The sequence below is a fragment of the Triticum aestivum genome, chromosome 1A, assembly GCF_018294505.1.
Source record: "Triticum aestivum cultivar Chinese Spring chromosome 1A, IWGSC CS RefSeq v2.1, whole genome shotgun sequence".
Classification (NCBI taxonomy): domain Eukaryota; kingdom Viridiplantae; phylum Streptophyta; class Magnoliopsida; order Poales; family Poaceae; genus Triticum; species Triticum aestivum.
Window position 1 is genome coordinate 527,121,546 of NC_057794.1, and position 72,089 is coordinate 527,193,634.

Genomic DNA, 72,089 nt, shown 5'->3' on the forward strand with positions numbered 1-72,089 from the left:
CCATTCGGACACGAGACGAAGTCTTCAATCTTGTATCTTCATAGTCTAACAGTCCGGCCAAAGGATATAGTTCGGCTATCTGGAGACCCCCTAATCCAGGACTCCCTCGCCCATCATTATCAAGATTCATATTGCAAAACAAAGATTTAATAGGGGAAACATCAATAACATTTAGATCTTCATCATTATTCTCATAAAAATTAGAAGAACACGCTTTTACAAAGCTATCTTTCTTGGCACGCATCCTAGCGGTTCTTTCTTTGCACTCATCAATGGAAATTCTCATGGCTTTGAGATACTCATTGATATCATGCTTAGGTGGAATAGATATAAGCCTCAAAGAATCAACATCAAGAGAAATTCTATCCACGTTCCTAGCCAATTCATCAACTTTAAATAATTTTTCTTCAAGCAAAGTATTGAAATTCTTTAGCGAATTCATAAACTCTTTAACAGTAGTCTCAAAATTAGAGGGCAACTTAATAAAATTTCCATAAGAGTTGTTGTAGGAATTACCATAATTATTAGAGGAATTACTAGGATACAGCTGTCGGCGGCGGGGGCACGGTCTACTTCCGTGGCCGCTGGGCACCTATGGGGCACGGAGGGCCCCTTTTCTGGTTCGGCGAGGGGTGCGGAGGCCGCGCGCAGAGCGGATCGAGGTCCCGGGCGCGCGGTGGTGTGATTGAGAGAGACGAGCGATTTTTACCCAGCTTCGGAGCTCTCCGGAGAGATAAAACTCCTACTGCTGCCTTGTGTTGTTATTTGATCTTGCTCGAACACGAGCGCACGATGGAGCGGTGTGTGTGTGTGTTGGTTCTCCGATGAACCCTAGTCCTGTGTCCCCAGATGGACCGAACCCTAGTCCTGTGTCCCCAAGATGGACCGAACCCTAGTCCTGTGTACCCAAGATGGACCGAACCCTTTTCTACGCGCGCATGGGCCTCCCTTTTATAGTCTGAAGGGGGCACCAACAGCTGGCAGCGTAGGAAGAGGGGGTACAAAGGTAAAAGTGCAGGTTGTTACAACAGTGACCAATAGTGCCCCCTACCTACGGACGGCAGGGGACAAGGGCATTTAATGCCCATCCGGTCGCCCCAATAGTGCAAGGAGGCAATCGTCAGGTGAGCCACCGGTTGCCACGATGGCGTTTCTGTCAGCTCCGCTTGCCACCTCGCTCCGCATGGCTGTGTAGTGCCTCGCCACGTGCCTTTGGGGCTTCCTTGTGATGACACGTCGCCGGATGCGCTGGAGTTTGGTTGGCAATCTTGCCGCGGCAAGTGCCTTGCCGCGGTCCTCCTCTTGTCGGGCTGGCAAGCTTGCCGGCCCTCGGGCCTTGCCGGGACGCGCGGGGCGTCGCGACAAGTCTTCTGGAGGTGCCTTGCTTCCCGGCAAGCTCCTCTTGCCGGGGCCTTTATTTTCTTCCCGGCGAGCTCTCCTTGCCGGGCCTTGTTTGGCCTTCCCGGCAAGCTCCTCTTGCCGGGGGCTTGGTTGGCCTTCCCGGCAAGCTCCTCTTGCCGGGGGCTTTAGCTTGAGCATTCTGTTCTTGGATGGCATCAAAGTAGCCGCGGAGGATCTTGGCGGACGCCCGGCAAGCCCTGCCGCGGGTTGCTGCGACTGCCCGTGCACGAGTTCGGGGTACTAAGGTACCCCCCTACTTTAGTACACCGACAGTAGCCCACGGGCCTGGGCCATACACGGTGCCGAACGTTATTGGGCCAGGCCCAAAACAGTGCAGGGGCACGCGTGGCCTGGGTCCGCACAAAATCGGACTCCGCTTCCACCGCGTCCCCCCGCAATGGCACGCGTCAAACGCGACATCGTGGGCGACGTGGTTAATACTTAATTCCAGGGAATGCGCAACGTTCGCATCCCCTATTTATAAGCGGAGGGAGCGGAGCCGCTCCCCCACTTTCGCCACTTGCGGTTCCTTCCTCCGAAAGCCCCGCCGCCCATCGCCGCCGCCGTCGCCGTTGCTTTCGCCTTCCCCTGCTGCCTTCGCCATGGCTCCAAAGGCCGGGAGGGCTACGAAGGCTGCGAAGGCCGCGAAGTCGGCCGAGGCACTGGAGCTCGAGGCGCTGCGTAAGAAGTAGGTGCTCTTCCCCCCTGAGCTCACGCCGGAGGCGTTGCGGTCGGGGTTCTACCTCTTTTGGTCGATGGAAATGCGGGCGCACCCGCGCACGCCGGTGCTTTCCGCAGAAGCCTCCAAATCGAAGAAGTGTCCCAGAGGGTACTACTTCTTCCCTGTGTTCTTCTATTGCGGTCTCTGACCGCCTTTTTCCGATTTCTTTTGCGACATCATGAATACCTATGGGTTCCATCTGCTTGATTTCACCCCCAATGCCGTTCTGATGATGGCGGTTTTCGCGCATCTTTGTGAGAACTTCGTTGGTATCCTCCCCAATGTCGCTCTTTTTCGCCATTATTTTTCCCCTCGGGCTGAGAAAGGGGAGCCACTGGCTGGCGGAATCGCCTGGACCTCCCGGATGGGCATGAAGGAGGCGTACTTGACGGGCGAGCTTCGCAGTAAGTGGAACGAGTGGAGGGCGGAATGGTGTTGGATCTGTGACGCCGAACCGCCGTCGTTCACCGAGTTGCGCAAGACTCGGGTGGTGCGCGGCGGCGACTGGAGCGCTCTGTCGTCGGATGACGCCAACTTGACGATTGCCACCACCCGAATCCTCCGGCTCCGGCACGCCGGGCTCACAACAGGGGCGGTCGGCGCAGATTTCCTCCGCCGTCGTATCGCCCCTTTGCAGGCAAGGGGGAGGCCCGCCTGGCTGTTCAGCGGCCCGGCGGATTTCATGAGGCTGCGCCCGGGCCTCAACTTCAATTTCACGGTTCTGGAGCTTGACGCGATGCTGAGGGAAACGTTTAAGCACGACGCCAGTCATCCGGAGTGGTTCCGGCTGCCGGCGGGCGTCATCCCCTTGTGCAACAACTCCCAACGCGATCGCATCTGCGCAATGATGCCAGAGTGCGATCCGCACGGGGTAAGTGCTAACTGGATAGAGCCTGCCGCCGAGGTCGTGCAGCAATTCTTTGATGACTTGTCGGAGACGGAAGTCAATTCTGACGAGCAGAAGCTCCTCACCCGCTCCACCACTGCCGATGAGTTGGCATACATCGCCAGCAGGGCCGAGGAGGAGGCGGCGGCCGCTGCCGCGGGTGAGTCTGGCTTCACGCTGGCGGAGGCGGAAGCGGCTGAGGCGGCAAGTCTTGCCGCCTGGAAAGATCTTGCCGGAGATGGTGATGACGAAGGGGAGGCCGTGGCCGAAGCGGGCCAGCCCGCCGAGGGTGCGAGTGGTCGGCCGAATTCGAGCAACTTGCCGCCGATGGAGCCCTCCGCGCAGCCCCAGTTCCGACCGAGAAGGTGTCTCCGTCGAGTCGGAGAGCCGGTAGAGGCGTAGGTTGAACAGCAGCCGCAGCAGCCGCGGCGCCGCGGGTCGCGCTCAGCCGCGGCAAGTTTCATCGCGGCGGGAGGGTCCCAAGCCGCACCGGAAACTGAGGCGGGGTCTTCCCGGGCCGCCACGCCTGACCCTGCCGCAGCCCTTGGCAAGCGCCAGAGGGAGCCTACTCCTCCACCACGTCGCGCAGGGTGGGCACCGGAGTTCGACCTTTCCGCGCTGAGCTCTGATGACGACGAGGAGGAGGAGGACGAGGAGGAGTAAGGCTTCCTCCGTATTGCACTTGCCTTTCGCTCGATCCTTTTCGCTGTTTGTCTTGTATCTAATCTATTTTTTTTGAACTCCTGTTTGGCCTCAGGACTTTGGCGGAGAGGGCGGCGAAGAGGGCCAAGGTCCCCGTAGTTGAGGACGATCCTGTTGTGGCAGCGGAAGATACGTCGGAGACGACCTTGATGGACCCGGCCCCTTCCCCTCGTAGCAGCTCCCAGCACAGCCCCCAGCGTAAGCGCCTCGATCCACTTCCTTTCGTGGGGCGCGCATGGTCGCTGCTTCTTTTGCCAATATCTTGATTATTGGCTCTGTTTTTTTATACAGAAGAAGAACAGGCCCACCAGGAGCAGTCGAAGGCTGACCCGGAGGTGTCGTCAGCCTCGACTACGCCACCAAGGGCTGATTCCCCGATATGGGAGCCATCTCCGGCAAGGATGGGGTCTCCGGCGAGAGGTGGGATCAGGGAGCCCTCGGTGGTGGAGCCCACGATCACAGAGCTCAGCGCAGGTAACCCTCCTTATCGGAAATTTCCCCTTGGGTTCTTCTTCTTCTGGTCTTCTTTTTTGGATACTTGCTGGACTTCTCCTCCCCCCTTTTCCTGCCTTCAGATCTTCCCTCTGCGGAGCCAATGGAGACCGAGGCCACCGGCGAGGAGGACTTGCGCGGCGATACTGGTGATGTTGCCGCTACTGAAGAGGAGGCCGGCGCTGGTGACCTTGCCGACGAAGAGGCCGCCAAGGCTGCTGGTGCTGGAACTGGCGAGGGATCCGGCGATCGTACCGACGATCCGGGGGCCGCAGGAGCGCAGGGCGCTACCCCGAACGCCGATCCCTTCGCCGCGGACGCAGCGCCAGGCTCCGAAGAGCCCCAGCCCAGCGCCTACTTGAAGGCCGGCGAAGGCGTATACATCAAGCTCCCCTGGGCATCGAATTCCAGGGGGCCGGTCGAAGGAGAGGAGTTTGACGGGGAAGTACTTGCCTCCGCCGGGCTGGCGGTGGTCGACAGGCCAAGCAGCAGCAGCGGCGAGTCCGAGGAGGAGCAGCTGCTCCGAAAGTTGGTGTCACTCTACCGCATCCGGCAAGCGAAGCTTGAGTCCCGGGAAGCGCTTGTCGCGCAGGCAGGAGTTGACATAGAGAAACATGCGCAAGAACTCAAGAGCCGCAACCAGGAGGCCCTCCAGTTCATCGCCGAGGAGAGGGCGCAGCTTGACGAAGCGAGGTTCATCCTGGAGAAGGCTGAAGCCGAGGAGTAGCAGAGGCTCACTGCCGAGGAGCTGTCCAAGCGGGACAGCGAACTGATACAGAGGAAGGCGTACTTGGACAGCCATGACGAAGAGCTCGCCGCCCGGGAACAATCACTTGGCGGGGCACTCAAGGAGGTGAAAGACGCCGCCGCGGCCGCCGAAGCCGCCAAGAAGGAGTTGGAGGAGAAGGTGGCGCAGCTGGAGGCGGATGTAATAAGAAAGAACGAAGAGCTTGCCGCACTCCAGCGCGACCGCGAGAAGGATGCGCGCGCTCACGGCGATCTGCAGGTCCAGCTCTCCGAGAAGATCAAGGAGCTGAACGCCGCTAAGGACTCGAGCGCCAATCTGGAGCTGAAATTGGCTACTTTGACGGAGACGCTGGACGCCGCCAAGAAGCGAGAAGATACCCTGAGGAAAGACCTCAAAGGCAACGAGGAGCTGCTGGTGAGGGCTGCCGAGACCCAAAACACTTTCAAGACCACGGTGGAGCTATGGACGGAAGGCCTCGTCAGCATCGCCGCGCTCATCGACGAGGAATTGGCGGAGCTGAACTTGACGGGCTTCGGGTACCCCTCCGAGGAGACCCTCCAGCCTAGCGCCAAGCTCACGCTCTTCTTCAAGGATGTGGTGACGGCTCTCTGGCAGCTTCGGGAAAGGATCCCGAAGCAGCTGGCCAACGAGTCGCGCGCGATTTGCACCGGGGTCTTGGAGAAGGTATTGGTGAAGGTCCTCTTCCGCAACCCGGGCATTGACCTCTCCCGCGTCACCGAGAAGCTGCCGGAGGGCGCCGATCTTGAAGAACTCAAGGCCATCGTCTCACCCATCGTGGACAAGGTGAACGAGGTCAGGAGGGTCGATGGCGGGCGCGCGGATTAGGCCGCCCTTCTTCTCCTGTTTTCTTGCTGCTGTTATTTTGGTCATGAGGACAACTTAGTCAGCGTCGCAATAAGTCGTTCTTGTAATATAACTCTACTCTGGGTACCGCTCGCTATGTTATTCCCTTTACTTTGCTGCGTTCCTTGTATGTTTTTACCCTACGCTTTGAGGGGACTTGCCGGCGCAAGCACACTTGCTGAGTACGGAACATCAGCAGCCTGCTGGCGGTGCTGCCCCCGGCAAGAAACCTTGTCGGAGCTAGTTGCGGTGCGCTTGTATTGTTGAGCGGGCTCGAAACAAACCAAGGGCGCAACTTAGCCACGAGTCGATTCCTCCGCGCACAGGTTTTCCATACAAGGCACGGACGTTCAAGGAATATAACTTAAAAATTTAAAACTGACTATGCTCAAACTTTGGCAACTTAGCTTTTTTTTGTCGTCTGCGTCCCGGCAAGGCTAGATTCCTTTGAACGACGCCCAGTCCACATCTTTATCTTCTCTCCCCCCTGGTGAACTTGTGGGCAGAAGGATCCTTTTTTTGAGAAGGAAGAAAAGAAAATAATGATATGGAACCTTAAGGTTCGCTATTGCTTACGGGGGTAAGTGCTGCACAAAGTGTCAGGCATACATGCAAACAAAAAGGGAGATGCATTAAATTTGACAAAATGTGCGAGGCATATAAACTTTATTTACGCACGGGGGCTGCACCCGGCTTTGTACACAGTATTACATGCAACAGCGGCAAGGCTTGTACAAAAGGTGGTTGCCGGAACAGGGTCCGGCAACCGCGCCTTATGGGTAAAACTTGCGGAGATGCTCTATGTTCCAGGAGTTGCTCACCGGAATGCCATCTTCGGTCTCAAGGCGGACAGCGCCGGTCCTAGTGACTCGTTTCACCCAATAAGGGCCTTCCCACTTCAGCGTCAACTTGTTGGAATTCTTGGCCGATTGAATGCGCCGAAGAACAAGGTCGCCTTCCTCGAAGCTTCTGGCATTAACTTTGCGGCTGTGGTAGCGGCGCAAAGCTTGCTGGTAGCGAGCAGCTCGCACAGCAGCCTGAAGACGATCCTCCTCGAGGAGCAGCGCGTCATCTTGACGCAGCTGCTCTTGCTGAAGCTGATCATAAGCGAGCACCCGAGGCGACCCGTATACGAGTTCCGTGGGGAGAACTGCCTCTGCTCCGTAAACAAGAGCAAAGGGCGTCTGGCCAGTGGCTCGATTTGGCGTCGTTCTGATCGACCAAAGAACCACTGGCAGCTGCTCGATCCAATTTCTTCCGCACTTGTGTAGCCTGTCGAAAGTTCTGGTCTTAAGCCCGCGTAGTACTTCAGCGTTCGCCCTCTCCGCTTGACCGTTGCTTCTCGGATGAGCAACAGAAGCGAAGCAGATCTTGGTGCCAAGATCTTGGACGTACTGCATGAAGGTGCAGCTCGTGAATTGTGTGCCATTATCGGTGATGATCCTGTTTGGGATTCCGAAACGGCAAACAATAGACCTAAAGAACCTGACTGCTGACTGTGCTGTCACCTTTCTCACTGGTTCCACCTCAGGCCACTTTGTGAACTTGTCGATCGCAACGTACAAGTACTCAAAGCCCCCGATGGCTCGGGGGAAGGGGCCGAGGATATCGAGCCCCCAGACCGAAAATGCCAAGACAAAGGGATTGTTTGGAGAGCTTGAGCTGGTTGATGAATCTGCTTGGAATGGAACTAGCACGCTTCACACTTGGTTACTTGTGCAGTTGCATCCTGGAGGGCTGTCGGCCAGAAGAAGCCTTGCCGGAAAGCCTTGCCAGCGAGTGCTCTTGCGCCAATGTGATGACCACATATGCCTCCATGTATTTCTGCTAACAGCTCTCGTCCATCTTCCCGGGAAATGCACTTCAATTTCGCTCCGTTGAATCTCCTTCTGTACAGTATGTCATCGACAAACTGGTACATACTTGATTGTCGGGCTACTCTTTCCGCTGCTTGTTGTTCCTCGGGGAGTTCTCCTGTTTGAAGGAATTGGACGATCTGCTGTGCCCATGCCGGAGCTTGTGGCTCGACGACAAGGACTAAAGGAGCAAATGCTGCTGCAGGAACATCCGCTTCCACGGCAAGAGTCTGAGATTCCGCCGGAGCGTGATGCTCCCCGGCAAGCGTGTTGGGACACGGCTTGTCGGGAGCGTCTACTTCAACGAAACAAACCCTAGGGCTTGTCGGAGTAGACTGCTCCTCAGCGCCCTCTGTGTCGAGCCTGGGGACTTTCTCGGCGGCGGCTCCGGGAAGCTCTACCGGGAAGTAGTCGCCAGTGACCAACTTTCTCTTTCCGCTCTGTCCAGTTGATGGTGTGACAGATGGGTGAGTCAGCTTGAGCACAAAGATTCCTGGTTCCACAGGTGACTTGAGTGCGGCACATTTTGACAGGCCATCTGCAATGTTATTCTGAGCTCTCGGAACATGTTCCATCTGCAAGCCGTCAAAATGTTCTTCTAGCTTCCTCACTTCATCGATGTACGCTTCCATCAACGGACTCTGATAATCTTTGTTAACTTGACGGATGACAAGCTGCGAGTCACCCCTGACAATGAGCTTCTTGATCCCAAGTTCTGCTGCTATTCTGAGTTCGGCAAGCAAACCTTCATACTCTGCAGTATTGTTTGTTGCCTGCTCCTTGGGAAAATGCATTTGGACCACGTACTTGAGGTGCTCTCCGGTGGGGGCGACAAGTAGTACGCCCGCACCGGCGCCTTGCAGCGAAAAGGCACCGTCAAAGTACATGATCCTCTCTCTGCTTGCTTCTTTGACGGGGATGCTCCTCTCCGGAGTCTCTTCATCAGGCGTTGGCGTCCACTCCGCTATGAATTCTGCCAAGGCTCGGCTCTGAATAGTTGAAGTACTTTCAAATTTGAGGCTAAAGCTTGACAGTTCCAGTGCCCACTCGACAATCCTGCCTGTTGCTTCTGGATTTTGCAATATCCTCTTCAGCGGAAAGCGAGTGACAACTGTGATCTCATGTGCTTGGAAGTAATGGCGCAGCTTCCTCGAGGCCATGAGGAGGCCGAAAAGCAATTTCTGCACACCAGAGTACCTTGATCTAGCCCCCTGGAGAAGGGAACTGACAAAGTAAACTGGGCGCTGCACCATCTTCTTCTGTTTCTCCTGTGGCACTTGTACAGATCCATCCTTGCCGGAGCCAGAACTTGTCGGACCAGGGCTTGTCGGTCCAGAACTCGTCGGGGGAGCCCCCTGCTTGTCACTGGATTCGCTTGCCGCGGCCGCTGGGTCATCATCTGCCTCCCTCTCTGCTACTAACGCAGCACTAACCACTTGATTGGTTGCCGCTAGATATAGCAGCAACTTCTCTTGTGGCTTAGGTGCGACAAGTGTTGGAGTGGAGGACAGATATTTCTTCAAGTCTTGCAGCGCAGCCTCCGCTTCCGGAGTCCATTTCATTGGACCCGCCTTTTTCAAGATTTTGAAAAATGGCAGGGCGCGTTCAGCAGACCTGGAAATGAACCTACCGAGAGCGGCAACGCAGCCGGCAAGCCTTCGTACGTCCTTGACTCGCTTCGGTGCCTCGATTTGCTCGATGGCCTCGATCTTGTTGGGGTTAGCTTCAATCCCCCTCTGTGACACAAAGAATCCGAGAAGCTTGCCGGAAGGGACTCCAAATACACACTTCTCGGGATTCAACTTGAGGTTGATCTTGCGCAGATTTTTGAAGGTCTCGTCCAAATCTTGGATCAGAGTTGCCCTGTCTCTGCTCTTGACCACTATGTCATCCATGTAAGCTTCTATGTTTCTGTGCAGCTGTGGCTCAAAAGCATGACCGACTACTCTTGCAAACGTCGAACCAGCATTCTTTAGCCCGAAAGGCATCCGTACAAAGCAATACGTGCCACATGGAGTAATGAATGCGGTTTTCTCTTCGTTCTCTTCTGCCATGAAGATCTGGTGATATCCTGAGTATGCATCAAGGAAGGAGAGCAGATCGCATCCTGCGGTGGAATCAACAATCTGATCGATGCGCGGCAAGGGGAATGGATCCTTAGGACAGGCTTTGTTGACATCAGTGAAGTCAATGCAGAGCCTCCACTTCCCGTTCGCCTTGCGCACGACTACCGGATTGGCTAGCCACGTTGGATGGAGTACTCCCCGGACCAATCCTGCTGCTTCCAACTTCCTAATCTCCTCTGCTATGAATTCTTGGCGCTCTACTGCTTGTTTCCTGACTCTTTGCTTGACGGGCCGCGTGTGAGGGCACACGGCAAGGTGGTGCTCGATTACTTCCCTGGGAACACCGGGGATGTCAGATGGTTGCCACGCAAACACATCGACATTCGCCCGAGTGTGGCACTGATGGTGAAGGTACCACCGGTGCCGTCCTTCTTGGTGGCCACCTTCTTGGTCTCTGGCGAGGCTACCTTTGCCTTCTTGCACTTGCCGGTGGAGCTCGATGGTGCGCTCTCGACGGCAGCGCAGCACTCCGAGGAGGTGCGCTTGCCGGAGTGGGCATCAGGGCTGCACTCGCCGGACTTGAACTTCTCCTTCCCCCGGGGAGCTTCAGCGGCAAGTGGCTCGCGTTCTGCCGCGGCTGCCGCTTCCCGGTAAATCTTGTCGGCGCAGATGAGTGCATCCCTCTTGTCACCTTGGACAGAAATGATACTCATCGGGCCAGGCATCTTGAGCACGTTGTATGCGTAGTGAGAGGCTGCCATGAACTTGGCAAGCGCTGGTCGGCCGAGTATCCCATTGTAGGGTAATGGGATATCAGCAACATCGAATGTGACCCTTTCTGTCCTAAAATTCAGCTCACTGCCAAATGTCACTGGTAGTGTGATCTTCCCCTTGGGCTTGCTCCTTCCCGGATTTATCCCTTGAAAGGTACCAGTCTCTTCGAGCTCGCTGTCGGGGATCTGAAGCTTCTTGAGCACTGTGGAGGAAATCAGGTTCAGGCCGGCCCCGCCGTCAACCAACATCTTCGTGACCTTGAGGTTGCGGATTGTTGGTGAGACCAACATCGGAAAGCACCCGACCGCAGTGATGCGATCAGGATGGTCTTCTACGTCGAAAATGATGGGCATGCCGGACCATTTCAGAGGCCTGCGCGCCTCGACGGATGGCTCCGTTGCGTTCACCTCTCGCACCCACTGCTTGAGTTGGCGGTGCGAGGCGTGTAGGGAGGCGCCGCCGTCGATGCACAGCACCTCTGTCGCCTTCTGAAACTCTTGGTCATCGGTCTCATCCTCCTCCATCTCATCTTCATCTTCGTCCTTGTCGCGGTCGCGGGGAGGCCTATCTCCTTGCCGTGGCTTGGGCTTGCCGCGGTGTCCTCCCCGGGCGGGAAGCTTCTTGCCGGATCCTCCGCCACCTCCCTGGGCTCTCTCCTTATCGCGGCGCTCGTACTCTGCTTTCTGCAGCTCCGCCATCTCTTCGACTTTCTTGCAGGTTTGGAGATCGTGTCCCTTGGTGTGGTGGATCTTGCAATACCGCTTGCCGGAGCCATCCTGCTTGTCGGCGGCTACTACAGCCTCGCCAGAGTCATCGGCCTTGGCCTTGTCGGAGCCGCCTCCGTTGCCGGAATGCTCAACAGCTAGCACATCCTTAGCCTTTCTCTTCCTGTTGTTCCGTCTCCGGTTCTTCCTTGCCGGGGCGGTATCCTCACTCTCAGATCCTTCTGCTCCCGCAACCTCTCCGGGGATTTTCCTTCCCTCCTCAGCCCGTGCACACTTGTCAGCCAGAGCATGAGCTCCCTGACGTCTCTGATCTTGCACATCGCCATCTCCTCCCTCATCCTGCGGTTACGCACGTTCTGATGAAAGGCGCTGATAACCGCAGCAGGGTGGACGTCTGGGATGTTGCGTTGCACCTGGCTGAATCTCTGTATGTACTTGCGCAGGGGTTCCCCTTCCTTCTGGACGAGCAAGTGGAGGTCACTCTCCTGGCCATGAGGCTTGTGGCCGCTCGTGAAGGCGCCAACAAACTGATGACACAGGTCAGCCCATGAAGAGATGGAACCGTCCGGCAAGTGCATGAGCCAAGATCTGACATTGGGCTTGAGTACCAGTGGGAAGTAGTTGGCGAGGATCTTCTCATCGCGCCCTCCGGCAGCCTACACCGCGATGGTGTAGATGCTGAGGAACTCCGATGGATGTATCCTGCCATCGTACTTCTCGGGCACGTCTGGCTTGAAGTTCTTGGTTTTGGGCCACTGGACTTGCCGCAGCTCGCGGGTGAACGCAGGGCAACCTGCCGCGTACGGCAAGTCGCCTGGCTCCCCTAGCGCATGCATGTTGACAACGGGCCCAGCACGCTGGTCAGATTGACGTCGCGTCTCCCTTCTGCGCTCGATGCGAGTGCGATCGTCTTTGTGCCGCCGTTCTTGGAGAACGTGGCGCTGGTCGCGTCGAGTCCGCGGGTCCGACGAAGCCGTGGAGTCGCCGTCGGGGTTGGTCCAATGAGCCGGCGATCTTGGCCTTCGGGGCTGGGAGTGCACGGAGGTGGCTCCCCCAGCGGTCTTGTCAGCGTGGGCTTGCGCTTGGACGCCTTGCCGGGGCCTCGATGCGCTCGGCTGCCGGGGCTTGTCGCCATTGGCGAAGGCGATGAGGCTGTATATGGTCATCCTCCAGTTGTCGATCTTGTGCGGCGCCGGAGGGTAGTCTAGGAGCAGCTGGGCTCGGGCCAGCGCTTCCTCTGTTGTCTTGGGTGGTGGTGGCGACGAGCGGCGCGAGGAGCGGGATGTGCTCGGACTCCCAACTGGATTGGGAGGTGCACCACCCCGCCCTGGCGACCGTACCTCGCTCGCGCCAGCATGCGGGCGTGCATGCTGACCTCGAGCGTCTCGCGACCCACCAGCTTGGCCTTGCTCCAACGCGAGCACGGTGCTAGGGGCACCGGGGCGTTGTCGACCTTGCACCTCCTGGGAGGGGCGCGATGTATGCATGGTCGCCGACGCTTGTGGGGCCTTGTTTTTGGATCTGGTGACGACGTGAGTCCCACCGTCGGCGCCCGTTCCTCTGCCGGCGTCCACTCCACCGCCCGTTTGCTCCGGCGGTGGTGGCGGAATCGATGCAGACGGAGCGGCTACCTCCGAAGGCTTCTTCTTCGGTGGCATGTTGATGAAGGCGCTGACGCAGCACGCGCGGAGACCGGATCGGATGCTCACAACCTCGACGCGCACCCCTACCTGGCGCGCCAAAGATGTCGGCGGCGGGGGCACGGTCTACTTCCGTGGCCGCCGGGCACCTATGGGGCACGGAGGGCCCCTTTTCTGGTTCGGCGAGGGGTGTGGAGGCCGCGCGCAGAGCAGATCGAGGTCCCGGGCGCGCGGTGGTGTGATTGAGAGAAACGAGCGATTTTTACCCAGCTTCGGAGCTCTCCGGAGAGATAAAACTCCTACTGCTGCCTTGTGTTGTTATTTGATCTTGCTCGAACACGAGCGCACGGTGGAGCGGTGTGTGTGTGTGTTGGTTCTCCGATGAACCCTAGTCCTGTCTCCCCAGATGGACCGAACCCTAGTCCTGTGTCCCCAAGATGGACCGAACCCTAGTCCTGTGTACCCAAGATGGACCGAACCCTTTTCTACGTGCGCATGGGCCTCCCTTTTATAGTCTGAAGGGGGCACCAACAGGTGGCAGTGTAGGAAGAGGGGGTACAAAGGTAAAAGCGCAGGTTGGTACAACAGTGACCAACAGTGCCCCCTACCTACGGACGGCAGGGGACAAGGGCATTTAATGCCCGTCCGGTCGCCCCAACAGTGCAAGGAGGCGATCGTCAGGTGAGCCACCGGTTGCCACGATGGCGTTTCTGTCAGCTCTGCTTGCCACCTCGCTCCGCATGGCTGTGTAGTGCCTCGCCACGTGCCTTTGGGGCTGCCTTGTGATGACACGTCGCCGGATGCGCTGGAGTTTGGTTGGCAATCTTGCCGCGGCAAGTGCCTTGCCGCGGTCCTCCTCTTGTCGGGCTGGCAAGCTTGCCGGCCCTCGGGCCTTGCCGGGACGCGCGGGGCGTCGCGGCAAGTCTTCTGGAGGTGCCTTGCTTCCCGGCAAGCTCCTCTTGCCGGGGCCTTTATTTTCTTCCCGGCGAGCTCTCCTTGCCGGGCCTTGTTTGGTCTTCCCGGCAAGCTCCTCTTGCCGGGGGCTTGGTTGGCCTTCCCGGCAAGCTCCTCTTGCCGGGGGCTTTAGCTTGAGCATTCTGTTCTTGGATGGCATCAAAGTAGCCGCGGAGGATCTTGGCGGACGCCCGGCAAGCCCTGCCGCGGGTTGCTGCGACTGCCCGTGCACGAGTTCGGGGTACTAAGGTACCCCCCTACTTTAGTACACCAACAACAGCCTAGGATTAAAGTTTCCTCTATAAGCGTTGTTACCAAAATTATTCCTACCAACAAAATTCACATCCATGGATTCATTATTATTCTCAATCAAGGTAGACAAAGGCATATCATTAGGATCAGAAGAAACACTCTTATTAGCAAACAATTTCATAAGTTCATCCATCTTTCCACTCAAAACATTAATTTCTTCAATCGCATGCACTTTTTTACTAGTAGATTTTTCGGTATGCCATTGAGAATAATTAACCATAATATTATCTAGGAGATTAGTAGCTTCTCCTAAGGCGATTTCCATAAAAGTGCCTCCCACGGCCGAATCTAAAAGATTTCTAGAAGCAAAATTCAATCTGGCATAAATTTTTTGTATAATCATCCACAAATTCAAACCATGAGTAGGGCAATTACGTATCATTAATATCATCCTCTCCCAAGCTTGTGCAACATGTTCATGATCAAGTTGCTTAAAATTCATAATATAGTTTCTAAGAGAGATGATCTTAGCGGGATGAAAATACTTAGAGATAAAAGCATCTTTGCATTTATTCCATGAATCAATACTAGGCAAAGACGAAAACCAAGTTTTAGCACGATCTCTAAGCGAAAAAGGAAATAGCTTCAATTTAACAATATCATTGTCCACATCTTTCTTCTTTTGCATATCACACAAATCAACAAAGCTATTTAGACGGGTAGCGGCATCTTCACTAGGAAGGCCGGCAAATTGATCTTTCATGACAAGATTCTGCAAGGCAACATTAATTTCACAAGATTTAGATCGGTAAGAGGAGCAATCTAAGTGCTAAGAAAATCATTGTTGTTGTTATTGGCAAAGTCACACAATTTAGTATTATCTTGAGCCACGAGACAAGCAAGCAATCCAACACACAAGCAAACAAGAAGCAAGCAATAAAGAGGCGAACGGACAAAGAGGGCTAATAAAACGACAAGGGTGAAGTGGGGGAGAGGAAAACAAGAGGAAAATGGCAAATAATGTAATGCGAGGGATAAGATTTTGTGATGGGTACTTGGTATGTCTTGACTTGTGCGTAGACTCCCCGGCAACGGTGCCAGAAATCATTCTTGCTACCTCTTGAGTACTGCGTTGGTTTTCCCTTGAAGAGGAAAGGGTGATGCAGTAAAGCAGCGTAGGTATTTCCCTCAGTTTTTGAGAACCAAGGTATCAATCCAGTAGGAGACCACTGTTGAGTCCCACGCACCTACACAAACAAATAAGAACCTCGCAACCAATGTGGTAAAGGGGTTTTCAATCCCTTCGTGGTCACTTACGAGAGTGAGATCTGATAGATATGATAAGATAATATTTTCGGTATTTTTATGATAAAGACCAAAAGTAAAGAAATCAAAATAAATGGCAATTGAAATAGCTTGTTGACGGAAGATTAATATGATGGAAAATAGACCCGGGGGCCATAGGTTTCACTAGTAGCTTCTCTCAAGATAGCATAAGTATTATGGTGGGTAAACGAATTACTGTTGAGCAATTGATAGAATTGAGCATAGTTATGAGAATATCTAGGCATGATCATGTATATAGGCATCATGTGCATGACAAGTAGACCGAAATGATTCGCCATCTACTACTATTACTCCACACATCGACCGCTATCCAGCATGCATCTAGAGTATTAAGTTCATAAGAACAGAGTAACACCTTAAGCAAGATGACATGATGTAGAGGGATAAACCCATGCATTATGATCTAAACCCCATCATTCTATCCTCGATGGAAACGATACAATATGTGTCGGTTCCCTTTCTATCACTGGGATCGAGCACCACAAGATTGAACCCAAAGCTAAGCACTTCTCCCATTGCAAGAAAGATCAATCTAGTAGGCCAAACCAAACTGATAATTCGAAGAGACTTGCAAAGATAACCAATCATACATAAAATAATTCAGAGGAGATTCAAATATTGTTCATAGATAGACGAGATCATGAACCCACAATTCATCGGATCTCGACAAACACATCGCAAAAAGAAGAGTTACATCAAATAGATCTCCAAGAGAATCGAGGAGAACTTTGTATTGAGATCCAAAGAGAGAGAAGAAGCCATCTAGCTAATAACTATGGACCCGAAGGCCTGAAGTAAACTACTCACACATCATCGAAGAGGCTATGGTGTTGATGTAGAAGCCCTCCGTGATCAATGCCTCCTCTGGTGGAGTGCCAGAAAAGGCCCCAAGATGGGATCTCACGGGTACAGAAGGTTGCGGTGGTGGAATTAGGGTTTTGGCTCCATGTCTGATGGTTTGGGGGTATATAGGTATATATAGGAGGAAGAAGTAGGCCGGTGGAGCTACGAGGGGCCCACGAGGGTGGAGGGCGCGCCCAGGGGGTAGGCACGCCCCCTGCCTTGTGGCCTCCTCGTTCGTTTCTTAACGTCCACTCCAAGTCCTCTAGATCAAGTTTGTTCCAAAAATCATGTTCCCGAAGGTTTCATTCCGTTTGTACTCCGTTTGATATTCCTTTTCTGCAAAACACTGAAATAGGCAAAAAATAGCAATTTGGGTTGGGCCTCCGGTTAATAGGTTAGTCCCAAAAATAATATAAAAGAGTACAATAAAGCCCATTGAACATCCAAAACAGAATATAATATAGCATGGAACAATAAAAAATTATAGATACATTGGAGACGTATCAGTATGAACCATAGAGAAGTTGGAATACAGTAGATATTACACCAATATTAATTTAGAATGAGTTCACAATAGTACCTAAGTGGTGATTTATTTTCTTATACTAAGAGAGCTTACAAGTTTTCTGTTAAGTTTTGTCTTGTGAAGTTTTCAAGTTTTGGGTAAAGATTCGATGGACTATGGAATAAGGAGTGGCAAGAGCCTAAGCTTGGGGATGCCCAAGGCACCCCAAGGTAATATTCAAGGACAACCAAGAGCCTAAGCTTGGGGATGCCCCGGATGGCATCACCTCTTTCGTCTTCATTCATCGGTAACTTTACTTGGAGCTACATTTTTTATTCACCACATGATATGTGTTTTGCTTGGAGCTTCATTTTATTTTCTTTTGTTTTGCTTGCTGTTTGAATAAAATACCAAGATCTGAAATTATTAAATGTTAGAGAATCTTCACATAGTTGCATAATTATTCGACTACTCATCGATCTTCACTTATATCTTTCGGAGTAGTTTGTCATTTGCTCTAAGTGCTTCACTTATGTCCTTCTATAGCACGGTGGTAGTTTTATTTTGAAGAAAGATATGAACTCTCATGCTTCACTTATACTCCCTCTGTCCAAGAAAAGTTGTCACCAACGTAGTTTAATTGTAATTTTGCAGAAAACCCCTTTTAACTTTAAATCTCGTGCTAATCAACCCTTCTAACTCCCCCGACGCCCGTCGGCACCACGCGCGCGCCAACCTCCACCTCCCCCCGTCGCCCACGGGCACTGTGGCCCAACCGCCATAGGATCAGCCGGCAATGAAGTCCCACTTGCGCCGTCACCCACCTTCCCCACAACTGCCATCTTGCACCGCCCCTGCTTAGCTGCGCTGTGGAGGCGAGCTTCGTCGCTGCCCAGCTGCTCCTCCGCGGCGACACCTCGACGAGCGGCGATTCCATGGCTCACGGTCGGCTCTACTCTCGTCCTTCTCGCATCCCCGGTCGCAACCCCGGTGCGCCAAGGCCAGCCACTCTGCTGCAGGAGTTGGGAAAGACCCCAGCCACCGCTGCTCCACCGCCTGCACCGAGGTGACCAATGCCTCCACCGTATGGCCGAACGCCGCTGCCCACCTACTACTCCTTGCCAATTTCTTCTTCTTCGTCGTCATCCAGGCGACCCAGCTCCTCCTCGCCGCCTCTGCTGCTACTGAAAGGTAGCCAGCACCCTGAAATTAGTTTCAAATTGATGTTAATTTGTTATGCAGATCAAATTGATGTCAAATTGAGGTGAATTAGAGTAGCAGCCGATCATCTAGTATGTAATTTGATGAGCGTGTGCACACACACAATATTCATTCTGTAAGAGTAAATTGTATAGTAAACTGAATTAAGTGAACAAGAAGTGTTACTCATAGGCTTAGACCGAAGGACTTGTAGAATTCAACAACAAATGGAGTACCAAATTAATTACTCAAAATGGATCATATATAGAGTTGCTTCCATGTGTTATGTGTTAAAAAAGTGCACAATTATGCAATAAACTGTAGTACACTGAATTGTGCTCCGAATAGCGCACAATAGTGCATAATCTATTGGTCTTTTGTGCACTATTCCAAACTGAAAATTGTAGTAAACTGAAGTTTTTCTTGCTGCAATGATATTTAGAGCAGCACTTCACTAGTAATCAAAAGAGCACCTTACATGGTTAATTGATCTTAAGTAAGAGTTGATAAAAACATGTCCCTCAAAATAACATTCAGTAAATGCATTCGTTCACAGCATACACACGCTCCCCTGTTAAGTTAACCAAATTATTCAGATTAAGTTAACTGAATTTCTTGCCTTGACTCAAGCATCCACTATCTGTAATTGTTTTTCCATCATATGAATAGTGGAAATAACCAATAGTTGAACATTTTCTTAAGATTATTTCAATCAAATAAATAGTGGAAATGCCCTTATGTAGCCATGCCAGGTTCTAGTTTTCTAGTCCTGTAGTAAGCCAACCAATAGATTGATTTTGATTGAACGCACCTAGTGTAATTTCATCCCTGGCTAGTCATATTCTATGAGCTACCAGATGCATATCCTTATCCATGCCCTCTATGAATTAGTGTTACAGTTTCTGTAGGATTTCACAATTAGTAGACCCAATTAGAGCACTAATAGTACTCCTTTTGGTTTGAGTGCATAGAGATATTTTAGGAAATGTAATGCAGATCATATTAGGTAAGCAAGAAAGAAATTTCTACACAAAATGCTCAATACTGTATGTTCGGAGTAGCTGCACATTCAACAGAACAGAACATAAAATGCTCAGTACTGTACACTTTGATCTTATTGCAATAGAACACAAAATGATCAGCACACAAAATATACTCCAAAATTCTTTATAGTTATACAGTCAAGCATACTATATGTTCCATGGAAGCAACATCTTTAGCTCACCTGAGATCAATGGAAGCAAGATCCATTCCTCTGCACCAAGTCCACCTCCAATCACTGTAGAAAACAAGAGGATAAGAAATAAATTAGCTCACCATTTTGAAAATAGAAACTAGAAGCAGAAGTAGAAGAAGCCCCAGAAGCAGGGGACCTGCACGGGGGTGGGCGGGCAGCAGAAGCAGAAACGGCGGCGGTGGCGCCGGTGGAGTGAAGAGGGTGAGGAGCTCGAGAATCTGGAGGAGTAGCTCGAGGACCTGGAAGAGGAGCAACTGTCGCAGATTTCTGCAGCAGCTCGAGGACGAGGAGCTCGTGGTCGGGAGGAGGAGCTCGAGGACCTGCATCCAGGACATGAGCGCCGCCACTTGAGCCGGCAAGTCGCGGGATTTGCAGTACAGGGGATCGCTTCCTTCTTGATTTCCTGGTGCGGACGAAGAGAAGCGGCAAGACGACGGGGAGAAGGCGTCCGGTGTGTGGCGAGGCGATGGAGAAGGTGGTGACACAATAGATCAGGCGGCAACGTGACGGAGCAGACGACCGACGCGTGGCGAGGCGACGGAGCAGGGAAGCGGTCGGAGTGAGGGCTGCGTATTTTGTCGGAAGAAAGGGGAGGTGTTTTCCACAAAATGTCGTCGGAGACAACTTTTCTCGGATGGAGGGAGTATTATTTTGAGAGTCTTTTAGAACAACATGGTAATTTGTTTGGGTTATAAAATTAGTCCTAATATGATAGGCATCCAAGATGGGTATAATAAAAACTTTCATATAGAGTGCATTGAATACTATGAGAAGTTTGATACTTGATGATTGTTTTGAGATATGAAGATGGTAATATTAGAGTCGTGCTAGTTGAGTAATTGTGAATTTGAGAAATACGTGTGTTGAGGTTTGCAAGTCCCTTAGCATGCACGTATGGTAACCGTTGTGTAACAAATTTGAAACATGAGGTGTTCTTTGATTGTCTTCCCTATGAGTGGTGGTCGGGGACGAGCAATGGTCTTCTCGTACCAATCTATCCCCCTAGGATCATGCGCATAGTGCTTGGTTTTTGATGACTTGTAGATTTTTTCAATAAGTATGCGAGTTCTTTATGACTAATGTTGAGTCCATGGATTATACGCACTCTCACCCTTCCATCATTGCTACCCTCTTCGGTACCGTGCATTACCCTTTCTCACCTTGAGAGTTGGTGCAAACTTCGCCAGTGCATCCAAACCCCGTGATATGATACGCTCTATCACACATAAACCTCCTTATATCTTCCTCAAAACAGCCAACATACCTACCTATTATGGCATTTCTGTTGGGGATATTACTATCAGTTGAGACCCGCCCAGGTGGGGCCGGGTCAGCTTCAATGGCGGGTTACGCAAGAAGCTCAGTAAACATCCAAGTTTGTAGTTTATTAAGTCTTATAGAAGGCCCAAAGGCCTGGAGCCGGCTTGAGGCCCAATATTGTAAGTAAACCGCCATATGTAAGGAAATACTTGTACAGAAAGACATGTAAAGAAAGTCACCGAGCCGGACACGATTATGAGCCGGCCGGGACTCTGTAGGCCACCTGGCGTCAACCCGTGTATATAAGGGGACGACTCGGTGGCGGTTTAGGGGAAGAAACAACCAAGTCGATAACCAAGCCGGCGAGTTGAGCCTCTTGGAAGTCGAAACCTTAGCAATACCAATCCCAACTAGACGTAGCTTTTACCTTCATCGTAAGGGGCCGAACTAGTATAAAATTCTCTCGTGTCCTTTGTCCCGATTAACCCCTTTAAGCTTCCTAGTGTGATGGCCCTACGACTAAGTCCTTTCTCTAGGACATCTGCCGTGTCAACTCCACGACAGTTGGCAACCACCGTGGGGCCAGCGCATAGTGGATTTGAGTTCTTGAAGGGCAACTTCGAAGGGCTCAAGGGATACGTTGTGGGCCGGATGACCAAGAGTCGTCGCGGCAACCTCTACATCAACGACGAGGGCTTGGGCCCCGAGGCCGGCTCGATCGAGTACGGGTACCGGGTCCCCTTCGGCGGAATTCATGTCTTCATCGGCCGGATCGGCGAGTCAGGCCCTGAGCCGGACGTCCACACCAATCTCATCGAAACGGCTCAGCGCGTCGGGTTAACCCATGTTCAATCTATTGTGAAGCATGCTTTCGTAGGCTGCGTCCATGGCGGTGAATACTCCGACGGATCGATCGAAGGTGGGGAGACGGCCATCTGCTCCGATACTGCATCATCAACAGGTGAGACAGACTCATTGTACCAACTGCAAGACGGCATGCTCGGGGGCTATTCTGACGGCAGCAGTATTCCGGACCCCCTTGAGCCGCCGAATTGGGCCGGAGTCTTTATGGCAGGGACACAGCCCGGGCAGAACTCCACCGCAGCGACAGCGGTGGCCACCGGGTCGGCAGCTGCCGGGTCAGGAGACCCCGCGCGCCCCCTGGCTCAGGTTCTCATGGACCTCATGGATAAACTGACGACTCTGTTAACCGCCGCGGTAGAGCCAGCGGATAAAGCCCAGCATGACGCGGAAGTGGCACGAGTGTGGGAGGAGATGGTGCAAGCCAGGGAAAATCTAGCAACGGAGGAAACTTGGATGGCAGTAGAACGAGCAGCTTTGGATGCTCGTGCTCAGCAGCTTCAAGCAGAAACCTTTCAGCTCTCGGTGGATCTTAATGCATCAAACGAGGTCATGAGGAGGAGGCATCAGAAAACTCAGTCGCGTTTGCCTCTAACGCTGGATCCAAGGAATCTATTCCATACACCCGGAGCTGGAGGGAGCAACCCGCCCAGAGGCAAACTGGGTCGCGACGCCCGGTGCACCAGTTCAGCCACGCACCATGGAGCCGCCGCGCATGACTACAACTCCTCCTTGTTATATATCAACGCCCCCGGTTCACTTCTCCAACCCCATGGAGAACCTCATTGCTGCGTCGGCTCGTTTGGCAGCTCTCTCAATGGAAGGCGACTCGCTAGCAGCAATTGAAACCTGGAGGGTAAGAGAACTACTTCAAACAGCTTTGGCCCAGCAGGATGCATACTCCTACAGTCGAGACAGGATTCATCCAACTCCTCGTCCAAGCCGCAGCCCGAGTTACAGTAGGTACATGGAATCTGCGGAGATGTCAAGTAATGCTCAACGCCACAACCGGCCATATAGGAATGAGCCAGTGCGGGCTGGATCCCTTAACTTGGCGGATCAGGAGAGGATTCGTCAAGAGGCGGAACGGGCGGCTCAGATAGCAGCAGAGCAGGCGGCTTACCAAACCTTTTCGGCTTATCCAGCAACCTCGGTTGCGGCAGGAGTGGCTACAAGAACCGGAGGCGTACCTTGCCTGGTCCCAGCCATACGCAATGAGCGGTTGCCCAAGGATTTCAAGGGACCTCGTAAGGTACCTAACTACACGGCTGACTTATAGCCGGGGGGCTTGGATTGAGAGTTATGAGATGGCTATGGAGCTGTTGGAGGTTAGTGATGCTGCAATGGCCAAGTACTTTACCATGATGTTGGATGGAATGGCTCGGACCTGGTTGAAAGGATTACCACCCAATTCCATCGGCTCATGGGCAAAGTTGAAGGCACGGTTCATCCAGAACTTTAAAGACACGTGTAAGCAGCCAATGTTGATTGGGGACCTGACCAATTGCAAGCAAGAGGATGGAGAATGTACAACCCATTGGGTGCGCCGGGTCAAGGAGATAATACATTCGTCTGATAAAATGGACGCCGACTCAGTAGTTTTGATGTTGGAGAAAAATTGTCGTTTTGAACCTCTGAAGCAGAAGTTGGGGCGTCCTAAACGTGACTGTAATGACATGGGAACGTTGATGGCGGCTCTTATCAAGTATGCCGATTCTGATACCACCAAAGACCCGGCATCTGATGAAGAAAAGGCAACAAAGGGAAAGAAGACCGACAATGGCAAGGGTCACCAGCATAACCCGGCAAATTAAGGAGGTAATAAGCGTAAGGCTGATGAGTTTGTTGCTAATACTAATGCGCATGGTGGTAATCAGCGGCGCAAGGGCAGACAACCCCCTCGATCGGGCGGGTCAGGCCCCACCCTTGAGCATTTGTTGAATAAACCTTGTCCAAGAAACGACACCTGGGAGAAGCCAGCCACCCACTTGTGGAAGGATTGCACGATCATGAAGGCGTTTAAAAATTCAAACGCATTTGTTGGGGTCACGGCCCGGGTGGCGGCTCAGGTGGAGGTGGCTTTCAGGGCCCGGGCGCCGGTTCAAGCGGAGGAGGTGTTCATGGTCAGGGTCATCCTGGTCACTAGGGAGGATATAATCAGCAACACGGCCAAGGGAATCAACAACAGCAACAGTCCGGCTATCAGAGCAACCCGAAGCAGTTGAGTAGCGGACAATATCATGTCTTTACTACCAGTTTATGTAAGAGAGACCAGAAACTCCACAAGAGGGCCGTCAATGCCGTTGAACTGGCAATTCCATGTTATCTACGTTGGTCAGAGCAGCCTATTGTGTGGAGCAGAGAGGATCACCCGCCCCGGGTTGATAATCCGGGCCATTTGGCTTTGGTCGTGGCACCTCAGGTTGGTGGGTACAAGTTTACTAAGGTACTCATGGATGGAGGAAGCAGCATCAACATCCTCTACTATGAGATGTTCCACCGGATGGGATTAACGGATAAAAATCTTAAACAACCCAACACTGTTTTTCATGGTGTGGTACCCGGTAAGTCGGCATACCAGTTGGTAAGATCGAGCTGGAGGTAGCCTTTGGGGATGAGTATGACTTCAGAGCAGAAAAATTAACCTTTGAAGTGGTTAAGATCAAAAGCCCATATCATGCTATGTTTGAGCGGCCGGCTTATGCCAAGTTCATGGCTCGGCCGTGTTACGTGTATTTGCAGCTCAAGATGCTGGGTCACAAGGGCACCATTATAGTCCATGGGAGCCGGAAGATAGCCTTGGAATGTGAAGAGGGGGATGCTGCCTATGCTGAATCTATTTGTGCAACAAAGGAGTTGAAATTCTACAAGGATCATGTTGACCCGGCGGACATAACGTCATTAAAGAAACCAACAACAGAGCATGAGTCGGAGTTAAAGTTCAAATTAGCTGATGACACTAAGATGGTTGACTTTGTGCCTGGCGATTCATCCAAACAGTTCATCATTAGCGCAAACTTGGATCCGAAATAGGAAAGCACGCTCATCGAGTTCATCCATGAGAACCGGGACATTTTTGCATGGAAACCTTCAGACATGTCGGGTGTCCCGAGGGAACTCGCTGAGAACACTCTTAATATCGATCCAAAGTTTGAACCTGTCAGACAGTTTCTTCGACGGTTCAAAGAAGAAAGGCGCAAGGCCATCAAAGAAGAGGTGGCTCGGCTCTTGGCGGCCGGGTTCATTGTGGAGGTCTTTCACCCATAATGGTTAGCTAACCCGGTGCTCGTGCTCAAAAAGAATGACACCTGGCGTATGTGTGTGGATTACACAGATTTAAACAAGGCTTGTCTGGCTGATCCTTTTGCTCTTCCCCGTATTGATCAGATCATTGATGCTACGGCGGGTTGCGCACGGTTGAGTTTCTTAGATGCTTACTCCAGTTATCATCATATTAAGATGGCAGTCAAGGATCAAGAGAAGACAACATTTATAACTCCTTTTGGGGCTTTCTGCTATGTGTCTATGCCTTTTGGGCTTAAGAGTGCCCAGGCGACTTACCAGCGGTGTGTGCAGAATTGTCTTCACAATCAAATTGGGCGCAATGTTCATGCCTATGTGGATGATATAGTGGTGAAATCCAGGGAAGAGGAAACCTTGGTCACATACCTGAAAGAGACTTTTGATAATCTTCGGGTTTACAAGATGATGCTTAACCTGGCCAAGTGTGTTTTTGGAGTGCCATCTGGCAAGCTCTTGGGTTTTCTGGTGTCTAACCGAGGTATTGAAGCTAACCCGGAGAAAATCAAGGCAATCACATCTCAAGCCAAACCAACCTGTGTCAATGATCTTCAATGACTGGCGGGTCGTGTGGCTGCTTTGAGCCAGTTCATAAGCCGGTTAGGGGAAAAGGCTATGCCTCTGTATCAATTGATGAAGAAAACGGATGTTTTTGTTTGTAGTGATGCTGCGAATGCCGCTTTTGAGGATCTGAAGGACAGCTAGCTGAGCCGCCGGTCCTAGCTGCTCCAATTGAGAAAGAGCCGCTATTGTTATACGTGGCTGCCAACTCACGGGCTGTTAGTGTGGCTATGGTGGTAGAACGCAAGGAGGCGGGCAGAGAGCATCCGGTTCAGCGGCCGGTTTATTATGTCAGTGAAGTGCTAATTGAGTCTAAGCAACGATATCCACATTGGCAGAAGCTTGTTTATGGGGTGTTCATGGCAAGCCGGAAGCTTAAGCATTACTTTCAGGGACATCCAATCACTGTGGTTAGCTCTGCTCCTTTGGGAGACATTATTCAAAACAGAGAAGCTATAGGGCGAGTTGCGAAGTTGGCAATTGAGCTTGGGTCTCATGGGCTGAAGTATGTTCCACGCACTGCGATTAAGTCTCAAGCCCTGGTTGACTTCATCAATGATTGGATAGAGATGCAGATGCCAGAAGAAAAGCCGGACAACACATATTATACTATTCATTTTGATGGGTCCAGGCAATTGGAAGGCTTGGGGGCTGGGGTTGTATTAACTTCCCCACGAGGTGATAAATTTTGTTATGTGTTATGATTAATGTTTCTGTGTACTAACAACGCAGCAGAGTATGAAGCATTGCTCCATGGTCTTCGAGTGGCAAAGGAGATGAGCTTGAGCCGGGTCAGATGTCTTGGTGATTCAGATCTAGTGACTCAGCACGTGTCTGGCAAGTGGGATTCCAAAGACCCCTCTCATGGCGGCTTATCGCCAAGAGGTCGATGATGTTGCAGGATATTTTAAAGGTTATCAGGTGGAACACATTGACCGTCGAAAAAACGGAGCAGTTGATGCTTTGAGCCGGCTGGGGTCTCAACGTAAGCCGGTACCACCCAACACCTTTTTAGATGTTTTGCATAACCCCTCTGTCAAGTTGCCCACAGAAGAAGATTTAGCTATTCCTGACCCGGAGGCGCAGTTGGTGGCGGCTCTTCACGTCATCCCAGATTGGACGGTGCCGTTCTTGGCTTACATGACCCGGGGAGAATTGCCAGCGGATGAGACCCTAGCTCGACAGATAACCCGGCGGTCTAAGTCCATGACGATTTCGGATGGAGAATTATTTCATCACAGTTTTTCTAGAGTGTTTCAACGGTGTGTTTCCCCCAAAGAAGGTCAAGAAATCCTTCGTGAGATCTATGAAGGCTATTGTGGTCATCACGCCGGGTCAAAATCTTTAGTGGCCAAGGTGTTTCGTCACGGTTTTTACTGGTTGACGGCTCACGCTGATGCAGAAGATCTGGTCAGTAGATGTGATGGATGTCAGAAATTCGCACGACGAGCGCATGTGCCGGCTCAAGAGCTCCGAATGATTCCAATCACTTGGCCGTTTGCAGTCTGGGGGATCGACATGGTGGGACCTTTCAAAAGGTCTAAGGATAAAAGGACGCATCTCTTGGTGGCTGTTGATAAGTTCACCAAATGGGTTGAGGCGGAGCCTGTGAGTAAGTGTGATGCACCCACAGCGGTTCAGTTCATGAAAAAGTGATCTTCCGTTTCGATTTTCCACACAGTATTATTACAGACAATGGCACAAATCTATCCCAAGGGTCTATGGAAGAATTTTGTCAGCGAGAGCACATCCGGCTTAATGTTTCTTCCGTAGCTCGTCCTCAATCCAACGGTCAAGCGGAGAGAGCCAATCAGGAAATTCTGAAAGGGTTAAAACCCCGGCTTATGGTTCCTTTACATCGAACGCCGGGTTGTTGGGTAGAGGAATTGCCTTCAGCGTTATGGAGTATCAATACTACACCCAACAGGTCTACGGGTTACACACCCTTCTTCATGGTTTATGGAGCAGAAGCAGTATTACCCAATGACATCCGTCATGACTCGCTCCGTGTGGCGGCTTATGTTGAAGCTAACAATTAAAAAGCCAGACAAGACGCGCTTGATTTGTTGGATGAAGAAAGAGACTTAGCAGCAGCGCGGTCAGCAATTTATCAACAGGACCTGCGTCGTTATCATAGCCGCCGAGTTAAGTCTAGGACTTTTCAGGAAGGCGACTTGGTGCTCCGGCTCGTCCAAGATCTTTCAGATGCACACAAGTTATCCCCACCTTGGGAAGGACCCTTTGTGGTCAGTAAAAATTTAAACAATGGGTCCTACTACCTCATTGACGTTCGAGAGCATGCAGACTCACATAAGTCGGAAGAGGAGACCCGCCGGCCGTGGAACATTGCTCAACTTCGGCCATGAGGGAGTCCTAGATTAGGGGGTCTCCGGACAGCCCGACTATATCCTTTGGCCGAACTGTTGGACTATGAAGATACAAGATTGAAGACTTCGTCTCGTGTCCGGATGGGACTCTACTTGGCGTGGAAGGCAAGCTAGGCAGTACGAATATGGATATCTCCTCCTTTGTAACCGACCTTGTGTAACCCTAGCCCTCTCTGGTGTCTATATAAACCGGAGGGTTTTAGTCTGTAGAACAACATACAATCATACCATAGGCTAGCTTCTAGGGTTTAACCTCTCCGATCTCGTGGTAGATCAACTCTTGTAATACCCATATCATCAAGAATAAATCGAGCATGACGTAGGGTTTTACCTCCATCAAGATGGCCCGAACTTGGGTAAAACATTGTGTCCCCTGCCTCCTGTTACCATCCGCCTTAGACACACAGTTCGGGACCCCCTACCCGAGATCCGCCGGTTTTGACACCGACATTGGTGCTTTCATTGAGAGTTCCTCTGTGTCGCCACCGTTAGGCTTGATGGCTCCCACTATCATCGATAGCGATGCAGTCCAGGGCGAGACTTTTCTCCCTGGACAAATTTTTGTGTTCGGCAGCTTCGCACTGTGGGCCAACTCGCTTGGCCATCTGGAGCAGATCGAAAGTCACGCCCTGGCTGCCAGGTCAGATTTGGAAGCTTAAACTACAAGGCTGATATCCGTGGAGACTTGATCTTCGATGGATTCGAGCCCGTGCCTTGTGCGCCACGCGGTCACGATGAGCACGATTTACCTCAGCCATCGGACAGTGTTCAAGAAATCGCACCGGCAGCCGCTCTAACCGTTAATTCAGAGCCAGTTGCGCCTCCCATGGACGGGTGGATAGACCCCGCCACAGAGGCCGTATCCCCAACGGCGATCGAGCCGAATATCGACCTTACCCTTCACGAGAGCCATGTTGCTAAACAGCCGGATTCTTCTCCGGCCATGGACTCCGAACCGCCTGCACCCGTTCCTATCGAATTCGGTTGGGCGCCGATCATGGAGTTTACCTCCGCGGATATTTTTCAGCACTCGCCCTTCGGCGATATACTGAACTCATTAAGGTCTATCTCCTTGTTAGGAGGATCCGGGCCGAACTATGTCCGACAGGATTGGGATGCGGATGATGAAGATATTCGCCGCCCACCCACCACCCACTTAGTAGCCTCTATCGATGACTTAACCGACATGCTCGACTCCGACTCCGAAGACATCGACGGTATGGACGACGATGCAGGAGACGAACAGGAACCACGGCCTACAGGGCATCGGACGCCCACTTCATCACATGACATATACATGGTGGACACACCAAAAGAAGACGACGACGAGGAACGGAAGGACGCAACAAAGGGTTGTCCCCTCGAGAAGCAGTCAAAGCGGCGGCATAAGCGCCGCCCCAAATCCCGCCTCGGTAGAAACAACGATCATATAGACCCAGCATTAGAGCAGGGTGAACCATCGCCGGACAACGGCAACAAGGAGAATCAAACCGAACAACCCGACTCTGTCAAAGATAATAGTCCAGACGACAACACACCGGATAGACACCTGGAGCAACAGAATGCCCATCAAAGGCTTGTTGCCACCGCGAGGAGTCTAAAAAAGCAGAAGCAAAGGCTCAAGCCTGTGCAAGACACACTCAAAATCAGATGGAGTAAAGTACTCAACACAGTAGCGAAGTACGGCGGTAATTGCCACACCAAGAGCTACCCTAAACGGAAGTTGCTACCTGAATTCGATGAGGAGGCCTTAGATCCCCCGCAACCAAAATTTAAAACGGCCATCTGGCCAGATAGACGACCTCACGGCCAACATAGAGCAGCAAATAACACCGCACATAAGCCAATACGCGATCCACGCGAGGGCTCGCATCAAAAGGACGGCACAACCAGATCCATCTATGGACCACGCAAGCGTGCTCCAGCATACGGTGCAACACAAGAAACATCTGAACACCACGGTACACCCAGATACAGGGGTGCCGCACACCCCCTATGTTTCACCGACGAGGTGCTGGACCATGAATTTCCAGAGGGATTCAAACCCGTAAACATAGAGGCATACAACGGAACAACAGACCCTGGGGTCTGGATTGAGGACTATATCCTCCATATCCATATGGCTCGAGGAGAAGATCTCCACGCCATCAAGTAATTACCCCTCAAGCTCAAAGGGCCAGCTCGTCACTGGCTTAAAAGCCTCCTCGAAAGCTCCATTGGAAGCTGGGAGGAGCTTGAAGAAGCTTTTCGGGGAAATTTTCAAGGGACTTATGTCCGACCTCCAAACGCGGACGATTTGAGTCATATAACTCAACAGCCCGGAGAGTCAGCCCGAAAGCTTTGGAACAGGTTTCTTACTAAAAAGAACCAAATAGTCGACTGTCTGGACGATGAAGCCTTGGCAGCTTTTAAGCATAGCATCCGCGACGAATGGCTTGCCAGACACCTCGGCCAAGAAAAGCCGAGAACAATGGCAGCATTAACAAGCCTCATGACCCACTTTTGCGCGGGTGAGGATAGCTGGCTAGCCAGATGCAGCACCAGCGACCCAAGTACATCCGAAGTTAGAGATGGAAATGGGAAATCACGACGCAGCAAAACTAATAAGCGCCGGAATAAAGAAGACAGCCCGAAGAGCACATTGGTAAACGCCGGATTCAGAAGCTCTCGGCCAGGGCAGCAAAAGCCGCCCTCTAAAGGCGCCGGAGATGAACTGTCCAGCCTAAACAAAATTCTGGACCAAATATGTCAGATCCATAGCACCCCCGATAAACCTGCAAATGATACCCACAGAGAATGTTGGGTCTTCAAGCAGTCCGGCAAGCTCAACGCCGAACATAAGGGGCAGGATACACCAAGCGAAGACGAGGATGAGCCTCGCAAGAAAAGCACTGGGGAACAGAAGAAATTTCCACCAGAAGTCAAAACAGTACACGTGTTACTCGTGATAAAGGGGAGAAACAAAGCGGTACTCCCAGATAAATACACCCAAGGGCCTATCACCGCGGAGTTCTGCCACTGGCCGTCTCAACCGATCACCTTCGACCATCAGGATTACTCAGCAAGTATCCGGCGTGCAGGATGGGCTGCCTTGGTATTAGATCTAATAATTGACGGATACCACTTCACACGAGTCCTGATGGACGGTGGCAGCAGTCTAAAACCTGATATATCAGGACACAATCCGCAAAATGGGGATAGACCCAAAGAAAATTTGCCACAACAATACTACCTTTAAATGAGTAACGCGAGGCCCAGGGGCTCATTGCACGGGCTCCCTGCTACTAGAGGTTATATTCGGCTTCCCCGTTAACTTTCGTAGCGAAAATTTAACCTTCCACATTGCTGCGTTCCAAAGTGGCTATCAAGCACCACTTGGACGTGAAGCTTTCGCTCGCTTTAATGCAATACCTCATTACGCTTCCCTCACGCTTAAGATGCCCGGTCCATGTGGCATCATTATAGTAAATGGAAATATTGAGCGATCCCTGCGTGCCAAAGATAGTGCGGCTGCCTTGGCAGCCGCACACTAAAACGGCCTCACCAACTAAAGCATTCGATAGGTAGTCAAGACCACGGACACAGTTAGATAGGTAGTCAAGACCACGGACACAGGAGCGGGATGTGCTCGGACTCCCAACTGGATTGGGAGGTGCACCACCCTGCCCTGGCGACCGTACCTCGCTCGCGCCAGCATGCGGGCGTGCATGCTGACCTCGAGCGTCTCGCGACCCACCAGCTTGGCCTTGCTCCAACGCGAGCACGGTGCTAGGGGCACCGGGGCGTTGTCGACCTTGCACCTCCTGGGAGGGGCGCGGTGTATGCATGGTCGCCGACGCTTGTGGGGCCTTGTTTTTGGATCTGGTGACGACGTGAGTCCCACCGTCGGCGCCCGTTCCTCCGCCGGCGTCCACTCCACCGCCCGTTTGCTCCGGCAGTGGTGGCGGAATCAATGCAGACGGAGCGGCTACCTCCGAAGGCTTCTTCTTCGGTGGCATGTCGATGAAGGCGCTGACGCAGCGCGCGTGGAGACCGGATCGGATGCTCACAACCTCGACGTGCACCCCTTCCTGGCACGCCAAAGATGTTGGCGGTGGGGGCACGGTCTACTTCCGTGGCCGCCGGGCACCTATGGGGCACGGAGGGCCCCTTTTCTGGTTCGGCGAGGGGTGCGGAGGCCGCGCGCAGAGCGGATCGAGGTCCCGGGCGCGCGGTGGTGTGATTGAGAGAGACGAGCGATTTTTACCCAGCTTCGGAGCTCTTCGGAGAGATAAAACTCCTACTGCTGCCTTGTGTTGTTATTTGATCTTGCTCGAACACGAGCGCACGGTGGAGCGGTGTGTGTGTGTGTGTTGGTTCTCCGATGAACCCTAGTCCTGTGTCCCCAGATGGACCGTACCCTAGTCCTGTGTCCCCAAGATGGACCGAACCCTAGTCCTGTGTACCCAAGATGGACCGAACCCTTTTCTACGCGCGCATGGGCCTCCCTTTTATAGTCTGAAGGGGGCACCAATAGGTGGCAGCATAGGAAGAGGGGGTACAAAGGTAAAAGCGCAGGTTGGTACAACAGTGACCAAAAGTGCCCCCTACCTACGGACGGCAGGGGACAAGGGCATTTAATGCCCGTCCGGTCGCCCCAACAGTGCAAGGAGGCGATCGTCCGGTGAGCCACCGGTTGCCATGATGGCGTTTCTGTCAGCTCCGCTTGCCACCTTGCTCCGCATGGCTGTGTAGTGCCTCGCCACGTGCCTTTGGGGCTGCCTTGTGATGACACGTCGCCGGATGCGCTGGAGTTTGGTTGGCAATCTTGCCGCGGCAAGTGCCTTGCCGCGGTCCTCCTCTTGTCGGGCTGGCAAGCTTGCCGGCCCTCGGGCCTTGCCGGGACGCGCGGGGCGTCACGGCAAGTCTTCTGGAGGTGCCTTGCTTCCCGGCAAGCTCCTCTTGCCGGGGCTATTTTCTTCCCGGCGAGCTCTCCTTGCCGGGCCTTGTTTGGCCTTCCCGGCAAGCTCCTCTTGCCGGGGGCTTGGTTGTCCTTCCCGGCAAGCTCCTCTTGCCGGGGGCTTTAGCTTGAGCATTCTGTTCTTGGATGGCATCAAAGTAGCCGCGGAGGATCTTGGCGGACGCCCGGCAAGCCCTGCCGCGGGTTGCTGCGACTGCCCGTGCACGAGTTCGGGGTACTAAGGTACCCCCCTACTTTAGTACACCGACAACAGCCTAGGATTAAAGTTTCCTCTATAAGCGTTGTTACCAAAATTATTCCTACCAACAAAATTCACATCCATGGATTCATTATTATTCTCAATCAAGGTAGACAAAGGCATATCATTAGGATCAGAAGAAACACTCTTATTAGCAAACAATTTCATAAGTTCATCCATCTTTCCACTCAAAACATTAATTTCTTCAATCGCATGCACTTTTTTACTAGTAGATTTTTCGGTATGCCATTGAGAATAATTAACCATAATATTATCTAGGAGATTAGTAGCTTCTCCTAAGGTGATTTCCATAAAAGTGCCTCCCGCGGCCGAATCTAAAAGATTTCTAGAAGCAAAATTCAATCTGGCATAAATTTTTTGTATAATCATCCACAAATTCAAACCATGAGTAGGGCAATTACGTATCATTAATATCATCCTCTCCCAAGCTTGTGCAACATGTTCATGATCAAGTTGCTTAAAATTCATAATATAGTTTCTAAGAGAGATGATCTTAGCGGGATGAAAATACTTAGAGATAAAAGCATCTTTGCATTTATTCCATGAATCAATACTAGGCAAAGACGAAAACCAAGTTTTAGCACGATCTCTAAGCGAAAAAGGAAATAGCTTCAATTTAACAATATCATTGTCCACATCTTTCTTCTTTTGCATATCACACAAATCAACAAAGCTATTTAGACGGGTAGCGGCATCTTCACTAGGAAGGCCGGCAAATTGATCTTTCATGACAAGATTCTGCAAGGCAACATTAATTTCACAAGATTTAGATCGGTAAGAGGAGCAATCTAAGTGCTAAGAAAATCATTGTTGTTGTTATTGGCAAAGTCACACAATTTAATATTATCTTGAGCCACGAGACAAGCAAGCAATCCAACACACATGCAACAAGAAGCAAGCAATAAAGAGGCGAACGGACAAAGAGGGCTAATAAAACGACAAGGGTGAAGTGGGGGAGAGGAAAACAAGAGGAAAATGGCAAATAATGTAATGCGAGGGATAAGATTTTGTGATGGGTACTTGGTATGTCTTGACTTGTGCGTAGACTCCCCGGCAACGGTGCCAGAAATCATTCTTGCTACCTCTTGAGTACTGCGTTGGTTTTCCCTTGAAGAGGAAAGGGCGATGCAGTAAAGCAGCGTAGGTATTTCCCTCAGTTTTTGAGAACCAAGGTATCAATCCAGTAGGAGACCACTGTTGAGTCCCACGCACCTACACAAACAAATAAGAACCTCGCAACCAACGTGGTAAAGGGGTTGTCAATCCCTTCGTGGTCACTTATGAGAGTGAGATCTGATAGATATGATAAGATAATATTTTCGGTATTTTTATGATAAAGACTAAAAGTAAAGAAATCAAAATAAATGGCAATTGAAATAGCTTGTTGACGGAAGATTAATATGATGGAAAATAGACCCGGGGGCCATAGGTTTCACTAGTAGCTTCTCTCAAGATAGCATAAGTATTATGGTGGATAAACGAATTACTGTCGAGCAATTGATAGAATTGAGCATAGTTATGAGAATATCTAGGCATGATCATGTATATAGGCATCACGTGCATGACAAGTAGACCGAAACGATTCGCCATCTACTACTATTACTCCACACATCGACCGCTATCCAGCATGCATCTAGAGTATTAAGTTCATAAGAACAGAGTAACGCCTTAAGCAAGATGACATGATGTAGAGGGATAAACCCATGCATTATGATGTAAACCCCATCATTCTATCCTCGATGGAAACGATACAATATGTGTCGGTTCCCTTTCTATCACCGGGATCGAGCACCACAAGATTGAACCCAAAGCTAAGCACTTCTCCCATTGCAAGAAAGATCAATCTAGTAGGCCAAACCAAACTGATAATTCGAAGAGACTTGCAAAGATAACCAATCATACATAAAATAATTCAGAGGAGATTCAAATATTGTTCATAGATAGACGAGATCATGAACCCACAATTCATCGGATCTCGACAAACACATCGCAAAAAGAAGAGTTACATCAAATAGATCTCCAAGAGAATCGAGGAGAACTTTGTATTGAGATCCAAAGAGAGAGAAGAAGCCATCTAGCTAATAACTATGGACCTGAAGGCCTGAAGTAAACTACTCACACATCATCGAAGAGGCTATGGTGTTGATGTAGAAGCCCTCCGTGATCAATGCCTCCTCTGGTGGAGTGCCAGAAAAGGCCCCAAGATGGGATCTCACGGGTACAGAAGGTTGCGGCGGTGGAATTAGGGTTTTGGCTCCATGTCTGATGGTTTGGGGGTACATAGGTATATATAGGAGGAAGAAGTAGGCCGGTGGAGCTACGAGGGGCCCACGAGGGTGGAGGGCGCGCCCAGGGGGTAGGCACGCCCCTGCCTCGTGGCCTCCTCGTTCGTTTCTTAACGTCCACTCCAAGTCCTCTAGATCAAGTTTGTTCCAAAAATCATGTTCCCGAAGGTTTCATTCCGTTTGTACTCCGTTTGATATTCCTTTTCTGCAAAACACTGAAATAGGCAAAAAATAGCAATTTGGGTTGGGCCTCCGGTTAATAGGTTAGTCCCAAAAATAATATAAAAGTGTATAATAAAGCCCATTAAACATCCAAAACAGAATATAATATAGCATGGAACAATAAAAAATTATAGATACGTTGGAGACGTATCAGTATGAACCATAGAGAAGTTGGAATACAGTAGATATTACACCAATATTAATTTAGAATGAGTTCACAACAGTACCTAAGTGGTGATTTATTTTCTTATACTAAGAGAGCTTACAAGTTTTCTGTTAAGTTTTGTCTTGTGAAGTTTTCAAGTTTTGGGTAAAGATTCGATGGACTATGGAATAAGGAGTGGCAAGAGCCTAAGCTTGGGGATGCCCAAGGCACCCCAAGGTAATATTCAAGGACAACCAAGAGCCTAAGCTTGGGGATGCCCCGGATGGCATCACCTCTTTCGTCTTCATTCATCGGTAACTTTACTTGGAGCTACATTTTTTATTCACCACATGATATGTGTTTTGCTTGGAGCTTCATTTTATTTTCTTTTGTTTTGCTTGCTGTTTGAATAAAATACCAAGATCTGAAATTATTAAATGTTAGAGAATCTTCACATAGTTGCATAATTATTCGACTACTCATCGATCTTCACTTATATCTTTCGGAGTAGTTTGTCATTTGCTCTAAGTGCTTCACTTATGTCCTTCTATAGCACGGTGGTAGTTTTATTTTGAAGAAATATATGAACTCTCATGCTTCACTTATACTCCCTCTGTCCGAGAAAAGTTGTCACCAGCGTAGTTTAATTGTAATTTTGCAGAAAACCCCTTTTAACTTTAAATCTCGTGCTAATCAACCCTTCTAACTCCCCCGACGCCCGTCGGCACCACGCGCGCGCCAGCCTCCACCTCCCCCCATCGCCCACGGGCACTGCGTGGCCCAACCGCCATAGGATCAGCCGGCAATGAAGTCCCACTTGCGCCGCCACCCACCTTCCCCACAACTGCCATCTTGCACCGCCCCTGCTTAGCTGCGCTGTGGAGGCGAGCTTCGTCGCCGCCCAGCTGCTCCTCCGCGGCGACACCTCGACGAGCGGCGATTCCATGGCTCACGGTCGGCTCTACTCTCGTCCTTCTCGCATCCCCGGTCGCAACCCCGGTGCGCCAAGGCCAGCCACTCTGCTGCAGGAGTTGGGAAAGACCCCAGCCACCGCTGCTCCACCGCCTGCACCGAGGTGACCAATGCCTCCATCGTATGGCCCAACGCCGCTGCCCACCTGCTACAGAGGTGCCCACCTGCTACTCCTTGCCAATTTCTTCTTCTTCGTCGTCATCCAGGCGACCCAGCTCCTCCTCGCCGCCTCTGCTGCTACTGAAAGGTAGCCAGCGCCCTGAAATTAGTTTCAAATTGGTGTTAATTTTTTATGCAGATCAAATTGATGTGAAATTGAGGTGAATTAGAGTAGCATCCGATCATCTAGTATGTAATTTGATGAGCGTGTGCACACACACAATATTCATTCTATAAGAGTAAATTGTATAGTAAACTGAATTAGTGAACAAGAAGTGTTACTCATAGGCTTAGACCGAAGGACTTGTAGAATTCAACAACAAATGGAGTACCAAATTAATTACTCAAAATGGATCATATATAGAGTTGCTTCCATGTGTTATGTGTTAAAAAAGTGCACAATTATGCAATAAACTGTAGTACACTGAATTGTGCTCCGAATAGCGCACAATAGTGCATAATCTATTGGTCTTTTGTGCACTATTCCAAATTGAAAATTGTAGTAAACTGAAGTTTTTCTTGCTGCAATGATATTTAGAGCAGCACTTCACTAGTAATCAAAAGAGCACCTTACATGGTTAATTGATCTTAAGTAAGAGTTGATAAAAACATGTCCCTCAAAATAACATTCAGTAAATGCATTCGTTCACAGCATACACACGCTCCCCTGTTAAGTTAACCAAATTATTCAGATTAAGTTAACTGAATTTCTTGCCTTGACTCAAGCATCCACTATCTGTAATTGTTTTTCCATCATGTGAATAGTGGAAATAACCAATAGTTGAACATTTTCTTACGATTATTTCAATCAAATAAATAGTGGAAATGCCCTTATGTAGCCATGCCAGGTTCTAGTTTTCTAGTCCTGTAGTAAGCCAACCAATAGATTGATTTTGATTGAATGCACCTAGTGTAATTTCATCCCTGGCTAGTCATATTCTATGAGCTACCAGATGCATATCCTTATCCATGCCCTCTATGAATTAGTGTTACAGTTTCTGTAGGATTTCACAATTAGTAGACCCAATTAGAGCACTAATAGTACTCCTTTTGGTTTGAGTGCATAGAGATATTTTAGGAAATGTAATGCAGATCATATTAGGTAAGCAAGAAAGAAATTTCTACACAAAATGCTCAATACTGTATGTTCGGAGTAGCTGCACATTCAACAGAACAGAACATAAAATGCTCAGTACTGTACACTTTGATCTTATTGCAATAGAACACAAAATGATCAGCACACAAAATATACTCCAAAATTCTTTATAGTTATACAGTCAAGCATACTATATGTTCCATGGAAGCAACATCTTTAGCTCACCTGAGATCAACGGAAGCAAGATCCATTCCTCTGCACCAAGTCCACCTCCAATCACTGTAGAAAACAAGAGGATAAGAAATAAATTAGCTCACCATTCTGAAAATAGAAACTAGAAGCAGAAGTAGAAGAAGCCCCAGAAGCAGGGGACCTGCGCGGGGGTGGGCGGGCAGCAGAAGCAGAAACGGCGGCGGTGGCGCCGGTGGAGTGAAGAGGGTGAGGAGCTCGAGAATCTAGAGGAGTAGCTCGAGGACCTGGAGGAGGAGCAACTGTCGCAGATTTCTGCAGCAGCTCGAGGACGAGGAGCTCGTGGTCGGGAGGAGGAGCTCGAGGACCTGCATCCAGGACATGAGCGCCGCCGCTTGAGCCGGCAAGTCGCGGGATTTGCAGTATAGGGGATCGCTTCCTTCTTGATTTCCTGGTGCGGACGAAGAGAAGCGGCAAGACGACGGGGAGAAGGCGTCCGGTGTGTGGCGAGGCGATGGAGAAGGTGGTGACACAATAGATCAGGGGGCAACGTGACGGAGCAGACGACCGACGCGTGGCGAGGCGACGGAGCAGGGAAGCGGTCGGAGTGAGGGCTGCGTATTTTGTCGGAAGAAAGGGGAGGTGTTTTTCACAAAATGTCGTCGGAGACAACTTTTCTCGGATGGAGGGAGTATTATTTTGAGAGTCTTTTAGAACAACATGGTAATTTGTTTGGGTTATAAAATTAGTCCTAATATGATAGGCATCCAAGATGGGTATAATAAAAACTTTCATATAGAGTGCATTGAATACTATGAGAAGTTTGATACTTGATGATTGTTTTGAGATATGAAGATGGTAATATTAGAGTCGTGCTAGTTGAGTAATTGTGAATTTGAGAAATACGTGTGTTGAGGTTTGCAAGTCACTTAGCATGCACGTATGGTAACCGTTGTATAACAAATTTGAAACATGAGGTGTTCTTTGATTGTCTTCCCTATGAGTGGTGGTCGGGGACGAGCAATGGTCTTCTCGTACCAATCTATCCCCCTAGGATCATGCGCGTAGTGCTTGGTTTTTGATGACTTGTAGATTTTTTCAATAAGTATGCGAGTTCTTTATGACTAATGTTGAGTCCATGGATTATACGCACTCTCACCCTTCCATCATTGCTACCCTCTTCGGTACCGTGCATTACCCTTTCTCACCTTGAGAGTTGGTGCAAACTTCGCCGGTGCATCCAAACCCCGTGATATGATACGCTCTATCACACATAAACCTCCTTATATCTTCCTCAAAACAGCCAGCATACCTACCTATTATGGCATTTCTGTTGGGGATATTACTATCAGTTGAGACCCGCCCAGGAGGGGCCGGGTCAGCTTCAATGGCGGGTTACGCAAGAAGCTCAGTAAACATTCCAAGTTTGTAGTTTATTAAGTCTTATAGAAGGCCCAAAGGCCTGGGGCCGGCTTAAGGCCCGCTATTGTAAGTAAACCGCCATATGTAAGGAAATACTTGTACAGAAAGGCATGTAAAGAAAGTCACCGAGCCGGACACGATTATGAGCCGGCCGGACTCTGTAGGCCACCTGGCGTCAACCCGTGTATATAAGGGGACGACTCGGTGGCGGTTTAGGGCAAGAAACAACCAAGTCGATAACCAAGCCGGCGAGTTGAGCCTCTTGGAAGTCGAAACCTCAGCAATACCAATCCCAACTAGACGTAGGCTTTTACCTTCATCGTAAGGGGCCGAACTAGTATAAAACTCTCTCGTGTCCTTTGTCCCGATTAACCCCTTTAAGCTTCCTAGTGCGATGGCCCTACGACTAAGTCCTTGCTCTAGGACATCTGCCGTGTCAACTCCACGACAGTTGGCGCCCACCGTGGGGCCAGCGCACGGTGGATTTGAGTTCTTGAAGGGCAACTTCGAAGGGCTCAAGGGATACGCTGTGTGCCGGATGACCAAGAGTCGTCGCGGCAAGATGTACATCGATGACGAAGGCTGGGGCCCCGAGGCCGGCTCAATCGAGTACGGGTACCGGGTCCCCTTCGGCGGAATTCACGTCTTCATCGGCCGGATCAGCGAGTCAGGCCCTGAGCCGGATGTCCACACCGACCTCATCGAAACGGCTCAGCGCGTCGGGTCCGCCCGTGTTCAATCTGTCGTGAAGCATGCCTTCGTAGGCTGCATCCATGGCGGTGAATACTCCGAAGGATCGATGGAAGGCGGGGAGACGGCCATCTGCTCTGATACTGCATCATCAACAGGTGAGACGAACTCATTGTACCAACTACAAGACGGCATGCCCGGGGGCTGTTCCGATGGCAGCAGTATTCCGGACCCCCTTGAGCCGCCGAATTGGGCCGGAGTCTTTATGGCAAGGACACAGCCCGGGCAGAACTCCACCGCAGCGACAGCGGCGGCCACCAGGTCGGCAGCTGCCGGGTCAGGAGACCCCGCGCGCCCCCAGCTCAGGTTCTCATGGACCTCATGGATAAACTGACGACTCTGTTAACCGCCGCGGTAGAGCCGGCGGATAAAGCCCAGCATGACGCGGAAGTGGCGCGCGTGCGGAAGGAGATGGTGCAAGCTAAGGAAAATCTAGCCGCGGAGGAAACCCGGATGGCAGCAGAACGAGCAGCTTTGGATGCCCGTGCTCAGCAGTTTCAAGCAGAAACCTTCCGGCTCTCGGTGGATCTTAATGCATCAAATGAGGTCATGAGGAGGAGGCGTCAGAAAACTCAGTCGCGTCTGCCTCTAACGCTGGATCCGAGGAATCTGTTCCATACACCCGGAGCCGGAGGGAGCAACCCGCCGGAGGCAAACCGGGTCACGATGCCCGGTGCACCAGTTCAGCCACGCACCATGGAGCCGCCGTGCATGAATACAGCTCCTCCTCGTTATATATCAAAACCCCCGGGTCACTTCTCCAACCCCATGGAGAACCTCATTGCGGCGTCGGCTCGTTTGGCAGCTCTCCCAATGGAAGGCGACTCGCCAGCAACAATTGAAACCCGGAGGGTAAGAGAACTACTTCAGACAACTTTGGCCCAGCAGGATGCATACTCCTACAGTCGAGACAGGATTCATTCCAACTCCTCGTCCAAGCCGCAGCCCGAGTTACAGTAGGTACATGGAATCTGCGAAGATGTCAAGTAATGCTCAACGCCACAACCGGCCATATAGGAATGAGCCAGTGCGGGCTGGATCCCTTAACTTGGCGGATCAGGAGAGGATTCGTCAAGAGGCGGAACGGGCGTCTCAGATAGCAGCAGAGCAGGCGGCTTACCAAACCTTTCCGGCTTATCCAGCAACCTCGGTTGCGGCAGGAGTGGCTACAAGAACCGGAGGCGTACCTTGCCTGGTCCCAGCCATACGCAATGAGCGGTTGCCCAAGGATTTCAAGGGACCTCGTAAGGTACCTAACTACACGGCTGACTTACAGCCGGGGGGCTTGGATTGAGAGTTATGAGATGGCTATGGAGCTGTTGGAGGTTAGTGATGCTGCAATGGCCAAGTACTTTACCATGATGTTGGATGGAATGGCTCGGACCTGGTTGAAAGGATTACCACCCAATTCCATCGGCTCATGGGCAAAGTTGAAGGCACGGTTCATCCAGAACTTTAAAGACACGTGTAAGCAGCCAATGTTGATTGGGGACCTGACCAATTGCAAGCAAGAGGATGGAGAATGTACAACCCATTGGGTGCGCCGGGTCAAGGAGATAATACATTCGTCTGATAAAATGGACGCCGACTCAGTAGTTTTGATGTTGGAGAAAAATTGCCGTTTTGAACCTCTGAAGCAGAAGTTGGGGCGGCTTAAACGTGACTGTAATGACATGGGAACATTGATGGCGGCTCTTGTCAAGTATGCCGATTCTGATACCACCAAAGACCCGGCATCTGATGAAGAAAAGGCAACAAAGGGAAAGAAGACCGACAATGGCAAGGGTCACCAGCATAACCCGGCAAATTAAGGAGGTAATAAGCGTAAGGCTGATGAGTTTGTTGCTAATACTAATGCGCATGGTGGTAATCAGCGGCGCAAGGGCAGACAACCCCCTCGATCGGGCGGGTCAGGCCCCACCCTTGAGCATTTGTTGAATGAACCTTGTCCAAGAAACGACACCTGGGAGAAGCCAGCCACCCACTTGTGGAAGGATTGCACGATCATGAAGGCGTTTAAAAATTCAAACACATTTGTTGGGGTCACGGCCCGGGTGGCGGCTCAGGTGGAGGTGGCTTTCAGGGCCCGGGCGCCGGTTCAAGCGGAGGAGGTTTTCATGGTCAGGGTCATCCTGGTCACTAGGGAGGATATAATCAGCAACACGGCCAAGGGAATCAACAACAGCAACAGTCCGGCTATCAGAGCAACCCGAAGCAGTTGAGTAGCGGACAGTATCATGTCTTTACTACCAGTTTATGTAAGAGAGACCAGAAACTCCACAAGAGGGCCGTCAATGCCGTTGAACTGGCAATTCCATGTTATCTACGTTGGTCAGAGCAGCCTATTGTGTGGAGCAGAGAGGATCACCCGCCCCGGGTTGATAATCCGGGCCATTTGGCTGTGGTCGTGGCACCTCAGGTTGGTGGGTACAAGTTTACTAAGGTACTCATGGATGGAGGAAGCAGCATCAACATCCTCTACTATGAGATGTTCCACCGGATGGGATTAACGGATAAAAATCTTAAACAACCCAACACTGTTTTTCATGGTGTGGTACCCGGTAAGTCGGCATACCAGTTGGTAAGATCGAGCTGGATGTAGCCTTTGGGGATGAGTATGACTTCAGAGCAGAAAAATTAACCTTTGAAGTTTGAGCGGCTGGCTTATGCCAAGTTCATGGCTCGGCCGTGTTACGTGTATTTGCAGCTCAAGATGCTGGGTCACAAGGGCACCATTATAGTCCATGGGAGCCAGAAGATAGCCTTGGAATGTGAAGAGGGGGATGCTGCCTATGCGGAATCTATTTGTGCAACAAAGGAGTTGAAATTCTACAAGGATCATGTTGACCCGGCGGACATAACGTCATTAAAGAAACCAACAACAGAGCATGAGTCGGAGTTAAAGTTCAAATTAGCTGATGACACTAAGATGGTTGACTTTGTGCCTGGCGATTCATCCAAACAGTTCATCATCAGCGCAAACTTGGATCTGAAATAGGAAAGCACGCTCATCGAGTTCATCCGTGAGAACCGGGACATTTTTGCATGGAAACCTTCAGACATGTCGGGTGTCCCGAGGGAACTCGCTGAGCACACTCTTAATATCGATCCAAAGTTTGAACCTGTCAGACAGTTTCTTCGGCGGTTCAAAGAAGAAAGGCGCAAGGCCATCAGAGAAGAGGTGGGTCGGCTCTTGGCGGCCGGGTTCATTGTGGAGGTCTTTCACCCATAATGGTTAGCTAACCCGGTGCTCGTGCTAAAAAAGAATGACACCTGGCGTATGTGTGTGGATTACACAGATTTAAACAAGGCTTGTCAGGCTAATCCTTTTGCTCTTCCCCGTATTGATCAGATCATTGATGCTACGGCGGGTTGCGCACGGTTGAGTTTCTTAGATGCTTACTCCAGTTATCATCATATTAAGATGGCAGTCAAGGATCAAGAGAAGACAACATTTATAACTCCTTTTGGGGCTTTCTGCTATGTGTTTATGCCTTTTGGGCTTAAGAGTGCCCAGGCGACTTACCAGCGGTGTGTGCAGAATTGTCTTCACAATCAAATTGGGCGCAATGTTCATGCCTATGTGGATGATATAGTGGTGAAATCCAGGGAAGAGGAAACCTTGGTCACATACCTGAAAGAGACTTTTGATAATCTTCGGGTTTACAAGATGATGCTTAACCTGGCCAAGTGTGTTTTTGGAGTGCCATCTGGCAAGCTCTTGGGTTTTCTGGTGTCTAACCGAGGTATTGAAGCTAACCCAGAGAAAATCAAGGCAATCACATCTCAAGCCAAACCAACCTGTGTCAATGATCTTCAATGACTGGCGGGTCGTGTGGCTGCTTTGAGCCGGTTCATAAGCCGGTTAGGGGAAAAGGCTATGCCTCTGTATCAATTGATGAAGAAAACGGATGTTTTTGTTTGTAGTGATGCTGCGAATGCCGCTTTTGAGGATCTGAAGGACAGCTAGCTGAGTCGCCGGTCCTAGCTGCTCCAATTGAGAAAGAGCCGCTATTGTTATACGTGGCTGCCAACTCACGGGCTGTTAGTGTGGCTATGGTGGTAGAACGCAAGGAGGCGGGCAGAGAGCATCCGGTTCAGCGGCCGGTTTATTATGTCAGTGAAGTGCTAATTGAGTCTAAGCAATGATATCCACATTGGCAGAAGCTTGTTTATGGGGTGTTCATGGCAAGACGGAAGCTTAAGCATTACTTTCAGGGACATCCAATCACTGTGGTTAGCTCTCCTCCTTTGGGAGACATTATTCAAAACAGAGAAGCTATAGCGTGAGTTGTGAAGTTGGCAATTGAGCTTGGGTCTCATGGGCTGAAGTATGTTCCACGCACTGCGATTAAGTCTCAAGCCCTGGTTGACTTCATCAATGACTGGATAGAGATGCAGATGCCAGAAGAAAAGCCGGACAACACATATTATACTATTCATTTTGATGGGTCCAGGCAATTGGAAGGCTTGGGGGCTGGGGTTGTATTAACTTCCCCACAAGGTGATAAATTTTGTTATGTGTTATGATTAATGTTTCTGTGTACTAACAACGCAGCAGAGTATGAAGCATTGCTCCATGGTCTTCGAGTGGCAAAGGAGATGAGCTTGAGCCGGGTCAGATGTCTTGGTGATTCAGATCTAGTGACTCAGCACGTGTCTGGCAAGTGGGATTCCAAAGACCCCTCTCATGGCGGCTTATCGCCAAGAGGTCGATGATGTTGCAGGATATTTTAAAGGTTATCAGGTGGAACACATTGACCGTCGAAAAAATGGAGCAGTTGATGCTTTGAGCCGGCTGGGGTCTCAACGTAAGCCGGTACCACCCAACACCTTTTTAGATGTTTTGCATAACCCCTCTATCAAGTTGCCCACAGAAGAAGATTTAGCTATTCCTGACCCGGAGGCGCAGTTGGTGGCGGCTCTTCACATCATCCCAGATTGGACGGTGCCGTTCTTGGCTTACATGACCCGGGGAGAATTGCCAGCGGATGAGACCCTAGCTCGACAGATAACCCGGCGGTCTAAGTCCATGACAATTTCGGATGGAGAATTATTTCATCACAGTTTTTCCAGAGCGTTTCAACGGTGTGTTTCCCCCAAAGAAGGTCAAGAAATCCTTCGTGAGATCCATGAAGGCTATTGTGGTCATCACGCCGGGTCAAAATCTTTAGTGGCCAAGGTGTTTCGTCACGGTTTTTACTGGTTGACGGCTCACGCTGATGCAGAAGATCTGGTCAGTAGATGTGATGGATGTCAGAAATTCGCACGACGAGCGCATGTGCCGGCTCAAGAGCTCCGGATGATTCCAATCACTTGGCCGTTTGCAGTCTGGGGGCTCGACATGGTGGGACCTTTCAAAAGGTCTAAGGATAAAAGGACGCATCTCTTGGTGGCTGTTGATAAGTTCACCAAATGGGTTGAGGCGGAGCCTGTGAGTAAGTGTGATGCACCCACAGCGGTTCAGTTCATGAAAAAAGTGATCTTCCGTTTCGATTTTCCACACAGTATTATTACAGACAATGGCACAAATCTATCCCAAGGGTCTATGGAAGAATTTTGTCAGCGAGAGCACATCCGGCTTGATGTTTCTTCCGTAGCTCGTCCTCAATCCAATGGTCAAGCGGAGAGAGCCAATCAGGAAATTCTGAAAGGGTTAAAACCCCGGCTTATGGTTCCTTTACATCGAACGCCGGGTTGTTGGGTAGAGGAATTGCCTTCAGCGTTATGGAGTATCAATACTACACCAACAGGTCTACGGGTTACATACCCTTCTTCATGGTTTATGGAGCAGAAGCAGTATTACCCAATGACATCCGTCATGACTCGCCCCGTGTGGCGGCTTATGTTGAAGCTAACAATTAAAAAGCCAGACAAGACGCGCTTGATTTGTTGGATGAAGAAAGAGACTTAGCAGCAGCGCGGTCAGCAATTTATCAACAGGACCTGCATCGTTATCATAGCCGCCGAGTTAAGTCTAGGACTTTTCAGGAAGGCGACTTGGTGCTCCGGCTCGTCCAAGATCTTTCAGATGCACACAAGTTATCCCCACCTTGGGAAGGACCCTTTGTGGTCAGTAAAAATTTAAACAATGGGTCCTACTACCTCATTGACGTTCGAGAGCATGCAGACTCACATAAGTCGGAAGAGGAGACCCGCCGGCTGTGGAACATTGCTCAACTTCGGCCATGAGGGAGTCCTAGATTAGGGGGTCTCCGGACAGCCCGACTATATCCTTTGGCCGAACTGTTGGACTATGAAGATACAAGATTGAAGACTTCGTCTCGTGTCCGGATGGGACTCTACTTGGCGTGGAAGGCAAGCTAGGCAGTACGAATATGGATATCTCCTCCTTTGTAACCGACCTTGTGTAACCCTAGCCCTCTCTGGTGTCTATATAAACCGGAGGGTTTTAGTCCGTAGAACAACATACAATCATACCATAGGCTAGCTTCTAGGGTTTAGCCTCTCCGATCTCGTGGTAGATCAACTCTTGTAATACCCATATCATCAAGAATAAATCGAGCATGACGTAGGGTTTTACCTCCATCAAGATGGCCCGAACTTGGGTAAAACATTGTGTCCCCTGCCTCCTGTTACCATCCGCCTTAGACGCACAGTTCGGGACCCCCTACCCGAGATCCGCCGGTTTTGACACCGACATTGGTGCTTTCATTGAGAGTTCCTCTGTGTCGCCACCGTTAGGCTTGATGGCTCCCACTATCATCGATAGCGATGCAGTCCAGGGCGAGACTTTTCTCCCTGGACAAATTTTTGTGTTCGGCAGCTTCGCACTGCGGGCCAACTCGCTTGGCCATCTGGAGCAGATCGAAAGTCACGCCCTGGCTGCCAGGTCAGATTTGGAAGCTTAAACTACAAGGCTGATATCCGCGGAGACTTGATCTTCGATGGATTCGAGCCCGTGCCTTGTGCGCCACGCGGTCACGATGAGCACGATTTAGCTCAGCCATCGGACAGTGTTCAAGAAATCGCACCGGCAGCCGCTCTAACCGTTAATTCAGAGCCAGTTGCGCCTCCCATGGACGGGTGGATAGACCCCGCCACAGAGGCCGTATCCCCAACGGCGATCGAGCCGAATATCGACCTTACCCTTCACGAGAGCCATGTTGCTAAACAGCCGGATTCTTCTCCGGCCATGGACTCCGAACCGCCTGCGCCCGTTCCTATCGAATCTGGTTGGGCGCCGATCATGGAGTTTACCTCCGCGGATATTTTTCAGCACTCGCCCTTCGGTGATATACTGAACTCATTAAGGTCTCTCTCCTTGTTAGGAGGATCCGGGCCGAACTATGTCCGATAGGATTGGGATGCGGATGATGAAGAGATTCGCCGCCCACCCACCACCCACTTAGTAGCCTCTATCGATGACTTAACCGACATGCTCGACTCCGACTCCGAAGACATCGACGGTATGGACGACGATGCAGGAGACGAACAGGAACCACGGCCTACAGGGCATCGGACGCCCACTTCATCACATGACATATACATGGTGGACACACCAAAAGAAGACGACGACGAGGAACGGAAGGACGCAACAAAGGGTTGTCCCCTCGAGAAGCAGTCAAAGCGGCGGCATAAGCGCCGCCCCAAATCCCGCCTCGGTAGAAACAACGATCATATAGACCCAGCATTAGAGCAGGGTGAACCATCGCCGGACCACGGCAACATGGAGAATCAAACCGAACAACCCGACTCTGTCAAAGATAATAGTCCAGACGACAACACACCGGATAGACACCTGGAGCAACAGAATGCCCATCAAAGGCTTGTTGCCACCGCGAGGAGTCTAAAAAAGCAGAAGCAAAGGCTCAAGCCTGTTCAAGACACACTCAAAATCAGATGGAGTAAAGTACTCAACACAGTAGCGAAGTACGGCGGTAATTGCCACACCAAGAGCTACCCTAAACGGAAGTTGCTACCTGAATTCGATGAGGAGGCCTTAGATCCCCCGCAACCAAAATTTAAAACGGCCATCTGGCCAGATAGACGACCTCACGGCCAACGTAGAGCAGCAAATAACACCGCACATAAGCCAATACGCGATCCACGCGAGGGCTCGCATCAAAAGGACGGCACAACCAGATCCATCTATGGACCACGCAAGCGTGCTCCAGCATACGGTGCAACACAAGAAACATCTGAACACCACGGTACACCCAGATACAGGGGTGCCGCACACCCCCTATGTTTCACCGACGAGGTGCTGGACCATGAATTTCCAGAGGGATTCAAACCCGTAAACATAGAGGCATACAACGGAACAACAGACCCTGGGGTCTGGATTGAGGACTATATCCTCCATATCCATATGGCTCGAGGAGAAGATCTCCACGCCATCAAGTAATTACCCCTCAAGCTCAAAGGGCCAGCTCGTCACTGGCTTAAAAGCCTCCCCGAAAGCTCCATTGGAAGCTGGGAGGAGCTCGAAGAAGCTTTTCGGGGAAATTTTCAAGGGACTTATGTCCGACCTCCAAACACGGACGATTTGAGTCATATAACTCAACAGCCCGGAGAGTCAGCCCGAAAGCTTTGGAACATGTTTCTTACTAAAAAGAACCAAATAGTCGACTGTCTGGACGATGAAGCCTTGGCAGCTTTTAAGCATAGCATCCGGGACGAATGGCTTGCCAGACACCTCGGCCAAGAAAAGCCGAGAACAATGGCAGCATTAACAAGCCTCATGACCCACTTTTGCGCGGGTGAGGATAGCTGGCTAGCCAGATGCAGCACCAGCGACCCAAGTACATCCGAAGTTAGAGATGGAAATGGGAAATCACGACGCAGCAAAAATAATAAGCGTCGGAATAAAGAAGACAGCCCAAAGAGCACATCGGTAAATGCCGGATTCAGAAGCTCTCGGCCAGGGCAGCAAAAGCCGCCCTCTAAAGGCGCCGGAGATGAACTGTCCAGCCTAAACAAAATTCTGGACCAAATATGTCAGATCCATAGCACCCCCGATAAACCTGCAAATGATACCCACAGAGAATGTTGGGTCTTCAAGCAGTCCGGCAAGCTCAACGCCGAACATAAGGGGCAGGATACACCAAGCGAAGACGAGGATGAGCCTCGCAAGAAAAGCACCGGGGAACAGAAGAAATTTCCACCAGAAGTCAAAACAGTACACGTGTTACTCGTGATAAAGGGGAGAAACAAAGCGGTACTCCCAGATAAATACACCCAAGGGCCTATCACCGCGGAGTTCTGCCACTGGCCGTCTCAACCGATCACCTTCGACCATCAGGATTACTCAGCAAGTATCCGGCGTGCAGGATGGGCTGCCTTGGTATTAGATCTAATAATTGACGGATACCACTTCACACGAGTCCTGATGGACGGTGGCAGCAGTCTAAAACCTGATATATCAGGACACAATCCGCAAAATGGGGATAGACCCAAAGAAAATTTGCCACAACAATACTACCTTTAAATGAGTAACGCGAGGCCCAGGGGCTCATTGCACGGGCTCCCTGCTACTAGAGGTTATATTCGGCTTCCCCGTTAACTTTCGTAGCGAAAATTTAACCTTCCACATTGCTGCGTTCCAAAGTGGCTATCAAGCACCACTTGGACGTGAAGCTTTCGCTCGCTTTAATGCAATACCTCATTACGCTTCCCTCACGCTTAAGATGCCCGGTCCATGTGGCATCATTATAGTAAATGGAAATATTGAGTGATCCCTGCGTGCCAAAGATAGTGCGGCTGCCTTGGCAGCCGCACACTAAAACGGCCTCACCAACTAAAGCATTCGATAGGTAGTCAAGACCACGGACACAGTTAGACGAGTCCAGCATAGCTATATGTAATTCATATAGGTTTGATGGCCATACCCCTATTACAAATACAAGGGGCTCAACGAGCACAGACGAATGGCAACTTTTACTCATCTTGAATTGAACATGGTTTCTTTAAACCTACCTTTTTGCATGACAACTTTTCATCGAAGTTCCTCCCTTTTACAGATGACCATCGTGCTACACCCGTCCAGGATACGGCACAACAGAGACACGGGCGCAGACGTGCAACAGGGACCCGTTCCAAGGATTCTTTTTAGATTAAGACCCTGCGTCAACCTTTTTAAATGTCTCTTGTTGATACACATCCCTCAGATTCTCAGTACAATCGAGAAGGATGCTGACGTCTTGGCATGTGGCCACGTTAGAGTAATGCACGTACCTGGACACCAGGAGCTTCTTACAAAGGGCACTGTTCAGGCCCACAATAAAGACAGAATACCTTAGGGAGTGTTCAGCGTCGCGAGTTTGGCCTTATATGCATCAGCTCCTGTCGGCGTTCTGGGAATGGGGGTCCCCAGACTTGCCTGACTGCGGCCTGCGGCGTGGCTCAAAGGATGCCCAGCATGGCCCATCTTCATCAACACAAGACTCAAGACCCTCGCGAGGGGCCAAGCCTCGCGGGGCGGACGACCCGGCGCTTCCCCAGGCTCAGCCTCCTCAGGCTGCCTCGTGAGGAGGCAGAGGAATCAAGGCGGGGTACCTCGCGAGGTGCCCATGACGCAAGCCATGACGATCGAGGGTGCCAGGCGGGCGCCAGCGCGCGCAGCGTCCTTCTTTCCTCTTTGGTGCAAAGGGGGCAAGCGCAGCCGCGGAGTACCGAGGCATCAGGCAAAGGTTGCCATTTCGGTGCAACGAGACCAGGACCAAGTGGACTACGAGACGGAGGTCACCATGGAGCCCAGCACGGCGTCACCGCAGGGTCTTTCGCAGGCAAAGACCAACTTTAGTCAGGATAAGTGTACTAGATGTTCCCCTTCGAATTGGCCAATTGTTGGTGCCCTTCCCGCTCAATATTTGGGAAGAGGCCCAGGGCCTTCGCCTATAAATAGGACCGGCCACCCACGTAGCAAGGGGGCTCGGTTCGCGGAGTTGGTTGGTTCGGTTCGCGGAGTTGGTTCGTCTGGTTCGCAAGTAGAGAGAGAGAGAGAGAGAGAGAGAGAGAGAGAGAGAGAGAGAAGGGTTACTGAACTCCTCCTAGCAGTTCATCCCCCCACCCAAGAACAGACCCTCGCGAGGCTGGTCTTCCTTGTATCGTTCATCATCATCAGCCCCAAGAGGCAATCCACCCACCACACACTGGAGTAGGGTATTACACCACAACGGTGGCCCGAACCAGTATAAATCTTGTGTCCCTTGTGCAGTTCCTTTAGTAGTTTAGATCTTTGTGAGACGGGGAGGTAGAAGGTGTGATCTCCATGCGCACCCCAGTGTTCGAACCTTAAGGGTCTGCCGGAACCCGCGAATCCGCCATTTGGCGCGCCAGGTAGGGGTGCGCCGGAATCTGTCCTCCGCCACTCCATTCTCCTCCGACCGTCGCATCCATGTCCGACGCTCGTCGGGCCTGCGCCGAGCGTCGGGCCGCCATCGCTTCTCGCGTCGCCCAGACGGCCCCCATTGGTGGGCGTCCTCGTCGTTCCCCGTCGCCCGCCGTCGACGCCGCCATCGGCCCGGCGGGGTGCGAGCAGCAAGCGTCGTCTCAGCATCCGTCCGTGCGCCAAGACGGCCGCACCGCTACTGCATCACTTGCACCAGCCGGTTCTTCGTCCCGCGCGCTCCGAGCACCCTTGGAGGCTCGAACTGCGCTCCTCGCGGCAAACGAGCTCCTGCGCTACCGCCCCATCGACGACGTCTACGAAGAGTGGCTCGACCGCGTCGCCGGGCTTGTCCGCGCCGTAGGGGGCTCTTCCGCGCCGTCCGTTCCTCTGTGCCACACTCCGCCCCGCGCGGGCAACGAAGCTCCAGAGGCGCACCAGCCGCCTTCCCTCCAAGAAGATTCCATGGCTCCAAGGCGCTTGGCCCCTGGACTGAACCCGCTCCGTCAGGCGCCAGCGCAACAAGAACCTTAAGGGGCTGCCAGGGCGCTCCCTGCTCCGGCACGCCGCGACCCTGCTCCAGCTCCGGCGCGCCAAGACCCCGCTCTGCTCCTAGCTGCAGCGCGTGGGGACCCTCAAGACCAAGCTCTCCATTAGCCGAAGCCTTTCGTGGCCACCGCAGGCTGCCGTGCCTACACCACTGATCTGCGCAGCGTCGCGTGGCCCGGCAAGTTCAAGCCTGACCTGCCTCCTCACTACGACGGCACAACTGATCCCGCAGAGTTCCTCCAGCTCTATGAGCTGGGCATCGAGGCTGCTAGCGGGGATGAAAAGGTCATGGCGAACTGGTTCCCCATGGCGCTCAAGGAAGGAGCTCGAACCTGGCTCCTGAATCTGGCTCCAGGCACGATCTCCTCCTAGGACCAGATGCGCACCCGCTTCATCGCCAACTTCCAAGGTACTCGCGACCGGCCACCCGCCGTGAGCGACATGCACCACATCAAGCAACAACCCGGAGAGACCCTGCAAAAGTACATCCAGCGCTTCAACAGCGTGCGCCTCAAGATCCCCAAGGTGTCCGAGGAAGCCATCATCTCGGCCTTCTCCGATGGCGTGTGCGACGTCAAAATGAAGGAGGAGCTGGCGATGCACGAAGACCTCTGCACCTCCTTGGAGCTATTCAACTTGGTGACCAAGTGCGCCAGGGCTGAGGAGGGACGTCTCTCCTTCCTCGAGCTGCCTGCCGCGGACCCAGAAGAGAAGAAGCCCAAGGCCAAGGACGTGAAGCACAAGGGGGCTGCCGTACTCGCCGCAGAACCAGACACCAAGCGGGGCAAGGATCTGCCCGAATCCTCCAGGGGCAGCCGGTACTGTGTGTACCACGACCTCCACACCCACAACACCAACGAATGCCAAGAACTCCGCGCCGTGCAAGAAGGAAGGATCGGCCATCGCCCTGACCATGCTGACCGGAGCTACGGCTGAGGAGGAGGAAGAAACCCAGGACGCTGGGAAGATCGCGGCCCGCGCCAGGGGTGGCGCGGCCAACCTCGCGAGGACCGCTGGCGGGACCTGCCTTGCGAGGGAGACTGGAGGGATCAGCCTCGTGAGGATCGCCCTCATGGCAACGCAGGCCTACCTCCGCTGCCGCCTCAGCCAAGGAGGAACGAAGACCGCCATCAAGATGAGGGGGCTGGGGCTTCCAAGAGCTGCGCGCAATCGCCTGCATCCTGGGCGGAGCTCAAGCCCCAGCCTCTCAACGTATCTTCAAGTAGTTCGCCCGCGAAGTGAATGCAGTTCTCCCCAAGCTCGAAGCGACGCGCCCCCTCAGGTGGTCGGCGTGCTCCATCACATTCATCCCAGCAGACCAGCTCAAGTGCGCGGCCACGGCAGGAGTCCTTCCGATGCTTTGCTCCCCAGTCATCAGCAACGTGCTGGTCACCAAGACCCTCATCGATGGTGGGGCAGGGCTCAACGTCCTGTCCATGGAAACATTCAACAATCTCCAAGTACCCTATGATCAGCTTCAGCCAACCAAGCCTTTCTCCGGAATCACCGACGGTTCCACGGTCCCGATCGGGCAGGTCCACCTCCCTGTCACCTTCGGGGCTCGCAGCAACTACCGCACCGAGCTCATCGACTTTGATGTCTCCCACATCCGCCTACCGTACAACGCCATCCTCGGGTACCCAGCGCCGGCCAAGTTCATGGCCATGACTCACCACGGCTACAACATCCTCAAGATGCCAGGAAGTGGTGGCGTCATCACGGTGCCCTGTGAAGAGAAGGATGCAGTGTGTTCCCTGGAGCGGGCCTATCAGGCCGCGTCGCTAGAAGACCCAGATCGCGGAAGCAGGAGGCTTCCTGAGACCACCCCCAAGAAGAAGAAGACATCGTCGGGCTCAGCCCCTCAGGAGGCATGCGTCCTTCTTTCCTCTTTGGTGCATAGGGGGCAAGCGTAGCCGCGGAGTACCGAGGCATCAGGCATAGGTTGCCATTTCGGTGCAATGAGACCAGGACCAAGCGGACTACAAGACGGAGGTCACCATGGAGCCCAGCACGGCGTCACCGCAGGGTCTTTCGCAGGCGAAGACCAACTTTAGTCAGGATAAGTGTACTAGATGTTCCCCTTCGAATTGGCCAATTGTTGGCGCCCTTCCCGCTCAATATTTGGGAAGAGGCCCAGGGCCTTCGCCTATAAATAGGACCGGCCACCCACGTAGCAAGGGGGTTCGGTTCGCGGAGTTGGTTGGTTCGGTTCACGGAGTTGGTTCGTCCAGTTCGCAAGTAGAGAGAGAGAGAGAGAGAGAGAGAGAGAGAGAGAGAGAAGGGTGACTGAACTCCTCCTAGCAGTTCAACCCCCCACCCAAGAACAGACCCTCGCGAGGATGTTCTTCCTTGTATCGTTCATCATCATCAGCCCCAAGAGGCAATCCACCCACCACACACTGGAGTAGGGTATTACACCACAACGGTGGCCCGAACCAGTATAAATCTTGTGTCCCTTGTGCAGTTCCTTTAGTAGTTTAGATCTTTGTGAGACGGGGAGGTAGAAGGTGTGATCTCCGCGCGCACCCCAGTGTTCGAACCTTAAGGGTCTGCCGGAACCCGTGAATCCGACAGCTCTGAATCATGTCTTTGGTCAAATGTTGGGTTTACCCGGCTCCTGTGTTTTGCTGCCTTATGTTCCGCTCTATCAGCTAAGGCGGCACCAGGAGAACTACTGCGATTGTGCCCTGGTTCATCCGGACGAGCACCTCAGTAGAGAAAGCCGAAAACTGACTGTCATCATATAGCGTGAGACTGGTCAACCACTCGATGACCTATCGGAATCTTAGAATTCCTCCGCCTTAATGAAGGGCCGTTTTCCGGCCAGGCATGTACGCACCCCGAATTCGGGTGAGTGCGGAGCCACCAGGGGCTATATAGTAGCCCCACTGTCAAACTCCTCTGGCTAAGTGAAAGTGTTAAAGCATTATAGTCCGGTTGCCTAGTTCGCTGCGCTATCACCTCCTTAATAGGACCAAGACGTTGGATTAAGCGTGAACACGCGTCTTCTGCGAACACCCCCGCATTATATGCGTGGGGCTTGAAGCCGACAACTGCAATCTTTCAGGATATACATATATGTACGTAACGGCCGCACAGGAGGCATCATATTACTTTCGGGCAAAAGTATAAATACAGCCTTGATAAATTTAATAAAATTGTTTTTACAATGGGAATACATGTCACTCAAACATAATATTCTTCGAGCACTAGGCCTCTATCAAACGAGCACCCTGAAGAACCTCTTCAAAATAGTGCTCGGCTGCCACTCGACCTATGGCCGAACCCTGCGCCGCAACAGTGGTAGCATCCATCCCCGCCCAGTATGCTTTGACACGGGCAATGGCCATCCGTGAGCCTTCTATGCATGCCGAACTCTTCATCGCATTGATGCGCGGCACCGCACCAAGGAACTGCTGCACTAGGCTAATATAGCTGTTCGGCTTTGGCCTTTCTGGCCATAGCTGATCCATGACAGACCTCATGGCGAGTCCGGACAACCTATTGAGTTCGGCCCATTCAGCTAGCTGATCAATCAATGGAAGTGGATGCTCTGGAACGTTAAACTGCGACCAGAACAGCTTGTCCACTTCACGATCTGTTTGATCTCGGAAGTATTCGGCCGCATCGACAGCGCTCGCCGCCAAGTCCATATATGCCTCTGCCGAACTCCATAGCCGATCCAGAGGGGCATCCGCAGATCTCCGAACTTCCTCTGCAGCATAAAGGGCTTCCCAGCCGAAATATCCCTGGCTTCATGCAGTTCCTCCTTCTTCACTCTCATGGCAGAGTGGGTGTCCTTGGTCGCCATTGTGGCCTTCTCGAGGTCCGTCGCCCTTGCCCGGTTTTCTTCTTCAAGGAACTAGCAACGGTCGGCAGTGTCTTTTAACTTTACAGCCATCTTGGCCATTTTATCCTTACTCTCGCAATGTGCAGCCTTTTCGGCTCTTAACTCTTTGGCCGCCTTTAAAGCGGCCGCATTACTAATCCTTGTTTGTTCTTTGGCTCGGGCAAGCTCCGCCTGAAGGGTCTCCACGGTGGCAGCTCCATTTGCAGTCACAACATATTAAAGATACTGGCATCATGTTGCTCTTACTATGTGACATTCACCAGAAAACATTACTTACCATGTGCCTCATCAAGCCGCTTGTTAACAAGCTCGATGTCGATATCTACCGCATCCAGTTGCCGCTTTAGTTCGGCAAACTCATTAGTCCGGCTAGCCACCGGAGCTTCCACCACATGCACATAAAGCGGTATGGTTATTACCTGTGACTACGATCCTCCGTTTGCCACCATTCTCAGTGACAACCAGAGTCTCAGGGGCTACTATCTACACAGGGCACACCTAAAAATGTGTGGTACTATCACAAATGCACACCATTTTACGTACCTCAAAGCCCGTCAGTAGACTCATAAAGGCGTCATGCAACCCACTTTTGGCGGACGAAATCCTTTCCATCACCGTACCCATCAACGTACGGTGTTCTTCTGAGATGGTCGCTCGCTTTAGCAGATCCCTCAGTACGTCCGACCGCATACCAGACGGTGCCGGACTCTTTTGTTTGCCCTCTTCAAGAGCCGGATACTGGGGACTTCGGGTGACCATAGGATTATCTTCTGGCCTCATCGGACCCGGGGAGGCCCTCCTTGACGACACTTCAAGGTCGCCTGCTTCTTGAGAGGGGGAGGCGTTTCGCTCTCCATCATCTCCGGAAGAAGATCCCCTGAAGACGAGCTCTGTTGAGAAGGGCTAAGATCCGAACTGCGAGACAAACGCTTCGGTCATTTTCCTCGGAAGTAATATCTTTACTATTAAGTATTTTTTGATCACTTACGGCTCGTTAGAGGGCTGATCCCCGCGCGGACTTTGTGTGGCAAAAGCGCCCTCCAAGGCAGGACCCTCTGGTGGAGACTTCTTCTCCCGTTTGGAAGCCTTGGTTTCCGGATCTTCAGAGGCAGTCCTCTTCCTTCCCTGGAGCGAGAGAAGGTCAGATTCTTGCCCTTGGTTATCCTCCTTCACGGAGGTGCTCATTCCCTCGGTTGGAATTGGTAGCAATGGGGGCCCGCTTTCACCCTCATTATTCCCCCCTCTATCTTCCTTTGAGGGCTCCGGGCAAGGTGCTAGCTCGAGCATCTTTTCCAGTACCGGATTGTCCAAACCCTCAGGAAGGGGGGCCGAACACCGAAGCATCTTCACCTTTGTTAACCAGTCCTAGTCAAAGAGCGATTTCTCAGAATGACGTCATGATAAATGAAAGACGGTGTGTTCGGCTAGAGGATTACTTACTTGGTCGGCGGTGCGGTTGCTGCTCAGCCCACGTCCTCGGTAGTATCCGGACACTCTATTTGGGGTCCGAAGAATGATTTATACATCTCCTCGTGCGTCAGGCCGAGGAAATTCTGAATAGTGTGTGGTCCTTCTGGGTTGAACTCCCACATGCGGAGGGGCCGGCGTTTGCAAGGCTGGACTCGACGAACCAGCATGACTTGCACTACCATAACCATACTGAAATCTCCTTCGGAGAGATCTTGAATGCGGCTCTGCAGTATACGCACGATCTTGGCTAGGCCCCATCTCAGGCCTCTGCTAATCCATGACATCAGTTGTGGTGGAGGGCCCGCGCGGAAAGCAGGGGCAGCCACCCACTGGGCACTTCTGGGAGCTGTGATGTAAAACCACTCCCGTTGCCATAATCTGGATGCCTCTGGAAAGGAACCCTTCGGCCATGGTGCTCCAGCGATCTTGCTTATTAATGCGCCTCCGCACGCTACATGCTGCCCCTCGACCACCTTCGGCTTCATGTCAAAGGTCTTGAGCCACAGGCCGAAGTGAGGGGTAATGCGGAGGAAGGCCTCACATACGACAATAAATGCCGAGATGTGGAGGAAGGAGTCCAGGGCTAGATCGTGGAAATCTAGCCCGTAATAGAACATCAAACCCCTAACGAAGGGATCCAGAGTGAGGCCTAGACCTCAGAGGAAGTGGGAGATGAACACAATGTTTTCGCTGGGTTCAGGAGTAGGGACAACCTGCCCTCGGGCAGGCAGGCGATGTGAAACCTCGGTGGTCAGGTATCTAGCCTCCCTCAACTTTTTGATATCCTCTTCCATAACGGAGGAGGGCATCCACCGGCCTTGAAGGCTAGATCCGGACATGATTGAAGGTCCGAAGCGCCTGACCTGGGCTTTGGGTGTTAGAACTCGAGCACTAGTAGAAAAAGGGCCTGTTGTCCCAGTTCATAAGGGCCTTTTGTCCCAGTTCCTGAATCGGGACTAAAGGGTCGGTACTAATGCCCTATCCCTTTAGTCCCGGTTCAATCCAGAACCGGGACAGATGGGCCTCCACATGGCCTGTGCGCGGAGCCCAGGCAGGAGACCCTTTGGTCCCGGTTGGTGGCACCAACCGGGACCAGTAGGCATCCATGCGTCAGCATTTCTGTGGCTGGGTTTTTTGTTTTTTTGAAATGGGGGGGGGGGGGTGGGGGTTTTAGGGGGTTAATTTAGGTGTTTCATATATTGTGTTAGCTAGCTATAATTAATAGAGAGAAGTGTTCTTTCTTATGTCTGTGCTTGGTCAACGCTACGTACTATACATACGTATAGAGAGGACTAGACACGCTAGCTAGCTAGTAAGCAAACGAAGGAAACAGAAGATCGTCATGAACATATATGCATACAGAGAGAAGTGATATCGACCACCTCTCCTTCTCCGAGAGATTGGTCGAACAACAAGTTCTCGTATATCTATCCGACACTACCGGCTACATATATACAATAATTATCTCTTACAAATATAATCATACGGACTCATGGTCCACATAGTATTCTCCGTCTTCAGCCAATTCCTCTTGAATTGCTCGCATGCGAGCTGGTGCTAGGAGTTCATCCCGCTTCCGAAACATCTAATTTGAAGAAGGGGGTCAATACATATATATATGAATGAATGAAACTCAACACAAATGATGGTAATAAAATAAAATTGTGAATGTTGTTATTTACGTACTTCATATTGTTCGTCGGTGTAGCCCCGCTCACAGGTCGTGTGGCGGATGGACTCGCAAACGTAGTATCCACAGAAATCATTCCCTTGTTCCTGCCACAACCACTTTACAAGAAATAGAGGTCAATCAAACTGATAAGCAAGAATGCCAAATGGTATTGATGAAACTAGTGCTTGAATCAATAGGAGATGCGCGGAACATGCTACTATAGTACTTACTTTTGGGTGTCTAAATTGCATCTTCTTCGGGAGTCCTGGAGCTTTTTTGGAGAATTTTTTCCATACCCTGCCAGACAAAGAAAACAATTACTTGATATATCAGGAAATGAACAAAGTTGCTGATATGGTGGATAATGATCGATTTAACTTACTTCTCGAGCATTTGAGTCATGTCCGCATAGTCCTGGGGATCTTTTCGTCTTGAGTCTAAGACGGTTACTAGTCCCCGCTCAAGCTTAATCTCTAGGAGAATATAGTGGTAACTGCACACACATGCATAACTCATCAATTACATCACTATAACCTTGACTAATATATATAAGGGAAACCGAATACGCACAAGACAGTAACACTCACTTGAAGTTGTAAGGAAAGAGTATTATATCTTTGTTTTCATTTATCACCAACGATCGTAGCAAGTTGGCCTCGGTATTTGCAGCATGAAATTTAACCTGAGTTGCATCTATGAGATATGTGTTAATGAACCCAATATCACCGACTTGTCTTTTCTTCAATTCGGCGATGTTCAATCTGCATAATATAGTGAGGATGATTATAAATACATGCAATGAAAGAGCTGAGCTATATAGAGAGACTTAATGACAGAAGTAGTACTACTTACAGACAGTAGCAGGTGACCGTTGTTTTATCGAGGGCCAACTCATTGAAAAACTGAAAGAACTCCTCAAATGGAACAGGCAACAGTTCAATTCCAATGAGGTCATGCTCCTTTTTAACTTCCACATACAAAGTACTCCTCCCCCCAGAGTCTCTGCAGATTTTCAAGTACCAATCATGCAATCTTCGCATCATCGTTGATAGAGATCTTTCATCTTTGACGAGAGGCTTCCCGTACTCGTATCTTTGTATCTGCACCTCCATGAAATCATAATGTACATCGTCGGGCAGGTAATCGCCAAGATTGCTATAACCGGGCACCATGCTTGGATCATTAGCGACGTTGTCGCTAGGCACCTTGAGCGGGGGCACGATTGCTTCGCTTGTTCGCCGAGGTGGGCAATTTGTTTCCCAGCTCATTGTTCTTTCAGCCTTTGATCACTGACAGTACTTCCCGACCGCTCCGCTTTGGCAAATTCCTTTCCAATAATGCGCTCATAGTTTCCTTTCGGCGGAGACTTGGGTGGTTTTCTCGGGGAAGCCAGAGTGTGCTTCGCTTTCACCGGGTCTACCTTCTCCTCCGGAGGTGGATGTTTCTTTGCTTTCACCCCTTCAAATAAGTTCCTCACTTCTTCTCGCGAGATCTCGGCATTCTCCTCTGGGGTCCTCTCATATGGTAACTTCTCTGAAGTCTTCAGAGAAGGACAGAATCTGTATGTCCTCCCGCCTCTGGCTGTACTGCTAGACGCCGGCAGAGCAGACGGAGCGGTTGTCTTCTTTACTTGCTTACGAGGCGGAGGAGAAGTACTACGACGCGCCGGAGCAGCCGGAGCGGCGGTAGGTCTCTTCCGCCCTTGCTGACGAGGCGGAGAAGGAGGAGGCTGGCTGCTCGAGCGCGTCGGCGCAGGCGGAGAAGGAGGCGGAGTGCCGCCACGCGCCGGAGAAGGAGCCGGTCGAGTGCCCTGATCGTCACTCGCCGGAGGAGGAGGCGGTGGAGGAGGCGGAGTGCCCTGACTCGCCGGAGGAGGAGGCGGAGTGCCCTGACTTGCCGGAGGAGGAGGAGGAGGCGGAGGCGTCCAGTTCGGAAGGTTGATGAGCTCCTTCCGCCATAGGCATGGAGTCTTCAGAGCAGGCCCCAGCCTAGTCTCCCCTTCACCGATAGGGTGGTCAAGCTAGAGGTCCTCAAATCCCTTGGTTATTTCATCCACCATCACCCTAGCATATCCTTCTGGAATCGGCCGGCAGTGAAAAGTTGCGCCGGGTTCAGTAGGATAAACAGAGCCATCAGCCGCCTTGACCTTCAAATTCATCCATTGCGTCATAAGGTGGCAATTTTGAGACTCCATGATAGCATCCACGGGATAGCTGGCAGGAGCCATCAAGGCATGCTCCGGCTGAAGCAGCTCGGTGGAAGCCACGCTGCTTCTCCGCTGAGATGGCAGGGTAGCTTCGGGGGAAGCTTCGGCAGTACGTTTGCTGCGATTTGCTTCTCGTTCCTCTATTTCTTGTACCCTTGCTTGCAGCGCCTGCATTTGGGTCTGCTGCAATTTTTTCCTCCTCTCCTATGATTTGTAACCGCCTGCGTCCGGAAACCCAACCTTCCACGGAATGGAGCCTGGTGTGCCTCGTGTCCGTCCAGGGTACTCAGGATTCCCGAGGGCCATTGTGAGCTCGTCGTTCTCTCTGTCTGGAAAGAACGTCCCTTGTTGCGCTGCTTCGATATACTGCTGAAGCTTCCTGACTGGTATGTCCATTTGATCATTCGTCCAAATGCACTTCCCTGTTACAGGGTCCAAGGTTCCGCCAGCCCCGAAGAACCAAGTCCGGCAATGGTCTGGCCAGTTAATTGTCTCTGGTTCGATCCCTTTATCAACCAGATCATTCTCAGTCTTGGCCCACTTAGGCCGGGCTACAAGGTAGCTACCTGACCCCATGCGATGGTGACGCTTCTCCTTCGCAGCATTTTGCTTGTTTGTCGCCGACATCTTCTTACTCTTTTCCGATGTCTTGTGGGCCACAAATGCAGGCCAGTTATCTCTGATCTTCTCATATCTGCCCTTGAATTCTGGTGTCTCTTTATTTTTGACAAACTTATTCAGCTCTTTCTTCCACCTCCTGAATAGTTCTGCCATCCTCTTAAGAGCAAAAGACTTGATTAATTGCACTTTAACTGGCTTCTCTGGATCATCCTCTGGCGGTAGGGTGAAATTTGACTTTAGCTCAGTCCAAAGATCATTTTTCTGCATATCATTGACATAAGACACCTCAGGGTCTTCTGTAGCCGGCTTTAACCATTGCTGGATGTTGATCGGGATCTTGTCCCTAACCAAAACCCCGCACTGAGAAACAAATGCGCTCTTTGTCCGGAGGGGTTCAATCGGTTGGCCGTCGGGCGCGATTGCTATGATCTCAAACTTTTCATCCGAGCTCAACTTTTTCTTCGGGCCTCATCTCTTTACCGAAGTTGTGCTCGATCCGGAGGGCTAGAAAAAAGAACAAAGACTTAATTAATATGTGTACATACCAAAACAATGAATGCATCAATTAGCTAGTCAGCAGAAGCTTAACTAATATATATACCTGGCCGGACTCGGTTCGGTCATCGGAGACGTCATCACGGTCTCCTTCTTGCACCGGCATTGGGTCACCGGAGCCGTCCTCACGGTCTCCTTATTGCACCGGCATTAGGTCATCGGAGCCATCATAATCATAGCCAGCTGCTTCCAGACCATTGGTGTCGTTGAGAAACAACGAGCAGACGGCATCACTTCCTCGTGCGATAATGTTCCCCAACAACTCTTCTTGTACTTCGTCTCGGGCGGTGTCCATAGTTTCTACAAATATTGACAACATGGCAATTATTATTCAAACATGACAGCTGGATATATTCGTGGCAAACATAGAACTAATATTAATTAGTGGCCTCGATGCTGCTTCTCTTGGGTTTGGGGTGGCCTCGACAACGCTTCAAGGATAAAAAAAGAAGAGGAAGAATAAAAAAAGAGGAGAAGAAAGAATAGAGGAGTAAGAACTCCTCTATTCTTTCTTCTCCTCTTTTTTTCTTCTTCTTCCTCTTTTTTTATCGGGAACGAGGGTTGTCGAGGGTCACCGAGCGGTAGAGGAAACCCTAAATAGCAAGTATCGTGGGTGTGAGATACATGTGGCCGTCGGTGTCGGACACTACATCCACGTCCCACAAGTGACGTGGGTGTCAAAGCCCGCGTCACTTGTGGGACGTGGATGTAGTGTCCGACACCGACGGCCACATGTATCTCACATCGATGATACTTGCTATTTAGGGTTTCCTCTACCGCTCGGTGACCCTAACCCTCGACGACCCGCGTTCCCGATAAAAAAAGAAGAAGAAGAAGAAAAAAAGAGGAGAAGAAATCTTTCTTCTCCTCTTTTTTTCTTCTTCTTCCTCTTTTTTTATCGGAAACGAGGGTCGTCGAGGGTCGCCAAACAGTAGAGCAAACCCTAAATAGCAAGTATCATGGGTGTGAGATACATGTGGCCGTCGGTGTCGTACACTACATCCACGTCCCACAAGTGACGTGGGCGTCGAAGCCCGCGTCACTTGTGGGACGTGGATGTAGTGTTCGACACCGACGGCCACATGTATCTCACATCGATGATACTTGCTATTTAGGGTTTCCTCTCTACCGCTCGGTGACCCTCGACGGCCCTCGTTCCCGATAAAAAAAGAGGAAGAAGAAGAAAAAAAGAGGAGAAGAAAGAATAGAGGAGAAGAACTCCTATATTCTTTCTTCTCCTCTTTTTCTTCTTCTTCCTCTTCTTTTTTTATCCTATTCTTCCTCTCATGTTCGACGACCCTCGACCCCTCGGCGACCCTAGACCCCCTCTCGGCCCCCTCATGTCGAAGTTATTGGGTAGGGGGTATATCGACAACGACATACTCGATACATACATACATACATACATACATACATATCACATGCATCCATACATATATGAACAAAATTAATATCTACTAATTAACAACCTAAATAAAAAAACTAATACATATAGGAAGAAGAAGAAAAAAGAAGAGAAGAAAGAATAGAGGAGAAGACTTCCTCTTCTTCCTCTCCTCTTCTTCTCCCTCTTCTTCCCCTTCTTCGTCGCCTCTCTCAAGAATGTTCGACGTTCTCGACCCTTGACCCCCTAAACTAGTTCTCAACCCTTGACCCCCTAAACTAGTTCTCGACCCCCCCTCATGTCGAAGTTATCAGGGAGCGGGTATATCGACCCCCTCATGTCAAAGTTATCGGGGAGGGTTATATCGACCCCCCTCCTGTCGAAGTTAACGGGGAGGGGGTATATCGAGAATGACATGCATACATGGAAAAAAATGCTATCCATCTATACATACATAGCCACATACATATATACATGGAAATAATGCTATGAAAAAAAACAGGAGAAGAAGAAAGGAATAGAGGAGAAGTTCGAAGAAAAAAAGAAGAAAAAAGAGAGGAGAAGAAGAAAGGAATAGAGGAGAAGAAGAAAAAATAGAAAAATTTCTTCTTCTCCTCTATTCCTTTCTTCTTCTCCTCTTCTTTTTCTTCTTTTTTCCTCTTCTTATTTATTTCTTCTCTTCTTCCTCTCCTCTTCTTTCTTTCTTCCTCTTCTTATTTTCTTCTTTCATATCCTTCTTTTTCTTCTAAATTTTAGCATATTCTAAATTTTCTTCTAACTTTCTATATATGAACAAAAAACTTTCTATGAACAAAAAACATTATATATATATGAACAAAATTTCTATGAACAAAATTTTCTTCTTTCTTCCTCTTCTTTCTATGAACCAGAAAAATTACATATATGGAAAAAGATTAATACACATATGAACAAAAAAATACATATATGAACAAAAACATGCTCTGAACATTTTTTTATACATTTTGAACATATATACATACACATAGCCACATACATACACATATACATTATATATATGAACAAATACTAATAAAAATGAAGGGCGCGCTGGGGCGGCGGCACGGCAGGGCAGGGGAGGCACGCGGAGGGATGGCATGCGGCGGCAGCGAAGGGCAGGGCGGCGTGCGGCGGTCACGCAGGGCAGGGGCGGCTCAGGGCGGCAGTGCGCGAAGGGCAGGGGCGGCGGCGACGGCGGCCAGTACAAGGGGAGGAGCAGGGGAACGAGCGGCGCTCACAGCGAGGTGGCGTCGCGCGACGAGGAAGGCTCGGGGATGGCGGACGGTGAAGGCGCGCCCGGGGGCGAGGGCAGGGGCGCGCGGGCTCGGGGACGGCGGACGACGTCGATCTGGGCAGCCTTGTGGCGTCGATGAGCTCGGCGTCGTCGGGGGGGCCGGGGGGCAACTGGCGATGAGTTCGTCAAATTTTCCTAAGTCCTGCTTATATACACATAGTATTGTTCCCGGTTTTTGGCACCAACCGGGACCAATGCCCCCCTTTAGTCCCGGTTGGTGCCACTAACCAGGACCAAATGCCAATTTTCAGCAGCCCAAAGGGCGGGAAGCGGCGGCCTTTGGTCCCGGTTGGTAGCACCAACCGGGACTAAAGGGGGGCATTGGTCACGGTTCGTGGCACCAATCGTGACCAATGCCCCCTTTAGTCCTGGTTGGTGCCACCAATCGGGACCAAAGGCCTTGTGCTGCTGCGGCGTCGAAAGTTTAGTCCCACCTCGCTAGTTGAGAGGGGTGCGCAGCGGTTTATAAGCCCCACTGCCGCACCCCTCTCGAGCTTCTCTCCATTGCAGGCTTACGGGCCTAATTGTCACTGCTATGCTTGTGGGCCTACCGGGCCTCCTGCGGGCCTGAATCCTGGCCCTTGGATGGGTTTCTGGTCGTATTCAGGCCGTGGGGGCCCAGTAGGTGGCATTTTTTTGTTTCTTTGTTGCTTTATTTATTTTATTTTCTTTTCTTTTGCTTTATTTTTTAATTCCTTATGCTTTTAGTTTTAGAAAAATTATAAACTTTTTGTTAATGCCATTAGTTTTCAAATTTGAAAACACTTTTTTTGTTTTCTTTGTTGCTTTATTTATTTTATTTTGTTTATACTTACAACAAAATACTTATTGTTGCTATTTTGTTCCAGTTTTTTTGTTTTGTTTTCTTCATTATTTATTTTCTTTTGTTTTTTGCTTTATTTTTTATTCTTTTTGCTTTTAGTCTCAGAAAAATTATAAACTTTCTGTTAGTGCCATTAGTTTTCAAATTTGAAAACACTTTTTTATTTTTTTGTTTTCTTTGTTGCTTTATTTATTTTATTTTGTGATTAACTTTACTATAAAAATAGTTTTTTTCCTGTTCTTTTGATTTGTTTTTTGCTTTAATTTTTAATTCTGTTTGCTTTTAGGTTAGCAAAATTATAAACTTTCTGTTAGTGCCATTAGTTTTAGAAAAATTATAAACTTTCTGTTATTGCCTTTAGTTTTCAAATTTGAATAGTTAAAATTTGAATTCTTTGAAATTTGTGTGAATCACAAGTTTGTGATTAACTTACTAAAAATGAGAATAGATGCGCTTATAGAGAAAATTCAACCTAAATTCATAGTAAATTTCTATGAATTTCGGAGAAATTCACTATGAATTTAGGTTAAACTTTTCTCTATTAGGGCATCTATTTTCACTTTGAGAGGAGCTCAACAAGGCAGAGAGGGAAGGGCTTATAAACCGGTGTGAGCCCCCTTCGGTTGGTGAGGTGGGACTAAACTCTGCCCGCAACGAGGACCAACCCTTTAGTCCCGGTTTGTGCCACAAACCGGGACTAATGGTCATGGGCCAGGGGCGAGGAGCAAAATTATAAACTTTCTGTTAGTGCCATTAGTTTTAGAAAAATTATAAACTTTCTGTTAGTGCCATCAGTTTTAGAAAAAATTATAAATTTTCTGTTAGTGCCATTAGTTATCAAATTTGAATAGTTAAAATTTGAATAATTGTTTTACGAGGGCGGGACCATAAGACATTAAAGCATTTCAAATGAAATCTGAAAAAGTTGAAAGTTGGCATGGTATCATAATTTCACCCACATAGCATGTGCATGTACAAAACGGACAATGGTAGCATGTTCGTGTGTTACAAAGTTGGCATGGTATCATCATAATAGTTGCGGGAGAAAGTCTTCACTTTTTCTTCGCTTGTGTCATTTTCTTATTGCGCCGTAACCATGGATAATCTTCATTGTTTATCAGGATGCTTGGGCCAGCCTTGACATTGAAGGGAGGAATTTCATGAAACTTTTCATAATCTTCAGACATGTCTGTCTTGCCGTCCACTCCCAGGATGTCCCTTTTTCCTAAAAGAACTATGTGGCGCTTTGGCTCATCGTATGATGTATTCGCTTCCTTATCATTTCTTTTTCTCGGTTTGGTAGACATGTCCTTCACCTAGATAACATGTGCCACATCATTGGCTAGGACGAACGGTTCGTCAGTGTACCCAAGATTTTTCAGATCCACTATTGTCATTCCGTACTGTGGGTCTACCTGTACCCCGCCGCCTAATAGATCGACCCATTTGCACTTAAACAAAGGGACCTTAAAATCAGGTCCGTAGTCAAGTTCCCATATGTCCACTATGTAACCATAATATGTGTCCTTTCTGCTCTCGGTTGCTGCATCAAAGCGGACATCGCTCTTTTGGTTGGTCCTCTTTTGATCTTGGGCGATCGTGTAAAATGTATTCCCATTTATCTCGTATCCGTTGTAAGTCAATACAGTCAAAGATGGTCCCCTGGACAACAAGTACAACTCATCACAAACAGTGTTGTAACCTTTGAGACGTGTTTCCAACCAACTGCTGAAAGTCCTGATGTGTTCACATGTAATCCAGTCGTCGCACTGCTCCGAGTGTTTGGAGCGCAGACTGTTCTTGTGTTCATCGACATACGGGGTCACCAAGGTAGAGTTCTGTAGAACTGTGTAGTGTGCTTGAGACCAAGAATATCCGTCCCTGCATATTATTGAGTCTCTTCCAAGAGTGCCTTTTCCAGTCAGTCTCCCCTCATACCGCGATTTAGGGAGACCTATCTTCTTAAGGCCAGGAATGAAGTCAACACAAAACTCGATAACATCCTATGTTTGATGGCCCATGGAGATGCTTCCTTCTGGCCTAGCGTGGTTACGGACATATTTCTTTAGGACTCCCATGAACCTCTCAAAGGGGAACATATTGTGTAGAAATACGGGCCCCAAGATGACAATCTCGACGACTAGATGAACTAGGACGTGCGTCATGATATTGAAGAAGGATGGTGGGAACACCAGCTCAAAACTGACAAGACATTGCGCCACATCACTCCTTAGCCTTGGTATGATTTCTGGATCGATCAGCTTCTGAGAGATTGCATTGAGGAATGCACATAGCTTCACAATGGCTAATCGGACGTTTTCTGGTAGAAGCCCCCTCAATGCAACCGGAAGCAGTTGCGTCATAATCATGTGGCAGTCATGAGACTTTAGGTTTTGAAACTTTTTCTCTGGCATATTTATTATTCCCTTTATATTCGACGAGAAGCCAGTCGTGACCTTCATACTAAGCAGGCATTCAAAGAAGATTTCTTTCTCTTCTTTCGTAAGAGCGTAGCTAGCAGGACCTTTATACTGCTTCGGAGGCATGCCGTCTTTTTCGTGCAAACATTGCAGGTCCTCCCATGCCTCAGGTGTATCTTTTGTCTTCCCATACACACCCAAGAAGCCTAGCAGGTTCACGCAAAGGTTCTTCGTCACGTGCATCACGTTGATTGAAGAGCGGACCTCTAGGTCTTTCCAGTAGGGTAGGTCCCAAAATATAGATTTCTTCTTCCACATGGGTGCGTGTCCCTCAGTGTCATTCGGAATAGCTAGTCCACCGGGATCCTTTCCAAAGATTACGTGTAAATCATTGACCATAGCAAGTACGTGATCACCGGTACGCATGGCGGGCTTCTTCCGGTGATCTGCCTCGCCTTTGAAATGCTTGCCTTTCTTTCGACATTGATGGTTGGTCGGAAGTAATCGACGATGGCCCAGGTACACATTCTTCCTGCATTTGTCCAGGTATATACTTTCAGTGTCATCTAAACAGTGCGTGCATGCGTGGTATCCTTTGTTTGTCTGTCCTAAAAGGTTACTGAGAGCTGGCCAATTGTTGATAGTCACGAACAGAAATGCCTTAAGGTTAAATTCCTCCTGTCTGTGCTCATCCCACGTACGTACACCGTTTCCATTCCACAGCTGTAAAAGTTCTTCAACTAATGGCCTTAGGTACACCTCAATGTCATTGCCGGGTTGTTTAGGGCCTTGGATGAGAACTGGCATCATAATGAACTTCCGCTTCATGCACATCCAAGGAGAAAGGTTATACATACATAGAGTCACGGGCCAGGTGCTGTGATTGCTGCTCTGCTCCCCGAAAGGATTAATGCCATCCGCGCTTAAAGCAAACCATACATTCCTTGGGTCCTTTGCAAACTCATCCCAGTACTTTCTCTCGATTTTTCTACAATGCGACCCGTCAGCGGGTGCTCTCAACTTCCCATCTTTCTTTCGGTTCTCACTGTGCCATCGCATCAACTTGGCATGCTCTCCATTTCTGAACAGAAATTTCAACCGTGCTATTATAGGAGCATACCACATCACCTTCGCAGGAACCCTCTTCCTGGGGGCTCACCGTCAACATCACCAGGGTCATCTCGTCTGATCTTATACTGCAATGCACCGCATGCCGGGCATGTGTTCAGATCCTTGTATGCACCGCGGTAGAGGATGCAGTCATTAGGGCATGCATGTATCTTCTCCACCTCCAATCCTAGAGGGCATACAACCTTCTTTGCTGCGTATGTACTGTCGGGCAATTCGTTATCCTTTGGAAGCTTCTTCTTCAATATTTTCAGTAGATTCTCAAATCCTTTGTCAGCCACAGCATTCTCTACCTTCCACTGCAGCAATTCCAGTACGGTACCGAGCTTTGTGTTTCCATCTTCGCAATTGGGGTACAACCCTTTTTTGTGATCCTCTAACATGCGATCGAACTTCAGCTCTCCTTTTGACTTTCGCATTGCGTCCTTGCATCGACAATGACCCGACGGAGATCATCATCATCGGGCACATCGTATGGTTCCTCTTGATCTTCAGCAGCTTCACCCGTTGCAGCATCATTGGGCACATCGCCTGGTTCCTCTTGATCTTCACTAGCTCCCCCCGTTGCAGCATCACCGTATTCATGGGGCACATAGTTGTCATCGTACTCTTCTTCTCCGCCGTCTTCCATCATAACCCCTATTTCTCCGTGCCTCGTCCAAACATTATAGTGTGGCATGAATCCCTTGTAAATCAGGTGGGAGTGAAGGATTTTCCGGTTAGAGTAAGACCTCGTATTCCCACATTCAGTGCATGGACAACACATAAAACCATTCTGCTTGTTTGCCTCAGCCGCATCGAGAAACTCATGCACGCCCTTAATGTACTCGCAGGTGTGTCTGTCACCGTACATCCATTGCCGGTTCATCTGCGTGCATTATATATAATTAAGTATCCAAATTAATAGAAGTTCATCATCACATTAAAACCAAAGTGCATACATAGTTCTCATCTAACAACATATAGCTCTCCATAGCATCTAATTAATTAAACCATACATTGAAACTATGTAAAACATTTCAATGTGAAAACAAATGTGATCATAATCGCAACCAAGGTAACAATTGATCCAACGGCATAATGATACCAAGCCTTGGTATGAATGGCATATTTTCTAATCTTTCTAATCTTCAAGCGCATTGCATCCATCTTGATTTTGTGATCATCGACGGCATCCGCAACATGCAACTCCAATATCATATTCTCGTCCTCAATTTTTTTATTTTTTCCTTTAACAAATTGTTTTCTTCTTCAACTAAATTTAACCTCTCGACAATAGGGTCGGTTGGCATTTCCGATTCACATACATCCTAAATAAATAAAATCTATGTCACGTTGGTCGGCATAATTTTCAGAAACAATAAATGAACCAATAGTTATAAAGATAATATATATAGCACATCTGAATCATAGACAGGACAAGGGCCGACGGGGGCGGATACCAAAACCATCGCACTATATAAGATGCAATAATAAAAGTAAGAAAATAATACAAGTATCTATGTAAACATACATGTAAGAATATTTTTCCTTTCAGAAAGAAGATAAGAACAAGAGGCTCACCACGATGGTACCGGCGATGAGCTCGGCGCGGGTGATCGACGGCGGTGAAGACAGGGACGGGGCGTGAAAGACCGCTAAACCTAGCCAAATATTGTGGAAAATGGAGCTTGGAGGTCGAGCTTGGAGAGGAGAAAGCTTAAGTAGTGTGGCTCGGGCATTTCATCGAACACCTTGTGTGCATAGGAGGTGAGCTAGAGCACAACCAAGCCCTCTCCCCCTCGGCCAGAAAAAAACAGAGCAGTGTGCTCTGCTCTTACGCGAGGGGGTATATATAGGCACTTCATTGGTCCCGGTTGGTGGCATGAACCGGGACTAAAGGGGAGCCTTTGGTCCCGGTTCAAGCCACCAACCGGGACCAATGGTGGTGGGCCAGGAGCGAGGCCCATTGGTCCCGGTTCATCCCACCAACCGGGACCAAAAGGTCCAGATGAACCGGGACCAATGGCCCACGTGGCCCGGCCGGCCCCCTAGGCTCACGAACCGGGACCAATGCCCCCATTGGTCCCGGTTCTGGACTGAACCAGGAGTAATGGGCTGACCCGGCCTGGACCAAAGCCCTGTTTTCTACTAGTGGAGGCGGGGGAAGGATTCGATTGAGCACGGGAGGGAAAAAAGTAACAGCCTTGCCCCTTTATAAAGAGGGTGAATATCGAGCGTCCTCCTCGTGGCCGTTTGGGACTTGCCTAAAATCTAGGAATCCTAGGCACGGTTGGGTTACCCACATCCGTATTGATGAGAATCCCGTAATTAGGGGAACACGATCTCTGCTTTGACAAGACGTGTCAAGAAACTGCCTCGCGTTATGTGTGGAGCTAGTTGAAGAAAAACGGTTCGAATAATCACCGAGCCATGGCATGATGTCATGTTGCCAAAACGTGTCAGCACATTAAGATTTGTGGAAATATTATTCTCTCTATGGTGGAATGTGGAATTTATTTTGCAGGGTCGGACACTATCATGGTATTCAAACTCTTTTGTGATGTATTCGGAGGAGGAACCCGCCTTGCAATGCCGAAGACAACACTGCGCGTCGGACTCATCGTCATTGAAGCCTGGTTTAGGGGCTACTAAGGGAGTCCTAGATTAGGGGGTCTCCGGACAGCCGGACTATATCCTTTGGCCGGACTATTGGACTATGAAGATAC